Below are 72,089 nucleotides of genomic sequence, written 5' to 3'. Positions count from 1 at the left end.
AAAGAACTTAACTATTTGTTTAGAAAGCGTTTTATTTAACCGTGAAGAAATATTTAAATAACACTTTTGAAATCAATAGCTCGCAAGGCGGTGGTAATTCATTTCTAAACGTTCACTAGAGAAGAGACCTGATACATGTACATATTAATTAGAAAATTACGAACCGTTCTAATTGATCGAGTGTGCAAATACTTGTTCAAACATTTCAATCGAGTTTATTTATTTAATTATTCCACTTGAGAATTCGATATATTTCTAACGGAAACTGTAACAGAGTGCAACTGTTATAATGTAAATAACGAAGTAAAAAAGAAATCCAAAACAATATATTTATCTGTGTAAAAGATAGTAGAATTAAAATGTTATTCTACTGGCAATAAAAAATCCTATTGACGAAATTGATATCTACTTTTATTAATTTATTGCGTCATTTATCAATGTATTCTTAAAGAATTTTGCAAAAAAGACTTTCTCATTATGATTTATTTAAATGTGTGTCAAGCGACTGATTGCTAACACTTGATATTTCTTCATTTTTATGCCCTCCATATGCATCACATATTTGATCAGTTGTGTACAAAACTTTATAGAACAGTAGGACAACTAATTATTATAGAATCACTTTAACAATGCCTTTAAAGACTTAAGTTAATTTGTGCGTCTTTCATTTACTTTTGATCTGAGGCTAATCAATGTCTTGAATGATCCAACGTTTTGGGTTGTACATTTGATAGTTTCATACAACCATTTTATATTTTTTCAACAAATGTTTTTGTTACAACCAGCATGCAGTTCTGTCAAAGTGTTCTTTTTTTTAAATTTGTGTACAAACGACATGATTCTTGTGCCAGAGTTTTGTCTTTTTCACATTTTAAACCTTTTATTTGATATATTTATGGTTGATATAAAACACACACACACACACATATATATATATATATATATATATATATATATATATATATATATATATATATATATATATATATATATATATATATATATATATATATATATATATATATATATATATATATATATATATATATATATATATATATATTTTGGTAACTTTTTGTACAGTACAGTACAGTACAGTACAGTACAGTATAGTACAGTACAGTACAGAGTCTTTGCTTCGTCAAGGTTGCATATTTTATATATAACAATAAAGAACAATGCTATCACCGTTAGAGAAAAGTATGTTTTCTAATGCAGTTTGAATAAATATTGTAAAACCATTGTAAAAGATTTTTTTTTTAAATCGTACATTTATGACTGAACTATGTGGATTTCGTGCGGGGAATAATACAAAACATTTATTATTTTTGTCAAAAATAAATGAGTACTAAGAAGATGCAATGTTTTCGATACAACTATAATAATTTTATCTATACTCCATGTAACTCACTTTATGCTAGTCAATTTTGGGGAAATCAAAGTGTTACAAATACGAATACGCATTTTTTTATGCGAAAATCAACATCTTTGGGTAGCATACCGCCAGATTTTAAGTCATTAAAACATATAGCACTTGATAAGCCAAGAGAAGAAAAACAAAAAACAACAACACAATAATTTATAGATACATTGTACACAATAAAGAAAAATGTATTGACAAATTTCACTGTGACAAATGGAACAAACACGACAAACCAGCAGCAGACGACACCCTCCCTATATATACAGCTACAATCTAGACAAAATAGAATGAATATTTAAATATGAAAACATTATGAATATTTTAACACAAACGAGCTCGGGGTTTTTCCCATAACCGTAATACTTGTCCTGATTCGCACTGTTATAAGATATTCATGAATGGAACGCTGGTAAAATGTAGGTTAAAACAGACTTTTTATATAAATATATCATGACTGCATTTGTTTGTAAATAATGTTAATATAACGTGATTTTTTTCAGATTTTAGAATTGTTATGTTGTATCTTTCAAATAATTGGTATTTAAGAAACAGATTGTTAGGGTTTATTGTTGCACCGGGTGGGTAGGTCGGGAATTTAATTTTCACACGTACCCATACACACACAAAAATGAAATAGTAATCAAAGTATTTGCACATTTTGAGGAACTATAAAGAAATTTGAAATCAAATAAATGAAATGCACTGTTTTTTTTACATGTCTTTTTTTCTGATAATTTTCGGAAATATTTACTCTGCAAGTTAAGCAAAAGCTGTCGTAGTTAGATATGTGACTTTTCCGTCGTAATCGTTGAAATAAAATGAATAATCGTCAAAATTCAATTTTCAACTGATTGCTCTGTGTACCGGAGGGTAACGTATTGTCAAATTTTAAGATTGTATCTACACTAATGTCGTGTTTGGGTGTAATTTACATCTAACACTATTGTTTGAGATAGTAAAGTCATTAAATACTCAGCGCTTTGTTTGAAATGCCAAATTGTTAAACGAATTGATTCCCCCACACCCCCGGGACCCTTCACGCCATTTTAAAGATTTTTATCGGTAATATCAACGGCGCAAAATCGCGAAGGATTACGGGACTACAGTTGGCAATGGTAGTAGATAAAGTGAAAATGTTCGCAATAAAACATGTCCTCTGGTGTTAAGAACATGGTCACGGCAGCTCTAGAACTATCGGGCATATTAGAATTTTAAAATTGTTGATCATATAACTTGATAATGAAGACAATGAAGATAATTCTACGTAACCATGACAAATTGGTTATTGTTTCACATATATGATTTAATAAATAATAACAGAAATAAATATAAAATGTCTTTAATAATATTACGAAATTGTAAAATGAAAAGTAAATCAAGTCGCACGGTCGGAAACGAGATGAAATAAGAAGGCCTTGTTCTTTTTCTGTTCATTCCTAATAAACTGCCTTAGTTTGTCAAATGCAGGGTAAAAAAAGTGATAAAAATTCATGTATGGGCCGTTGCATGACTGTTATTTGATTTTCATGGGAAGTGTATAAACGTATTAATTAAGTTAACAACATTATTTTCACTGTTTTAATTGTTCAAAAAAAAAAATCCACCAGTTTGTAAAAAAAATAATTCAAAATCAACGAACTGTTATTTTTTTAAACAAAGAGTTCTCTTATAGACTGTTATTTGTTTTATTACATTTAGGATTTTTTCATTCGAAATAATCGTTTTTCTTATAGCATTGCGTATTGCAACTGTTATTGTCCGACAGTATCCGAATGTTAAAAGTTAAAAAAAAAACTTTTCGCAAATGAGAAAATAATAGAGTGTTAAAAATAAAAACGAACAATAACTGGTGAGCTATAACCGGGTAACATTATTAAACAAACGACTATTATCCAATTATATCGTTGTAAGAATTTTTTTTGAAGCAGCCGACAAACAGCCGGTGTCGTAGTAAAAAGTTGAGAAAACCCGTCACGCTTCGGAGACCCGCCAGATGTATGTCACTTAACATCTGTCATTCGGGTGCGAATTTCATGCAATTATACAATTAAACCTTATCAAAGAATTAAAAAACTAACAGGTTGCTTCAATCGTAGCCGAAAATGTTTTTCTTTAATAGCAACACTAAACTTTAATACGTTAAAGTAACTGCTGTTTAAACAGAAACCATATGAGCGTTCAGTAGCTGATATTTCATGCGGCGCGATTGGCTGAAAAGAGGAAACTCTGTCCATTATTGGTGATGAATATTTGATCACGTGATACTAGAGACCAAAACAGGTGCAATTCCATTGATAGGAGTCTCTATTGGAAAAAGCTATATTCATTTCCAAACCGTTGATGGTCTCATTTAGTATTCAGACACTACCGGATACATCTTAAAAATTGGAATTTGGAATTTAAAGAAGAAAAAACTTTTCGTACAATAGTGTGAAAAGTTTGTGTTTACTTAACATTATGGACGTGGTGAAACAAAGTTTTGGTGTCGGAATGCATCCCCCGTTAAACCCGGGGCACATATCGGGGCGCTACTCACCGCCTTACCGACCCCCGGAACGTATGAGGTGCATGACGTCATCTTCGGTACGTACGGTTAGTTATTCTCTCAGAAATTGTAAACAAACGAAATGATTTCTAGCCAATTTTGTCGTCTCCGCAGATTCATGAATAAATGAAAACGTATTCAGCTCCCGCTTTTTAATCACCTTTATTAGTTATTCTGAGCCGAGATCGCTATTATTTGCCGTGTTTCATATTTTATGAAGCAGTGTTTTATCTTCTAGAATGCTTGGGCAGACGGCATTGTGGACCTGTACCTAGGGCACGGTGGATTGTATTTAATGAAATAAAAGGATTTTAATTGAATTGCGCAATTTTTAGGATTGCTTAAGCATGAATTACAGTAACCGAGGGTAAAACAAATTGATCTATACGTGTCTTGTAAAAGAATGCTAATATGTTACATTGTTTATGGATGCATTGCACTTGGATTAAATGCAAAACTGGTTCCGGCACATTTATCTTTCTTAATTGGTGAAAATCTGTGCATAATACAAACACTTACGCAAACGTAAATTTTACTTTTAGATAAGCTCGCGTGAATTAATATCTGAACGCGAAACTTGTACCGTCGGTTTAAAAAGTCGTGGTTGTTTTTCCTCTTGATCAATAAATTGTAAAGTTTATTTTTATTTATTTTTTACGATATTTTTTATAATGTTCTAACTTAAAGCAACATATTACCGCATTAGTTTTATCTTTTTAAAGTTTATGTTTGACACAGTTTTAAACAGTACACATTTACTTTAATGCTGATTAACAAAATGTAAGGAAAGAAAGAAATAAGTAAAAAAGAAATAAAACTAATTAGCTACTTGTAAAAATAACTCACATCAGAATTTGTTTCTACCAGACGTAGGACAACTTTAAAACCATTCGAAAGCTATTCAGGATGAAACATTTGGTAGCTTAAGTTGTAATTTGTAAAGAAAACGATGAAACTTCGGAGCCGGTTCGATAATTTGTCACTTTTTGCTTGTTTAATTGAATAAAACGTATGTAGAGTGACGGAGCCAGACGTTTCATGGCTGACAAACGATGCAGACTATATCATACATTTTCGTTTGTGCGAAAATGTTATAAACAAAAATGACTGAAAAAATGTTTTCGCGACAAAATAATCATTCTAGGAAAAATAAAATATGTCATTTTTTACTGGATTTTGAAATTACACACACGTATATACAAAAATAGATATTGAGAAATGCCCTCTACATGTATTGTTTAGATTCTTTTTTAACCTCGCAAAAATTTAATTAAACTTTGATAATAAGTTCTTTACATTCATTCTTATCCGTAAAATAACGTTTTGAAAATTGGACCGGTAATTTTATTTACATAAACATTTTAAAATAAAAGAAATAAGATAAAAAAGAGAGTAGAGAAAATAAAAGCAGCAATTATACGAAAAAACAAAAACGAATTCTGTTGAGCGAACGAAATTGTAAAATGATATAAAATTGAATTGTGAAATTTACGCTGCTGAAAATTTAGCGCAGGCGAAACATGTAAAATTATCTTCTGTTAAACATATGTCACGTGAATTATTTTTCGCGTGACCAGATAAAGGTGAAAAATATTGTGTGCTGCATGGTCGATGAAATATATCGATTATACATCATATTTTGTAATTGCTGAAACATTCAACACTAACCGATTTCATTTCATATCACTGCGCGTTTATTGTACTCCAATATTTAAGGATCTAATTTGTTTGTATTTAAATCTGTATCAATATTGTGAACGACCCTACTATTGTTGTTGATTTTTTTCTTTGCAAAATATTCTTTTTCTTTATAGGTAAAGTTATTTACATATGACTTTGTTTCTTCATTTGATATATTTTAGATTGATTATTTCAAATGTAACACTGGAACTGTGTTGTAATATTTGCAATTTTAATGTGTATTAATATTTAATGAATATAGAAAGGCAAAACAAAGAAAAGAAACAAAACGTAATAGAAAAGTCCCGAGAAATTAAATCCATTTAAATTCAAATATTTTTATACATATTTTATTATTCGGTATGACTTTACAAACTAAAATAACAACAATAAAATACTAAAAAACTCATTTAAAACAGACAAACAACAGCAACAAACATAACAACACATCGCCATCGCACTAATTCATTCCTTTAATTTAAAGCACCCACTTTGACGCCACAAATATAATATAAAATACTAACTAATTAATAGGGATTTTTAATGCCGACTTACCAAAGCAAATGCGTTAAAAAATTTCAAACGCTAAGCATTTATCACATTCATGTCTTTTATTAAAAGTGTGCGACATTTACTATATAATGCTACATTTATTTTAGTATCAGGTTAATCGATGCTGTTATAAAAGGCAGGTGTTATGTTGTAACGATTTATCTGTGAGATACAGTTGTAGTCGTATTTTCTTCCCAATCTAGAAAATAGATCAGTAAAAATATTTCACTTGGATTTCAAAATTGATTTTCTTTCTACTTTCAGGGTAATTTCTTCGGTGGGTTTGAAGATGGGTTACTGGCTCGAGCCGAGGCATTGGCCGCCGTAGATATATCCAAGTCTCCTCAGCATTCTATGAAACATGACGGTCTGTACGGACACACCGCCGGAGAACTTGGTATGCACCAGTCCGGACCTTCTCGCCAACAAATGCAAATGCACGGGCCACCATCATTTGGTCCGCCGGACTCCATGCTAGATCAGTTGACAACAAACACCGGTATGCCACTTCCTGGTATGCCAGATCATCATAATATGGCACCGGTCAGCTCGCACCACAACCATCATCAGATGTACCCACCAATGTACACACACCATCAGAATCCAATGAACCACCCACATCCACATAATATGCCCCCACACCACCAGGTCCACCACTCTATGCACGATACCGAGTGCGATCCCCGGGAGCTTGAGGCATTTGCAGAAAGATTCAAACAACGTAGAATAAAGTTAGGAGTTACTCAGGCTGATGTAGGATCCGCGTTAGCAAATCTTAAGCTACCAGGTGTCGGATGTTTGAGTCAAAGTACAATATGTAGGTTCGAATCTTTGACCTTAAGTCATAATAATATGATCGCACTAAAACCAATTTTGCAGACTTGGTTAGAAGAGGCCGAAAAGGCTGCACGCGAAAAGAAAGAAGCTGAACAAAATGGACTGATTTCCGCGGCAGATAAAAAGAGAAAACGGACATCTATTGCAGCCCCAGAGAAACGTTCGCTTGAAGCTTATTTCGCAGTGCAACCACGCCCTTCGGGTGAAAAAATTGCTCAAATTGCAGAAAAACTAGACTTGAAGAAAAATGTGGTGCGTGTCTGGTTTTGTAATCAGAGGCAAAAACAAAAGAGAATGAAATTTTCAGCTGTCACTGGACATTAGATCTTTCATTTTTCTCTGGTGTGAGGAAATATAGAGATAACACATTGGATATTAATAGTTTAACTAACGAATTTTATCGCGAGATTTTATTTAAATTCAAATTGATGCAATAATCACCTTGTAAATAGTTTTTCATTACAATGTAAATATGAACAATCAAATTATTTTGTCAAATTTTATTTATTTTGTTTTTATGTGCAATGGCTAGTGCAATCAGCGTGATTAGAATTTTTGAACGTCACGTGATAACTATAACCACGTGTTATATACATGTATTTCCGGTTCACAATATTTGACAAAAGATCGATAATGTAGGGAAAAGATTTTTTGATAGTCAATTTGTTACAATATAAGTTTTTAAAGACAGAATTCACACTTTGAACTGAGCATTTTTTATTTTGTAGAAAAACGAGGCGCTTTAAATGACCCATATGTATTTTTTTATAAAGGTTAAACTGGCTCTTCAAATACAATGGAACATAAATAATTTATTTCGTGAATATGAAACAAAAAATATCGCGGTCCGTACTCTTAATGCATGGAAGAACGCATGGGGTTTTTTTTATTTTGTACAGTAAATACACAAAAAATATACAACGGATGATTGCGTTTAAAAAAACGTTTCGATTCAGTTAAAAATGAATTTTAGAACTCCATTTACTAAAAATTTCTTAAGATACCGCAACATAAATATATTTATTTACGTTATTAAATAACCGTTATGAAAATGACTTTATTATTTTTATGTTTTCGAAATCAATTATATTCCTGAAAATTCGTTTACTATGAAATATTTAAACAAAAGTCTTGTATCTAATTAAAGGCATCTTTATGTCCGCGCATGAATTTAAATCAGGGGCAATAACTCTAGTCACTTTATATCCGACATTCTACCTATTTTTGTTGTTTTATTTTTTGTAAATGTAACGTAGTCACGTGCTGCTACAGAGTGTTGTTATATAAGTATTATTTTCTGCAATACATTTGATGTAACATACAAAATAGAAAATAACATTTTGAATATATAAATTTTGACTATATTATCTAGCAATAATAGTTGTATTTGGCATCATTTTAACTTAATCAAGTATAAACTTTACAACATATATAGACAGTATTTGTGTGCCAAGTATGAAAATCACCACTAACAAATGAATATATTAGATAGATAGAAAAATAATCAAGATATTGATCTATTGATCTTGATATATTAATTTAAATCATTGTTATATAGATAGGCAAACAATATTTAATGCAGTATGATAATTTCATTATTTTTTGGGCCGCCTTTTTCTACGCTAAAATCATCTCATCAGCGATGTATATATTATAGGGATTTTAAACACCAATAAGAACAATTTTCATGTTTTTCTGGTGATCATGTCATATACTGCTGTTTAAAAAAAAAAGAGAAAGATTTTTCTTTCCATAATCAATTTTGTTAATATGCAAATAGGGTATTTCAAATTAGTTTGTTGTTTTGTTGTTGTTTTTCTTCAAGTAATAATGAAGAAAATTCAATAAAAACTCAAATCTTCAATAGAAAATCTACAGACAAGTACATGGGAAATTTGAATACTTTAATTTTATTGGTGATTATGTTGAAATACTGTTTTGATATATAGTTTTTGAAGTTTAAGCCATCGTTTCGAGTACATTTTCAGAATTTGATTACAATACAGTACCAACCACATCAATCCCTTACTATTTTTTTTTAATTTCCATTTATATTTTGATTTTGGGGAAGTAAAACAACAACAAAAACAACAACAATAATAATAATAATAAACAATAACAAGAACATCCCTTTAGACAACCAATGTTACTACGTTTTCGAATGATATCTTCATACGTTAGAACTATATATATATACGTGTGTTCGATCTTTCTCTGTCTAGATTAAAGTAGAACTAATAAAAACTGGGCGGATCTTGCTATAGGCTGTAACATGAATATTCATAAGGTATCTATTTTTCTTACCACGCACCGTCTAGACATTGCTATTTGATACCAAGTCTTCTGCTAAATCATTTGATTAAGACGGGTTTTCTTATTAAATGCTAGTAAAGCAATACAGTTTCTTGTTTGTGAGGAAGTGACAATATTTCATCTGTCGGGTCTGTATAATGGACTGTATTTTCTTTTTTTCCCGAATTCTAACTGCAGTTAGGAAACAGCGTATATTTGTCTGTAATTTATTTATTTATATTTGAATAGTCATATGTGCGCAATATAACTTATTATTTTGTTTATAACGTCTGCTATGTTTTAATTAATGAGAATATTTAAAAAATAAATTCCGAATTTAGTATCTTGACAGCGTCAGAAATCATTCTCATTTGCATATATTAAATAATTTTCATCCAAACATTTATGCTCTGTCAAGATATTAACATCGGACATTTGGTCAGGTGAGTCCCACGTGTATTTGTATACATTGTATAATGTATTTATTCTGTTGACTGTTTTTATATATTTTCCATTTGTTATATCAAATTAAAACTCTTGAGTACTATAAATCAGCTTTGAGTGTTTTTTTAATCAGGAAATAGTGCTATCAATGAACTTACATTAGGAATTCCCGTGGTCTAGAAATGCCCGAGAATCATACAATCTACAACAATTAACAATAAAAAATACCCGAAAAGTAAGTTGAAAGCACGAAAAGGTGAGAGATAGGTAGATGAGCATGGATTAATTATGCATAGAGCGAAAAAAGAAGTGGAACGAATCAAGACTGAAAAGATCAATTATTTAAGAAGATATAAAACAGCTAGAAAATTAACCAGATTTGTAGACATTTCTAGTCAAATATACTCAGAACATATACGTCACACTAATATATGTGTACATGGACCAAACAGAATTCTCTGATATACTAGAAATTCGGCATTATAATTTAAAAAAAAACAGAAATCTTGAATAAATGGATATATTTATGGTCAAATGAATATTCCTCAAATTTTTTATCGAATATTAAATTTGATAACTGGATTCCATGCATCAGTGTTACGATTCAAAAGAAGGCGGAAAATCATGATGCATAATTAATAATGTATATAGATGTACCGGAAATATTTCTAAACCGCCAGTATTTGTCTTCGAAATCTTATGACTTATTGCAAAGTATTGTTACTCGGCATAACGTTTTCATTTGTTACTTCTTTCTGGAAATTTAGACAACCCAAGCCTTAAACATCCTGGCAAACGACTACACAATTACATTGAAAAAAATGCGTGGCATTTATACAATATATATAATTATAAAACTTACTTTCAATTATCTAATTTAGATTTTTTTTAGTTTTCTTTAACTGACCTAGCGTATGATACTTTTCTGGACGCCGACATTCAGATATGAATAGTTGCATGATTCCGATTTAAGATTTTGATTGTTATATGTTTAAGTGTCCGTGCGGTTATGTTTAAGTGTCTTTACGAAATAAACACGCATTCTTAATATTTTCCCCCAAAATATTAAACAAGAATAGTCATGAAATCTTTCGTTTATGTATTGTTAAAAACCAGTTTGTACTGAAAATGTTGGGAGAGTAATTCCTGTGGACTAGAAGCTGTGACATATTTTTATGAGATTTGAAATTTGCTAAAACTATTTTTTTGTTATTTATTGACCGAACTGTCAGCAGGAGTTGGAACTACCTAAACTGCATATTTTTGAAAATTAACAAGATATTCTTCTCTAAAAGTGTTCGGATAAATTACTTGCAAAATGTAAAGAAGGAAATGAGTGAAATGATTATTGTAAAAATACTAAAAAAGAGAGAAAAGTTATGCGTTCTGTGTTCAAGGCTTTGAATATATTGTACTCCATACATGTATGATTGTAAAATGTTGCTCTTTTACATCAATTGACTATATACTTTTGTGGAGGTAAATTAATTAAACGATACAAAACATTTCATACATCAGTTTACCCGTGCTTGTCAATAATCTTTGCAACTCTTTAATATTATGAATTTCCCTTTCTCCTATATGAACCCTATCATACACGATTCAACCTAAATGAACAAACTTTGTATAATGTGGAACGCTCAAGAGGCAAAAGCGATATGTGAGTTTGGTTCGTTTTCGAAAGAAAGTCAGACACAACTTCAAGCAATATTTAATGCATATTTTCACTCTCTTCACTCTATTTCTCTCTCGTATACCCGCTGAAATTTTGAGTAACTGATAAAACTGTGTCTCTTAATGGATTCATGCCGGGCCACAAATGATGCTTTAACTCAATTTTTAAACTTAACTATGAATATTTTTGTTCCACCAATGGTTTATGATGAAAGCAAATTTGTAAGTAATGTAGTGATGGTTTAAACGAACTAATGTAATGTTTGGACGCCATAAAAATGTTGTAAAATGAAGAAAATTGAATAAAACAAATTACAATGTATTTCATACTTTGTTGTAGATAAAGTTATAACTTTAACTTAACACTGATGAAATTCTGTTGTTTGTTTTAAAGAGTGCGAGGAACCTTTGAATTATACACGTGGAAAGTTTCTACATTTAAATTATTTTCTGTTACAACATGATTGTAAGTTCACATTAGACACTAAAACTTTGAGAAGACTGTGATATTTCTTCAATAAATATTTTTATTTCCATTATAATATCTCCACCTCAGTTTTTATTACAGACACTATAAATGACATAAATGACGACCACAGCGGCGGCGGCAACAACAGCAAATACAGAAACAACAATAGCGATAATATTAGTTAAAACACCATTTCTAGTCGATGTTGAAGTAGTAGTATGGATGAAATCAGCAAAATAACTAGAGGCAGATTATCAACAACAACAACAACAACAACAACAACAACAACAACAACAACAACAACAACAACAACAACAACAACAACAAAAATAACAGCAGCAGCAGCAGCAACAACAACATACTCAGAAACAGAAGCAACATCAGTAATTTATAATGTAATAATTCTTGCAAAAGCAGACACAGCAACATTATTTTTAACACTAGCAACATAAGAAAAGATACTGGAACAGAAATATCGATACAAAGTACATGAGTCATTATAACAACATATATAACAGTACTATCCGCACCACAGCATTTACACTAGCGAGATCAGAAGAAAACACCATTAACAACACAATAACAAAATATACTACAAAAGCAGCAACTGCAACAATAATGCCAGTACCAGAAGAAAAACTAACAACATACATTGTAGCATTTACCACATAAGAAGACAAAAACAGTCGCGACCGGAGCAGGTAGAGATTACAAGAAGCAATGACTTTTGCGAAATCAGTTACACTAAACAGCCTAGAAATTTATCAGCAACCACAAATGAAATAAAGAAGAAAGTAGTAATGAAAAGAACAAAAAAACAACAACAAAAAAACAACAAAAAAAAACAAAAAAAAACAACAACAAAAAACAACAACATAAATAGAAAGAATAACTGCTTAATAAAGAAAAACTGTTGACTCATTATTTACAGCAACAATTATATGCGATGAAAACGACACTTATCTCAAGAACAACCTGGTAGCACCGGAACCAGTAACAACGAACAGAAACAATAACGTTTGAAACAACTGTTACATTCATTATATCAACAAATACATCAGTCGCAACTACATCACGAGTAGAACCTTCATTACCAGTAGCAGCTACATCATTCGCAATAACAACATCACCTGAAGCAACAACATAACCAGTAGCAACTACATCATCAGTAACGACTACATCGCCAGTAGGAGCTATATCACCAAGTCGCAGCTATATCACCATTAGCAACTACATCACCAGTAAGAACTACATCACCATTAGCAACTACATCACCAGTAAGAACTACATCACCAGTAAGAACTACATCACCAGTAAGAACTACATCACCAGTAAGAACTACATTACCATTAGCAACTACATCACCAGTAAGAACTACATCACCAGTAAGAACTACATCACCAGTAAGAACTACATTACCATTAGCAACTACATCACCAGTAAGAACTACATCACCAGTAAGAACTACATCACCAGTAAGAACTACATCACCAGTAAGACTTACATCACCAGTAAGAACTACATTACCAGTAGCCACTACATCACCAGTAGCCACTACATCGCCAGCCAGTAGCAACTACATTGCCAGTAGCAACTACATCACCAGTAAGAACTACATCACCTTTATTGCTTCTAAAGAATATATTAAAAAGAACATAACAAAAAAACGACTTTAATGACAAAAAATGGGCTCGAAATGTAAATATTCATGCGATGTTCTTTTCTTCTGCTTATAACGTGAAATCATCTTTTCGTTACATAACAGTAGAAATACATATATATTCAGGATCGATCTTAAAATATGTGCACACTTCATATATAATTCGGTTTTGCAAGCCATACACGGAACTTTGATAAAGTCCAATTGTTACAACATGGCCCTAAAACATCAAAACGCGCGGAACAATGAAAAACATTCGGAACGACTGGGACGCTAGAGAAGGCACGGGCAATCCATTACAAAATAACACGAGCGCCGAGGTGTTGAGTTGAACATAAAAGGCACTCAGACTAATCAAATTAAAAGCAAATTACTTAAAGAACTAGTCTCCAACTCTACTATTTCAAATGGTAACATCTCACAGGGGTTTGTACATATCCAATTTTACCAATAGCATTTGGATCTGTATTGGCTTGTATCGGACTGGAATTTGTGGCTCTCGTGAAATTATTTCTGGGTTATTTTGTTTAATATCGAATGTCTATATTCCACTTGAAAGCATTTTTCATGGCATTTTCTATATTCAGATGGTCTAAAAAAAGAACATAATACATACATTGTATATGCCATTAATCTTTACATACATATGTTTAAGAAAATATTTTAGTTTCATAATACACGTAGTTTGTTTAGCATTTTGAAATCATTTTAAAGGTCTCAAAAACTTAATGTGAATAAAAAGGAAAACAAAACCATTTTATACAACATATTACATTGTATTTCTTTCTTACAGTAGGGAAATAAAACAATATGTTTGTGAAGAAGAAAACAATAAAACCATGATGAATAAAACATAACTTGATTGATCAGAACATACCGTTACATATAAAACATAATTTAAATGTATTATCTACATAAGATCATTACACAAATAAAAAATTACTTATAAAAATACCACTTCAAATAAAACTTGATCTTTTATTTTTATCATAAACATACCATTACAATAAAAACAAAATTTGATTTTTTATTTTTATCATGAAAATAATTACAAATAAAACATTACAAAATTGATCTTTTATTTATAATAATAAAAAATAATAAAGATTTTCTATTGATCATAAAAATGCAATTACAAATACAGCATACACAATAATATACAAATACAGCGTTTACAACAATCAGAAATAATATTACATAATTTTTATACAATGCTTACACTAGTCAGAAATAATATTACATACAGTTAAAATTCATACAACTTTCAGTCTTCTCCGATATTTCTTCCTTATAATAGAAGACTGGGTCAATGCGCAAACCCCTGTGATTTTGAGATGTTTTAGGTAAATTCACATTGAAATGCAACGTCAATCGTTACAACAGGGGCTTTTGTCATATATCAATGGAACATGAAACAAATGAAATTACAGACGGCTTTGTTTCACAGGCTTTCAATACTCCATCTCTATAATCCCTGTTATAAGTTGATAAAACAGAACCAGGACAAACAGTTTAGAGAATTGTTTAAAAACACTGATCAGAAAAACACTGAATAATTTGATTAGTAAAGGGTGTCAAAAAGCAATACTATCTTATTACTGTCTGATGTATGTATGTTTTTGAAAATAATTAACATTATCAGTATACCTTTTGGGTTTATTAAATTTAAAACCGAAAAACTTTAAATCATTCCCTTTCGTAATCATCGCACTTTCACCCACAAATTTCATCGCATTTCATCATTTTTGTCATCATCAAAATTTAAATCATCACCCACTTTCATCATCTTTAAAACCCTTCATAAATTTTTCCCATCGTAATCTCACCCACCTATTCACCGTTATCATCAGCACTGTTATCATCAAATTTTCAGCATTTTTCTCATGGTTTTTAATTTTTGCCACATCAGCAATATAAAAATCTTTTTATCTTTCTTTTGTTTCATCATCTATGCAATGTTTGCTATCATCACAGTTATATACAAGCATAGGTAACAATTGCACCATTGTTTTTTTTATCGTTATTACAATAAATGTTACCATCATCGCTATTTTCATAGTATTTACAATTTCTACATTCTTACTTCCAATATCAACAATCAATATCGTTTTCATACTGTGAAATCTTAATTCGTCGTTACAAAAATCGCAACATGAATCGATATCGATATGATAATCGCTATCGCTGTAGATATACATGTATTTAAAGCCGCCTTTATCGTTGTTAAAATCGTTAAAATAGTAGTTAACATTTTCATTTCAACAATCTCTTTATCATCGTTTTCAAAACTGATACCATAACCATTTACATGGTATGTGTTTTCTGGTACCCAGTTCATTAGATATGAAAATTTCACAAGGGAAATTTATTTTTATTTTCTTTATAAAAAACCCCAAATTTTTGTTATTAGGGCTCTATAGACATTTTTATTTTTAATAAAACGCATTTTTTCTAAATAAAATATTTATTTTTCTGCCACACACAATTTATTTTGTACAGTTCCCAAAAAAATGTGTGTTTTTTTTGGGGGGCTGTTGGTCACATTTTTTATCCCAGAAATTCCCTTTTGTCTGACTAAAATTACTAGAATTTGACCCAAATGAAATTATTTGTCTTGAATTTATGATTGTGCACAAAACAAAGTGAATTATAACCATTTGAAATATTATTTACAAGAGTTTGAGTAGATACAAAAGTGGAAAAGATGACAATGTGTCAAGCAAAAGTTATGTTTTTTTGTCATTGATTTTGTAACAAGTGATTTATCAAGGCCATTCATTCAGTTCTTTTTTTTAATGTCACCATATCGAAAAAGTAAAGTCGGTTGTGAAAAAGTACGTCATCTCATCAATAGGGAATAAGAATAAAAGCATTTTTTCAAGGAGGGAGTGGTCTTTGATAGAACTTCAAAGCATGAAAAAACTGAGAAATATTCATTTTATGATGTTTGTATTTATCATGATTAACATAGTTATATCAAGTGCATTTACAAGTGCAATGATGAGGTCATTTTTATATATGTCAATAATACGCAAATGATAAAATACACGTCGACTTTCCGACAACAAACCGAGGCTATTTCAATATAACAAGATAGAAATAAATGCCAGAAATTACCCAGAGTTACTCTATAATGGATCTTGCCATATATCCAATGACATTTTAATGTCAAATACGAATTCTCAAGAGTCGTATTGGTATTTGTTTGTCCACGTGACGGGGCGGTCTATTATCTCCCTTTTAGACCACTTAATTTCACAATAGTTCTCGCATTGTGTTTCATCTTCCAGCTAACAGTGACGTTGGCTGCTTTAGTGGCGCTTTCCAGATGATGAATTGCTAATTAATTACTTTCCGAGCAATAGAAAGAGAACACTAAGATTGCTGGAATTTTCCTGCACAGTTCCGTTTTCTTTCATCTAACATGTTTGATTGGCATGAGAAGGGTCTTCAAATTCTAAAACGATTATTTTCTAAAAAATATCTTTTCTAGTTGAATTCAAATATTGCGATCTAAGGTAAATTATTTTCACACACAGTCTTGCAGTAGATTGACGGAGAAATATTTTGTCGAACAGGAAGTAATATTGTGTCAAATTAAGAGACCTTCATAATTAAGGATTTCACAATGTGATAGAAATTATATATTTTTAATCATTTGGTTTGCTATTTATTTTTTTCCTGATGTTTCTTTATTGCCGCCTGTTTATCGAAGGAAAGGTACACCCTTTTAAAATGTTAGAGGTTTTAGGGTTTTAAAAGCTTGTCCAGGCAAAAAAAAATTTCAAATACATGTATAAATTTTTTTTTGATATGAACTAATTTTGTCCACTTGTTTAAAATTTAAAAAGCTGAGAAAATATGGGAAAGTTTTGTGTGGATTTGTGGGAAAACTTACTTTGCAAAAGGGGACAAAAAAAGACACTATAAAGCCCAAAGGCATGTAATAGAAACTTCGGAGAGATAAAATGACCGTATAGTAACTGTTATAGCCAAAACTAAAGAGGCGAAAATATTTTTACAACTAGTTTATGTACCTTGATAATTGTTATATTTATCTATTTGCATGACGATGTACTATGTACAAGTCTAAATAAAACGTATGGTCTGTTCTGTTCTTGTTCTTTAATAGGATGTCCCGAACTTGGACACTGCTTTTAGTTGTTTGAACAAGTGTATATCATTTACTGGAGTCTATTTTATGTGTATATATTTTTTAGATGAGAGAAAAAAAATGTTAAAAGTACTGACCTTTAAATTTGTTGCTAAAAATCGCTTTTTTAAAGGTCTGGGCCAAATATTAAAGTAAAATTCTGAACCATTTCATAAGAACAAGATTCATTACAAAAAAGAATGCCTGTAAATATGCCGTTGTGATAAAAATTTAGGCAAAAATGCAAATAGAAGGTGTTGCACTAATGATTAAAATGCATGTATACAAATTGGTACAATGAAATCTGCTACTATTTGAAGAAGAAAAAAATGATTGTTCGTATCAATTCTTGAGACGATTTAAAAAATAAAGAAAATCTGATTCCTGTATACTCGTGTACAGAATGTGAAATCTAGTTCAAATAAGGAAAGTACTACGTAAGTGTTCCCCGCATTCACATTTAAGAAATACTTTTTCATTTGCTTTTATTAAAAGTATATTTTCTGATAGTCTGTCACAGGCCTTGCTTAACAAAGTGTAACCATGGCAATGTTGTAAACAGAAACACATGTACAGTACTGTACATACAAATAATAAGAATAGAAACTTGTCAATTTTGGAATTAGAGAATAAAAATTGGAACATGAAAAGATAGCTACAATAGTATTAAAAATCTTGCAGATGACTGCTATATAAATTAAGTAAAGCATTTATACTATTCAACATTTTTGTACTTTTTGTTTTATGAAACTAAAATTATCTGAATATTGCTCTCTTAGGTGAGGAAAATGGAACCAATTAAATAAATAATGGAGTCAATAATCTAGCGTATTGTTTAAAAATACACCAAAAATTTAAAACCTTCTGTCCAAATTACAAAATCTATCCATTTTTTTTCAATTTGAATTTGATGATTAATACATTAAATTTTGTAAAACGTTATTGATAAATTTTCAAAATCATATTCTGTTTTAAAAATCCATTTTATTTAGACATTAATCAGACTCATATACTGAGGTTTTCCAACTCTGAAAAATCTATTTTCAATTCTATTAGAAATTATTTTTTGTAAGTATGTACATGTTTTGACCGAGAATCTTTTTTTATAGTAGATCTATTCTTTGACATTAAATAAAGAATAGAACACATTTTATCTTTTATTATTATTAACTAGTATTTTACCCCAAAAAGGTCAGATATAAATTGCAATGACAAAGTTTTAGCTTTTCATTGATAACTTACGTCCAGAATGAAAGTTCAAACCATGGATATTTTGTTAACATTAAATTTTATACAAGAAAAGCAAAATGCGCAGCTCGAAAGTAACGGATGTTGCTGAACAATGCCTGGAACCGGAAGTCACATGACATTGTTTCTTAGCGACGTCACTTTAGCGCCATTAGACAGAAGAAGCGGTCCAGATAATTTCACTTTCCAAAGTTAAACTGCTAGAAAGATCAACCGTGCCCAAACATGGACCGTCATTTTGATAGGTTAGTGGCAATAGCTTATATTTATAAAGTATTTACGTTGATTTATGTTAAATATTGAATTATATAAACAGAACCTTGCTGAAATTTAAGCGGTTGGAACATTTTTCTTAACTAATGAAAACTTGCATGTTAATCAGCATAAATTTATTATAATATTTGGTAATTTGATGTAGACTACGGGAAGTGATACATTAAATATACACTCAAGTTGTAAGTGATGATATAGAAAAATTAAATCTAGAGATTCATGGTAATATCGCATAAACAATTTATAACAATTGCGCTGTATCCAAACCAACTTGTACCATGTGATTTCACTATGAAATGTTTTTAGAAAACATTTCACGATATTTATTGGGACAGTTTGAAAGTGTTACAGCCGAAAATCTCATGAAATGTTTGCTTTAGTTTTATGAATTTTTATTTTGAAAATGTACTTTTAGTTACTTTTTAGGTTATTGAACATTAATATTCACATAGGGCAGACAAATGGAGTAATACTCATTATAATCAAACGTGGCTATCCAAATATCAAGTGTGCAATTAAAACTTACAAGTTTTATTTATTATGGCAATGCTGATATGAGCCTGTATGCTATTAACACAATGTATGTGCGTATAATTAGAGCGTGTTACATAAGCCTAGCTGTTTCGTTTTTTGAAATGTATTTTCATATTCAAATGCTTATGATAAGATCAACTTAGGTTCTGATAAGCCAAGCTAAATCGAACTTCCGTTACCTCATAACGTATTAATAACCACAAAGTACAGTATGATACTACAAAGTACTATATTGTACTACAAAGTTCTTTACAGAAATGTACTACAAAATACTGTGCTGTACCTCAAAGTACTGTACTTAAAAGTATTGTACTATACTAAAAAAGTACTGTGCTGTATTACAAAGTACAGTACTGTACCACAAAGTACTATACTACAAATAAAAGTACTGTACTACACTGTACAAAGTATTATGCAATGTAATTAACTGTAGTGTGGTATTATGAAATATGCACTACGGTTACATGCTGTACAATACAGTCAAACGTGTATGAAAAATCACCTCCGAATAAAAATCACCCTGTGACTAAAGACCATTTTAAAAAAAAACTTTCAATAATTAAATAGAACAAAGTCACATCCAAATAAAGACCGTTTGTCTATAAAAATCATATACAGTCTTTGATTTGGATGGCCTTTGTTCAAAGATTTGACTTCACTAAATGTATAGAACTATGTCTTGTCATGTATTATTATACAGTTTATATATACTCCTGCATTGTGTTGTTCTGCAAAAATGTAGTATATTATTTTTGTTGTACAGTATTTCTGTACATTACACAAACGTACTTTATTTGTACACTATTCAGTTATGTGGTCTTATTTGTTATTCATATCTGGCTGTACTTTCAGGAACTGTCCTATACTGTAACGAACTCTCATGTATATGCACTTTAATGAACTGTTTTATATTGTAATGAATTGTACATACTGTTATGAAATGTCCTGTACTGTAATTACCTGTCTTGTATTGTATTAAACTTTCCTGTACTGTAATGAACTATCATGTATTGTTATGAACTGTCTTAAATTGTAATCAACTGTCCTGTACTGTAATGGACTATCTTGAAGAGTAATGAACAGAACTTTTATGTACTATAATGAACTGTCCTGTACTGTAGTGAATTGATCTGTACTGTAACTAATTGTCTTGTATTGTATTTTATTACCCTGTAATGTAATGAACTGTCCTATAGTGTAAAGAAATGTCCTGTATTGTAATCAACTGTCCTGTACAGTAATGAACTGTCCTTATTGTATTAAACTCGCCTTTATTAGTGTATTGTAATGAATTGTCCTATTCTGTAATGTACTTGTATCTTGTATTGTAATGAACTGTACTGTGTAATAATGACCTGTCTTGTACTATTATAAACTGTTCTCTACTGTAATGAACTGCCTTGCATTGTAATTAACTTTCCTGTATTGTATTAAATTGCCCTGTAATTATAATGAACTGTCCATGTTATAATGGAATGTCCGGTATTGTAATGAACTGTTCTGTAGTGTAATGAACTGTCATGTAGTGTTACGAAGTGTCGTGTACTGTAATGAACTGCTTTTTGTGGTAATTAACTGTCCTGTTTTGTAAATAATTGCCCTGTTATATACTGTCCTGTAGTATGATTAAATGTCCAGTTCTGTGATGCACTGTGTTGTACTGTGATGATCTTTCATGTACTGCAATGATCTGTCTTTTATTCTAATGAACTGTCCTATACAGTTATGAACTGTCCTGTATTGTAATGAACTGCTTTATACAGTTATAAACTGTCCTGTATTGTAATGAACTGCTCTGTACAGTATTGAACTGTCCTACATTGTAATGAACTGCTTTGTACAGTAATGAATTGTTTTGTATTGTAATGAACTGCTCTGTACGGTATTGAACTGTCCTGCATTGTAATGAACTGCTTTGTACATTAATGAACTGTTTTGTATTGTAATGAACTGCTTTGTACATTAATGAACTGTTTTGTATTGTAATGAACTGCTCTGTACAGTATTGAACTATCCTGCATTGTACTGAACTGCTTTGTACAGTAATGAACTGTCTTGTATTGTAATGAACTGCTCTGTACAGTAATGAACTGACCTGTAGTGTTACAAAGTGTCGTGTACTGTAATTAACTGTCCTGTGCGGTAATTAACTGTCCTGTTTTGTAAATAATTGCCCTGTAATGTACTGTCCTGTAGTATGATTAAATGCCCAGTTCTGTGATGCATTGTGTTGTACTGTAATGAGCTTTCATGTACTGCAATGATCTGTCTTTTATTCTAATGAACTGTCCTATACAGTTATGAACTGTCCTGTATTGTAATGAACTGCTCTGTACAGTAATGAACTGTCCTGTATTATAATGAACTGCTCTGTACAGTAATGAACTGTCCTGTATTGTAATGAACTGCTCTGTACAATAATGAACTGTCCTGTATTATAATGTACATGTATTGCTTTTTACAGTAATGAACTGTCCTGTATTATAATGAACTGCTCTGTACAGTACTGAACTGACCTGTTTTTTAATTAACTGACCTGTATTGTAATTAACCGTCATGTAGTGTAGCCAACTGTCTTGTACTGAAATGAACTGTCTTGCATTAAAATAAACTATTCTTTGTGAGGTAATGCACGATATTACGTAAACAGAACGATATGAAAATCGGTGGGACATTTAACTGTAGGAAAATATTTCACGTTCAAATTGTTCAGACACGTTTGCCTTACATCATTATTCACAATTAACATATTCATTTTTCGAAACTGTACTACAAATATTCAAAACGGATAAATGGTGAATTTTCATAAACAATTCTTGTCGGCCAGTGAAAATATCACCAAACTTATCCAATATCACACCAAATTATAAAATTGTTTTGTCTTCCGGAGTTTAACCAAACTTGTAATTAAGGACATCCTTTTTCTAATTGATTTCGAACCAGGGCCATAACCAGAGTAAGTTTAACTAAGTGACACTTGAACATTTTGCTTTCTTGTGTCTAAGACAGCCATTGTTAAGTACATGTAGTTCTTTGTCATAATCAGATTTTTTTTTTATCAAATGAGCATTAAAATCAAACTGCGTGATGTAGAAAGTACAAGATTACATTTTGTTGTGCATAGAGGTAAAAGGTTTCTTCACACTTTTACTATGTTTGTCGGAAGGGTATTCTTTTAAAACAAGTGAATTATTTTATTGAGTTTACGACATGCATGACTGTTCATTATACATGTATTTACAATATTATTTTAAGAAAAAAGATAATTTAATCATAAGAGATTCATAGACTCAGACTTAAGATATAGAGGATATTTGTTTGTTTCAGTGTAAGATCGAAAAATATTTCACCGAGTGAACACGAGTGAAAATATAATAGCTGGGGTTCACGAGTGAAATATTATTTGATCTTACATGTAAAACAAACAAATTTTCTGTTTATTTCATGATTTTTTAACGATTTCTACACCATTTTACTGATTTTTGCCGCGTAACGTCATGCTCTTATCTTCATGACGTCATCAAATAATGACGTCACAATGTTGAAGCAAAATATAATTCCATGATTATTTTTAGATTTTAGATGTTTTTCAGCACAACGTTCGTAAATATTTACGAACTACAGTTATCACGTACATTTTTTATTATGATGATTGACTACATTTCCGCTGAAAAAAACATTCAGTAATGATAAATATTTAATTTTTACGCCAAATATAGTTCGGCTACTGTGAAATTATATTTGGTAATCATTACTGTGAAATTATCAGAATATAATTAACCGTTATAATTCAGTAATCTACTGCAAAACATGTAATAAAAACAGGTAATAGTCGTGTCATTTGGGTAAGACAGAATTAGGCTATGAGTCTATGGTATGTTATATACTGATTAACGCATAGAAAAGTACACGGTTTTTATAAACAATTCACAGATCTATGATAGAACTTCAAAGGCAATTAAACACCTGGAATACATATTATTTAATTAATGTAAGAATCATTAAATGCTTTTCTAGTGTGATAATAAATAATTTTACAAAAGTTAAACTAAAAAGTACCTATCGACTTTCCGACAACAAACCGAGGCTATCTCAATATAACAAGATAGAAATAAATGCCAGAAATTACCCAGAGTTACTCTATAATGGATCTTGCCATATATCCAATGACATTTTAATGTCAAATACGAATTCTCAAGAGTCGTATTGGTATTTGTTTGTCCACGTGACGGGGCGGTCTATTATCTCCCTTTTAGACCACTTAATTTCACAATAGTTCTCGCATTGTGTTTCATCTTCCAGCTAACAGTGACGTTGGCTGCTTTAGTGGCGCTTTCCAGATGATGAATTGCTAATTAATTACTTTCCGAGCAATAGAAAGTGAACACTAAGATTGCTGGAATGTTCCTCTACAATTTTATTATCTGAGCGAACCAAATTTATTTTCTCGTCAGAAAAAACATCAACTAAAACTAGGAGCTATATTCTAGATATCTATTGCTGAATTTATAATATCCTTGTCGGGTGTTAATATTTCTAAATCGTTCTTGACTTAAATCATACATTATTTTCGGAGATGTAATATCATGTCAAAAACTAAACTAAGTCAAGACAAAATTCGCCATATATCAGCTCTATAACGCATCAATATGTTCCGCTAAATATTATCCTATTGATGATTTGTAGAATCTGAGATTATGTTCAAACATATAGACATATAGGGATGATTAAAACTGTTGAATAGAATTTCTTTAAACTTGGCATGTTGTTATGATAACAGAAAATTTTAAAGGGAAAAAAATTAGGGCGTCGCCGTTCATTCTTTTGAATAATCTGTCCCTGAAGAGGATATTTTCTTGCTAAATTCAAGGGCAGATAATTCACAATATGAAGGTAAACAATATCTTTTTTTTTTACTTTCATGTAGATCTAGCTTATTTCGTTTTTGAGTCATTTTATACATTTTAAGAACGAATAAAGAGCAGTTGGATTGTTTTCCTTGTCTTTTTAAAGAATTGTAAGTCCCTTTAAAAGTTTAAAGAAATGCAAGAGATAATTTATGGAAATGCATATTATAATGTATCCTGACCAAACGTTATTTTTAAAAGGAAATATAATCTATCTTAAAGTAAAAACCAGATTTTGTATACATTTGTATAAGTTATATGTGAATGAAATGACCTCAAATAAGTAAAAATAATTTTGACTAAAGGGCTGATAACTTAATAGTGAGATCAATGACACCCATTTTTTCCGTTTAAAATATTTCTATTATCATATTCTTACACCATGCTAGGTTACAGAAATTCGATTGAATTTTTTTTTTAAATTCTGCCTAGTTATAAATTATGGCTATATGTAAAACTCCCGAAAACGACTTTGAAGATCTACAATATACCTTTTCACTTGCTTAAAAATAACACCATTAATTCTGTCCTAAATTAATGAATCTAATTTATGTTAGGGGCAATCATAATTATCAATTAGAGTTATAGATCTATATAATTTCATTTTTTCTCTCTTTTACCTAGCCGCCGACATTACGGAAATAAACGAACAAATATTCGTAACGTTTCGTTTTTTCTACGAAACTGACCTTGAATACGGCGGAAAATACCGAACTATGTTCGGAACCGGAAGTCACATGACGCTGTATCTTAGCGACGTCATTTGGCGCCATTTATAATAAGAAGGAGTTTACATATTTCGCTTTGTTAAATTTAATTTAATTACTGTTACGATCAGACCTGCTTCATTATGGACCATCATTTTGATAGGTAAATAAAAAAGTTATTAGATCTACACAGTAGATTCTATTTTCGTTTTGTTAAGTTTAAAATCAGTTAATAAATATTCAATTTCAAACTGCGGAGCGCTATATACACGTATATAGAGAAGACAGTAGAAGCTGTTTTACCACAATTGAATCTCAGTTACACTACATCAGGGTCTTTAGGATAGAAAGACTCTGACAATTTCTTGCCTAAATTCACCCTTCACCGGATATGCATTCAGCTTTAACGTCTTGAACAATGTTGTTCACTTAAATTGTTAACGACCAGTTAATGGATACAACACATTGGGCAAAACAGACTAACAGTTAACAAGTCGTGCCAAATATGCTCTATCAATTATTAACCAATTTTTGATTAAGATGGATTATTTTACGATTCATTTTAAATCCTATATTTGACCAAATAGTTTTGACAGACAAATATTATACTGTTTTAGTGTTATTCTTTGTCCTGTTTGAAGATGTTTGGTTTCATTTCGCCTAATCAACCAGTCTGAACTTAACGCGCGAAAACACACTTTGAAACATATGACGTCATACTGCTATGTAAACAAATGGCTGATGCTGATTTATTTAGCGTGCTTTTTATGACGGTAAGTTGGTGTATCAGTCAGCCAAATAATGATTTCTTTTGTCTGTGAAGTTAAAGAAGTTCGGCAGATATCATAAATGCCATGGTATTAAAATCTACGACGTATTTTATTTACTGAACACCAAATCACTCGCCCTCAATATGGTTCGTAACAACTAGGCAGCATAATAGATCTAATTCGTTTATAAAATTTTGATGGTAGATTTCTAGATTGGAGAAATTTTGGAAATTGTAGCTCAGTTATACCGAATCTGACAACTATCAAACACTTTGAGTTTTTGATGTTTTCTTTTATCAGCGGTCATTCACTGATTGAGTGATTCACCAACAATTAATCATTAAAACTGTAAAATGTGGCATAATTAATAATAAGTACCTAATCTCACACCCAACCTATTCTCAAACCTTTCATTCATGAGCTGTTATTTATTTACTAGAAGTGACTATGATGTCCTCAACTTGTGTGCATTAAAGCTTAGTTTCTGACAGACATGTCTGCTGCTGTTTAATTAAAACAGTGCATTGTAAGGAATATTTACATTAAATATCTTATTACTTAGCATAATTTCATACAAATTGCTATTACTTTTGTAAGTCCTGTAAATACACCATTAACTTTTTGTAAAAATGATTATTAGAGACAAAAATATCTTCAAGCAGGTACCTGCATCCTGTAGGGTACTTCATTGTCATGTGATATTCATATAATAATCACCTCATTGGCTAAACTAAACAGTAGAATTTCAGAGATACTTGAAGGGGTTTGAGATTAGGTTCTTTCTTTTAAGAGGCCATGTTAATTTTATAAAAGAGGGTTGTGCTTTTCAAAGATGGAAAAAGAGCTTTTTTAATTGTTGAATTTCAGTCAAATTTTACAGAAATGTTACATAAAGATTAAAGGGTACATATGTAAAGAATTTTGATAAAGATTTAATCTTATTTATACTAAAAGACCTCTTGCATGCTTAGAATAGAGGTTTGAGAACTGGTTTGCCCACGATAATTGTAATAGAAATCTGAATTAAATTTAATGCATATGATATTTCCAATTCTTAAAATTCTTAAATTCTTAAAAATGGCTATAAATAGTAAAAAATGTACATGTATTTAAAATTCATTAAAACACTACTTTAGGTTTCTCAGCAGCAAGGGTTGCTTCTTTGCTTCTGAATTTTACTATCTCATTTTTGTGTTGCCTTGAAAAAGGCGACATATAGGGGTTACTTTTGTTGGCGGTGTCGGCGTTGTTGTCGTCGTCTTTGTCGGTGTCGTCGTCTGCTTCGTCGTCGGCTTCGTTGTCAGCGTCCCCTAAAGCTTGTCCGGAGCATAAGTCAGTCATTATAAGTCATTTTGACTTCAAACTTGGTATGCATGTTTCTCATAATGACCCAAAGTGCAGTGCACAAGAACCAGTACTCTGTACTTCTTATTTATTGAGTTATTGCCCTTTGTTTATTTTTTATACTTTATTTTTGTCCGGGCCATTTCTCCTTAAGTATAAAATCTATGGACTTGAAACTTCATAGGATGATAGATCTCATTAAAAAGAAGTGCAGTGCACAAGAACTGGTACTCTGTATTTCTTATTTTTTGAGTTATTGCCCTTTGTTAATTTTCATACTTTATTTTTGTCCGGGCCATTTCTCCTTAAGTATAAAATCTATGGACTTAAAACTTCATAGGATGATAGATCTCATTAAGAAAAAGTGCAGTGCACAAGAACTGGTACTCTGCATTTCTTATTTTTTGAGTTATTGCCCTTTGTTAATTTTCATACTTTATTTTTGTCCAGGCCATTTCTCCTAAAGTATAAAAGCTATGGACTTGAAACTTCATAGGATGATAGATCTCATTAAGAAGAAGTGCAGTGCACAAGAACTGGTACTCTGCATTTCTTATTTTTTGAGTTATTGCCCTTTGTTAATTTTCATACTTTATTTTTGTCCAGGCCTTTTCTCCTAAAGTATAAAAGCTATTATGGACATGAAACTTCATAGGATGATAGATCTCATTAAGAAGAAGTGCAGTGCCCAAGAACTGATACTCTGCATTTCTTATCTTTTGAGTTATTGCCCTTTGTTAATTTTCATACTAAATAAAGTAACTTTATTTTTGTCTTTGCCATTTCTCATAAATTATAAAAGCTTTAGACTTGAAACTTAATAGGATGATAGATCTTATTGATAAGAAGTGCAGTGCAAAGAAACTGCTGATCTGCATTTCTTATTTTTTGAGTTATTGCCCTTTGTTGATTTTCAAATTTCAGTTTGGTCTTTGCCATTTCTCTTAAACTATATTGTTCACAATCCGACTCGCAGAGTTCTAGTTTTATAAATCACATGAAAAAATCACATGTACTGTAAATTATAGATAAGTCAAATGAATTAAGTGTCATGTATAAGAACCATAACTCTCAAAGTTATTACCCTTTGCAGGGATTTAAATCATTTTCAGTTTTCAGGGGTCCAGTGGATGCACTAGTTCTGTAATTAAAGGGGTACAACCACAAACACTCACAGGGGGTACAAACAAATTTCAGCAGTCCAACTCCTTACTAAACCAAACTGTTTAATTATCATATCTAAGATGGTTTTGACTGCTTTATTATGTTGAACAAAATTTATGATGCTGGCATTATATTTTTTATGCATCCATTTGAATGCAAGAGCCTCGGTATTGTGCATCCAAGTAGACTCTTTAGGGGTTACCATTCAATTTAAAGTTTGTCTTCAAAGATAGATACTGTAGATTTTATAGAATATTATATATGCAGTGCACAAGAACAGTAACTCATAAATTTGGAGAAATTGCCTTCTAATTATACTTCTATGTAACACAAAAAAGTATAGCAGATATTTACCTCAAACATTATTGATGTATAGATTCCTTCTAGGCAAAGTACATTGTCTAGGAACCATAAGTCTCTTGCAAAATTTATTTTTAGCTTTACAAATAGTTAGAGAAGTGCACTGTTTAAAAGTCATAAATCTCCTTTATTCAACTTTGGAGTTATTGCCCTTTGTATTGTTACATATTTAATTTTTGTTCAGGACATACTGTAAAGATTTTGAGTAAAATCAACCTGATATTTCACAATTTGTTTGGTCTCTTTAAGGAGAAACACAGTACATAATATTCAGATCAAAACTATATTTAAATCCTGTTTACTCCTGGTCTGATTTGATAGTTTGAGCTTTTACAGAAGCTTAAGCCAAACGATTTGTATCATATATTTTAAGGTAGGATATTAGTTAAGACTAAGAATTTTCTTGTTTAAGTTTATTGCTCTTAAACAATATGAACACATGACATTGAAATGTAATAAACAAATTTATTATATATCTAATAAATCCAACCAATCAACAATCTGCATTTGTACCTTGTGACCAGCCAAAATATTCCTGTATTGGATAAAAAAAAAAATTATTTTCATATTGGTAGGTTGGGTACATGTGCACTAAATGACCATGCATATATTATGAGGTGAAGCCATTTGCGTTACATAAACATAGCCTTAAGACATGCTAAATGTTAGCGTTATACTAATGTCAATGTGATTATTGAAATAAGGGGTATCAATGTGATATTTTTTCGGATTTTCTTTTATATAATTATGAATTTATGATGTTTATTAAACAGATATTTATGATAAATGTAAGTTGTTACAATGTATAATTTGTTTAGGCATGTTTACTGTCATTTTCTTGAACTCACAGTAAATCATAAATGATTATGTTATTTTAAATTAAACGAAAGATATAGTAAAAAGGTTTTTATACATTTTACTGTATAATATGGAATATATTTGGACTCGTACACAGCTTATTGGCTCGTCCATTATGACTTTTCAAGCTGTGTACTCATCCAAATATATTCCCGTATTGAAACAGTAAAATGTATAATAACCTATAATTATAAGATTATTACATATTTCATATCATTGTTTCCCATTAACGCCCCCTCTATAATTAGCCCCCCCCCACCACATTTTGTAGGAAAAAAACTCTTACATCATTGATTTATAATCCATGTTAGAGCATTCCAAAAATTCAAAATATTTTTAAATTTTATTTAAAAAGAACAAAGTAATGTAAAATCATTAAAAAAATATAATCCTGTATTATATATTAGATAATAGTTTGAATAATGATTTTTATAATTGAATTATATCTTTGATTAACATATTTCATATTTCAAAGCACATTTTTGTAGTTCTAATTAGGCTCCCCCCCCATGGGCTTTAAAAAGAGACAATACAGTATTAACTTTTTTAAGGTATTAGCACCCTAATGCATTACCTCCGCTTTGAAGAGTATTCAAATAGGCTAGAACTACTGTTAACTACATTGAAAATGAGGGCCATGGGTTCAATCCCCAGAAGGGTCAACTTTTTTTTTTCTTTCTTTTTTTTTCTTTTAACATTATTTATGTATCTCTCATGTCCCATTTGGAAAGAAAAAAGTGTTTAATTTTGATTTTTTAATTTATATAGGTATTTATTGGCTAAATTATGCTAAATCTAGTAATAAATATGGTACCTGATATTTTCAAAGTGTAATATAATCAAAACTAGACGGTAAAAGTATTTCATATTTTACAAGATCAACCAATATACTTTTTTAAAAATTTAGGGAAACTTTGAAAACAGGCACTCATTTGGGTAAATTTTAAGAATTTTTTAAATTAGGCTCCCTAAGTAGAAAAATGGTCAGACACGTGGTAAAAATGGGTGGGGTAGGGTAACATTTTTATACAGATTTCATAAATTTTAAGTAGAAACCATAATTTTGCTTATTTGGATTGTTAGCTGAATGGTACTATTTGTTTCTTACCAAAAATTAATGGGAAAACATTTTTCATTAGAATGTTATTGCAGATTATTTAAAGGTTCCTACTTTCTAAAAAAGGGCCCTCATAACATCCTAGCTTGAGTTCAGAAAAGTGGCCATAACTTGATTTCCGTACGGTAAACTTTGTTTAAATTTTGCATACAGGTGTACTTTAAGGTATACATCTGACTTATGATGTCAATTTTTTAGTTCCTGATAGTGCCCATTAGGGTCCTAATACCTTAATTTATTTTTCTTTACTTTTATATATAATTGTTAAAGGTCATCACCGAGAGAAAGGTTTCCGCCACTTGCTCCTGGTAGAACATCTTTAGTTGCCAGCAAACCAAAATTGGCTTATGAAAAGATTGAGAGGATTACACCAAGGTCACCACCTTACATCAATGGCCGCTGCCCTCCTCCACCTGAACGTTTCAAACGTCAGAGACCCAGCAGTGGTCAATCTCCCACCTTTTTAATGGAGGATATAAAACGCCAAAGGCCTGGCAGTGGACTTAAAACACCCGAGGGTAAGGAATATTAGCCAAGTTACATATTAAGCAGACACTAAGACTATATAAGCATCAAACATTTGAAGATTAGCAAGGAGCATTATGAAGCTATCTGAAGTTCTGATTTACTTTTTAAACTCTTAATTGTTACTGCTATTTACTGCAATTATTATACCATATGCCACCTTTTAGGGTTCATCAAAGATTAGAAAAGAAATGTTGTTTTATGTTTTGTATTTATTTGTTTTAGAAATGTATATGATTTCTAATATTTCAGACTTAACCATATCTGGACACACCTGCACTATAATTGCCCTTGACATTGAGCTCACAGCTGATAGCTCAACACCTGTGACAGTCATGGATAAACCACAGAGAAATATTAAAAGGTATGTTGTTATTACATCTGTATTGAAACTTTTTATGCTCCCCGAAGTATATATATAGTCGTCACTTTGTCTGTCCATCCCTCCATCTGTCCGCTATTCTTTGAAACAACAAGTGGTATCAACATGAAACTTTGTAGGTAGATAGATCTTATTGGGTAGAAGTGCAGTGCAAAAGAACCATAACTCTGTCTAGCCTAATTTTGGAGTTATTGCCCTTTGTTCATTTTTACACTTTGAACTTTGTCAGGGACATAACTCTTAAACTATATTAGATATCAACATGAAACTTTGAAGATAGATAGATCTCATTGGGTAGAAGTGCAGTGCATAAGAACCATAACTCTGTCTTGCCTAATTTTGGAGTTATTGTCCTTTGTTCATTTTTACACTTTGAACTTTGTCAGGGACATAACTCTGATTAATCCATAAGAGGTATCAACATGAAACTTTGTAGGTAGATTGATCTTATTAAATAGAAGTGCAGTGGAAAAAAAACCCCTTAACTCTGCCTTGCTTAATTTTGGAGTTATTGCCCTTTGTTTATTTTTACACTTTATATATACAGTGATTTTTCTACTTATACATGTATAACAGACTCCGAAAAAAGGCCTCTTCCCAATTGAAATTTTCTTTAAAATCATGCAGTTTTCCCAAAAATCTGAACTTAAACCAGCTTTTTTTACTTCCCAAATCAGCAATTTTAGCGATAATTTTTCCCAAAATCAAGAGGCTCAGGCCTCTTCCCAATTAAGTGAGAAAAATCACTGATATATATTTATTTATTTATAACAGAGATAGTGCTGTAAAATCATTCTCAGTACAGCATATTGGCCAAGAATTTTCACCTACTCCAAACTTCATCTCTTTATCTACGGAATCTGCTACAAATCGGCCTCCAACCCCTGTTGTCCTTGATGCAAAAGCAGAGAAAAAGAGGAAAAGAAGGGAAAGAAAAGAAAGAGAGGCAAGGAAATTTGAGGAAGCCAGACTTAAAGAACAAGAAAAGCTGGAAAAGGACAGACAAGTAGCTGAGCTGTCCCGCAACCGATCAATTTTCAATGGAAACAGAGATACCCTTCCATCCATTGGCAAAAAGACTGCAGAGGTAAACATTTTGCTTTAGATATATATTAGAATCGAAAGTTAAATTAATTGCCTCCTTTCCTCTGTCTGTCCGTCAGTTACATGTAGCAATTTGGTTTCTGAAGCATAACTTAAGTTTCATTTGGCCCACATTATTCAAACTTCGTAGGATGATTGTCCATACTGAGTAGAAGACTCCTACTGATTTTGGGGTCACAAGGTCAAAGGTCAAGGTCACTTTTACCTTAAAACTGAAAACAGTTTCCACTCAATAATCTATGTATTAATCACGCTACAGCTGTACAATTTTATAGGATGAACAGCCATGTCTAATACATGACCCCTCTTGATTTTAGGGTCATCAGCTCAAAGGTCAGGGTCACAATGACCTTTACACTGAAAATTGTGGTTTCTGGAGCATAACACAAGTTCCATTTGGGTTACAGTGTTCAAACTTCATAGGATGATAATGTTTTATTGAATAAAAAATCTATATTTATACTGGGGTCAAAAGGTCAAAGGTCAGTATCAAATGACCTTAATATTGTTTAAGAAATAATATATCCCAAACTGTGATTTTATAGCTCAATAACATCACTGTTTGGAGTTCGGATGCGAGGAATTATATCACGAGGGCGTAGCCCGAGTGATATAATGTTGCGCATCCGAACGACAAACAGTGATGTTATCCAGCGATAAAATCACCGATTTGGATATATTATTTCGATTCTAACACGAAATTAACAAATAAATGCTGCCGTTCCTGCTATTAAGCAAAATTGCGCCTGATTTGTTTCCGTACTTATTGTCAGCGCGTCGGATTTCATAGTGGTTACGTCACATGTACAATGATTACGTCACACGTCTAAATATAGAACGTCAAACAGTGACTCTATTGCATAATAATACACACTTTTGGTTCTTCTATGTTCAATAGGGAAAAATGCGGGTCGTGTTAGAATAACAGTTTTATAATTGTCAAAATTCATAGGATGATCACTTATATCAAGTATATTAATTATATGCCCGAAAAAATTTGCTTATATAATGCTATACCCCTGGCCTCTTTCTGTCATCCTTATTAAAAAAAACAACAACAACAAAGTCACTTCGGCATATAATGCTCTGCCTAGCGGTGCTCTTGTTTTGACATTTGGCTTCAAGATAAAAGAAAAGTTGGTTGTTACTCATTATTATACCATACTTATAATTTCTTTCATTTGTCATTATAGATTTTATTTATACTTACACAAAATACAAGAATACTCTTATTTTTAAACCTGACAAGTATGACCTTGAACTTAAAAATACCTTTACTATCAATGTTAAGTTATTGAGATTTGATCATAATGTTATTTATTTATCGATGGATTTGATTTATAGTACTATGACAAAACAACACTTACCAGAGACCTTAGCTTGAATTATTATGGTGTGACCTTGACATTACAATGATCTTGACTATTGAGGTCAAAACATTAATTTTTGCTAAAATTGTCATTACTTTGACATGTATTTAAGGCTTATATTTATTCTGGGTCAAATGAACACATTCCTTTTTTAATCATTCAAGAAAAAATTGACTGACCATCAAAATCAAGTGTTAGAATTTTGTTAAAATTGTCAAACTTTTTATTAGTCCCCTACCGGTTTACCGGAGGGGACTTTAGGTTTACCCTCCGTCCGTCTGTCCGTCCGTCTGTCCGTCCTTCCGTCTGTCTGTCAGTCCGTCCGTCCACAAAACTGGATCCCGCGATAACTTGAAAAGTACTGAAAATATTTTTATGAAACTTGGTATATGGATAGATGGCAGTATGGAGATTATGCACATCTTTTTTCTTTTCTTCCTATGTTGAAAATTCTGGTTGCTATGGCAACAAATAGGCTGAAAATATGGCAAATTTTACACATAAACTGGATCCAGTGATAACGCAAAAAAGTACTGGAAATATTTTTTGAAACTTGACATTATGGGTAGATGGCAGTCTTGAGATTATGCACGTCTTTTTTCTTTTCTTCCTATGTTGAAAATTCTGGTTGCTATGGCAACAAATAGGCTGAAAATATGGCAAATTTTTACACATAAACTGGATCCAGTGATAGTGCAAAAAGTACTGGAAATATTTTTATGAAACTTGACATATGGGTAGATGGCAGTCTGGAGATTATGCACGTTTTTTTCTTTTCTTCTTATGTTGAAAATTCTGGTTGCTATGGCAACACATAGACTGAAAATATGGCAAATATTAAATATTCATAAAATTGGCAATAACTTTATCCTCAGATTTGTTTTTTACTTGGACAAAACAAAACTTAAATGACAACACTGACACGACGAAAATTTCAAGTATGACCTTGACTTATAAATTACCCTGACAGTTCAGGTCAAATATTAAATTCTATTTAAATTTTTTAAATAAAAATGAAATTGTCTTTGCAAAGCCTTCATCACAATGTTTTTTCTCCAATGAGTTTGGAAAAAAGTTGAGCATATAATGACCCCAGTGCTTGTGGTGGTTCTTGTTTGTTTTTGTTCTTTTGTCCAGTAATCTGACTAGTTTCTTATTGCTAGAAATGTTCCTATTATTTCCCAAAATGTATTTATCAGTAATGTTTCCAATGAGGATAGTTAGGTTTTTCTATTTGAATACTAAATTTCTTGACTCGAAAATATTTGTATTAAGTAATAGAAAGAGCACCGAAACACGAGGTTATCTGATTTGTACGAGGGGGCGTATTAATCAGATTACCGAGTGTTTTGGTGTTCTTTCTCTCTTGTATCATAGTCAAACATAAAAACACGTTCCTTGTTGTTACAATATGAAACCCTGGCAAAAATGAACCAATGAACGAGCATCTAAATATGACATTTCTGTCGATTTCACTTTCACTGCCGTCACAATATGTAAACCCCAGCAAAAATGAGCCAATCAATGGGCATGCTCTGGAGTGCGGGTAACTAATACCCGCACTCCAGTTAACGCACTGTGCATGTATATGTAAACGATTTAACCCTGACACATTTTCAACAGAAAGGTCTCCAAACTATGATACAAGTAATTTTTTATTGCATTGTTGAATATTATAAATATTGAACATTTTGAGTTCAGATTTGCAGTAATAATTGGTCAGGAAGGGACCATCTTATTCTAAGACCTGTGTGTGATTTATTTAAGACCTGTGACATGTGATACTTATTTATTAATTTTGAACAGTTAACAGGGCATCATTACAAATAATATAAGAATTTTTTTTTCTTTTTCAAGTTTAATTATGCATGTACAAAAAAGAATGAAAGTGACTAAACTAATCAGTTGTTCTACATTCAGTAGAGAAGTGTAATGTCTCTGACATCATTTGGATTACGTTTACAATCATCTGACATCATTCATAAAACCTGTCAACATTTCACCATATATATTATAATTAAATTTATATATTCTAACAATTGCTTCACACAAATTCCCAAAATCAAACAAATAGGGCAGTCATGTGCATTAATGCACTGCATAAAAAGGGAGTGCTTACACATCTTATGACATCAGATATGAGACTAATAAACCATTGATGTCAGGAAAATTACTTCTTTACTCAGAGTAGTTCAACATATTGTTATCAATTTTTTTTTTTTTATCAGAATGGAAATAGATATTAGTTTTTTGTGCATTATAGTATAAACTAATTTGAACTCTGAAACCGTGCATTATTCTACTACAGTGTACTCAGAATTCTGACATGATTATCTATTTCCCAAATATAATCATGCTTCACACTAATTCCCAGTATCAGCAAGGAATTCAAGTGCATTATTATTACATGACTAATGCACAGCATAAAGAAGGAGTGCTTACACATGTTTATCACATACCCATGCCGATTTTGCGACTTCGTAAATATGGTATTGCACGGCCGTGCATATATTTTGACGTGACGTCATTCGCTTTATACAAACATAGTGTAAAGACGCGCTAAATGTTAGCGTTATACTATAGGCGCGTCAATGAAAAATACCTCTTATTTCACTTTAAATGGTCTTTATTTTGGGTATGTGATAAATAGAATATCAAATTTGTGTAAGTTCATTACTGAATTTATTGCACTCTTTGAATAAAATAATATGCTCGCCAGAGGCTCGCATAATATAATATTATTCAACTTTTGCAATAAATTCAGTATTGAACTTACACTCAATCAATGTCCTCTATTTTTCACACACCCGTCCCGATTTTGCGACTCCGTATATATGGTATTGCACGGCCGTGCATATATTTTGACGTGACGTCATTAGCGTTATACAAACAGTGTAATGACGCGCTAAATGTTAGCGTTATACTGTAGGCGCGTCAATGAAAAATGACGTTTTGTTTCACTTTAAACAGTCTTTATTTTGGACATGTGATAAATAGAATATTAAATTCGTGTAAGTTAATTACTGAATTTATTGCACTCGTTGAATAAAATAATATTATGCTCGCCAGAGGCTCGCATAATATAATTTTATTCAACTTGTGCAATAAATTCAGTATTGAACTTACACTCAATCAATATCCTCTATATCTTATATGACATCAGATCATAAATCATTGATGTCAGGAAAATTACCATCATGATTATAAAAATATTATTTTACATTTAAACTTGAACTGTGCATTATTCTACAATAATGCACTCAAAATTGAAATAGATTTCATAAATAACACATTCATTTACTTTTTGACAGGAAATAATTGGAATCATGTATTCATAGTGACTACTAATATAGAATGTTATGCATGGCAATTCTGAGTTGCTTCATTTTCCAACAGGTTAACTTTTACATGGGAAAACTGCCACAGATTGAGGAAGTTGATTACAACGGCAAAGCCTTGCCTGACAACAACGTAGTGGACGTTATACAAAAGCATGAAGCACAAGTTGAAACCACTGCCTACCTGCGCATGATCAGCCAGGACTACATTAATGCCAGTGCTGAATTGATGGAAGCCTATAAGGTATACTATGTGATTATTTCAATATGAAAACGAAAAATTTGTAATTTTACTTTTATATGTGTTTAGGTATTTAATTTACACATCAAAATTTCTATATAATTATGGTAACTTTGTATATTTTGGGCAGTATCAATCTTTATGTTGTCAAAGAGTAATTAGAGCTAGGGCATGTAAGTTATTAACTAGGTTTTCAGGGCTTTTTTTCCTTCTTTAGCAGGGGGGCAGGGAAGCGTTCCCAAAGAAAAATTCTTTAAAATCATGCAGTTTTCCCCCAAAAATGAATTGACATCAAGTTCTTTCTTCCCCTTATACAAAAATACCATATTACTTTTCCCCATAATTAGGGGAAGGGCTGCTTCCCCAGTCTGTGAAAAAAGCCCTGGTTTTGATATATTTTCCATAGCTTTAGTTATCTATAATTGTTAAATATGTGCATGATATATAATGTATATGTTTATAGGAAAATGAGGCTCTTGAAATCATTGAGGCCCATGAGGAAGAGGTTGGAAGGAAGCATGCAGCAACTAACTACTATGTCAGCGGCAGTTATTCCAACAGGAGTCAATCATGCAGGACCTCCTCTGCCCGATCTAGATGCCCCTCAGGAGTGGCATCTAGACGGATAATTGCCTAAATCCTTTCAAATTGTCATGCATGCTCACATAAATTTTAAGGCCAAAAACAATGTAAACAAATTTCAAATAGTTTCCTTATCAACATAATGTTTTTTTATCTTTGGGAGAAAAAAACAAACTAGTTAAACAATTTGAAAAATTAAATTTTGAACAAACACCTTTTTTGGCAGTCACATACTGAAAAAAAACACTTTCATTTTTTTCATTTTTCATTTTTTTTTTTAATCAATACAGAAAACTTAATGGATATATAACTGACTGTTTATGAAACAGGTTAAATACATCTTTTACAAATTTGATTGTGATTTAACTTTATTTTATCAGGTCCTCTTTGAGCTAAATGTATTAATACACCTAGATATACCACAGTTATAATGTTTGCAGGAATGCAACCCTACATAATAATATTATTTTATTTTTTTCATTTTCAGTAAGAAAAGTTTACATCTATAAAAATTAAAATTCATAATAGGAGGTTGCTGCATAGGGCAGATTGGTGCAGGTTGAAGTTTTTATCCATTCCTTACAATTGAAGTTTAAGGCATGTCATGAGTAATTTAGGCTTTAAATATTCACTTTTATAAAATTCCTTTTCCATCTCACAATGTTAACCTGGTTGGTCAAAAAATACTAAAACAACCTTTTTAATTTCATAAGCTTTTTGATTGTTAATTGTTTGAATATTAATATACATTTACATATCTACACATTCATTACAAACATTTAGGTACACTTTTATTACATACTTTTACATACACATTCATTACAAACATTTTACCTAAACCTTCATTACAAACTCATAACAAACTATAAACATACACATTCATTACAAACATTTACATATTGGAACATTCAATTCATTTAGACATATTCATATACATCACATAAGCATCTATTAATACATATAATAACATATTTATTTGACAGTACATTGGTCTTCCTCTTTTTAAATTTGAACACTCAAACTTTTCTGCCATAAAATATTGTAATATCTAATAGGGTAACTGAAAAAAAAATCAAGTTTGGACTGGTGATTGGTGTACAGTGTTGATGAAAAATAATTTTAAATATGATAATTTTTAACAATTCAAATGGTGATTTTTTTTTTCGGAAAAATGTTTTTTTATTTTTACTGTTTTTTTTTCTCTTAAGAAATATTTTCAATTCCAAGATGGCTCGATACGAGGGTAGTAAAGGATGTCTAAAAAATTTGAAAAATGTAAAAAAAGTGACATCCTTGCTTTTCTTGTATCTGATATTTTATTTAACTTTTTCCTTTTATTCCTGTTTTTTTTTCTTACATTTTAAAAATTCACTCTTTTTTTGTTCACAACACTGTTCACTTGAATGAGCACACATTTGTTTGGGAACATAAAGTCAAGAAAATCTGAGTCATTATTAGAAAGATGTCACATTGGCTACCATATCAGACTTCAAAATGTTAGCAGTATTACCAGCAATACAATAACACATTGTAACATTTGCAGTTTGCACACATTAATCCATTTATTCCTCCCCTCCCCCACCCCTAAGTCCACCAAACACACCCTTGAACAAATTGACATTGTTTATATCACTAGACTTACTATTTTGGCTTACACATTTGTCAACTTATTTGTATTTTTTTAGTCAGAAAAAAAGGAAGAATTATGTTTAATATTAAAACTGCAATAAAAGTAGGAGTGTGACCTGGTGAGCATTATTAGTACCAAAACACTTCATTTTTTTTATATATATATATATTTGGTAAATATAATTTATTAACATTTTTTAAAACATATAAACAAAATCTTCTAAGTGCATTAAGAGCTTGAAAGCTGTACATTCTATTTTTATTCTTTTGAAATGTTACAATACAAGGGGAACATTAAGATGTCGTAAAATGTAAAAAATGTAAAAAAAATAATATGACAATCTGTTCTCCTTGCATTAGATTTTTTTTTCCTTTTAAAACAAACTTTTTTCGGCCATTGTTTTACATAAATTGTTTTCCTTTGTTAGATTTTTCACAATAATGTTCACTAGGTCGTTTGTAGCAAAATATCTGACTGCCATTTTAGACATCAAAATATTAGCAGTATTCAGTAAAAACACATTGTAATATTTGCATTTGTACACAATTACCCAATTATCCCCCAATACCTTTGAAATTTATACACATTTACCTATTAAACCCCCCTCACACCACCCCCAAAATGCAAATAGTACCCATTTATTCCTTTCTCCTCCACCCCCAACACACCCAGGAACATATTGACATTGTTACTATTTGGCATACAATATTTTTATTTATTTGTAATTTTACTGTCAAAACAAAAATGAATTATGTATATTTAAACTACAATAAAAGAAGGATTGTGATCTGGTGAACATTGATGGTACCAAAACACTTCATTATTTAATATATTTAGTAAATATTATTTAATAACAATTTTTTTTAACTATTAAACTAAACATCTTACTGGACTAAGAACTTGAGAGCTCTACGGACTATTTTTATTCTTTTAAAATTAATCCAAAATTGTTTCAATACAAGGGGAACATTAAGATGTCGTAAAATGTGAAAAAATGTAAAAAAAAAAAAATAATATGACAATCTGTTCTCCTTGTATTAGATTTTTTTCCTTCCTTTTAAGAAACAACATTTGGCCATTGTTTACATAAATTGTTTTAGACATAAAATATATGCAGTATTAGTTAATAACATGTTGTAACATTTGCAATTTCTACACATTTTACCAATTTATTCGCCCCCCCCCCCCCCTCCCCAACTTCAATTTGTACACATTTACCAACAATTTATCACCACACCCCCGCCCCAAACTGCAATTTGTACACATTTTACCAACAATTTATCACCACCCCCGCCCCAAACTGGCAATTTGTACACATTTACCACGCCCCAACTGCAATTTGTACACATTTACCAACAATTTATCACCACCCCCGCCCCAAACTACAATTTGTACACATTTACCAACAATTTATCACCACCCCCGCCCCAAACAGCAATTTGTACACATTTACCAACAATTTATCACCACCCCCGCCCCAAACAGCAATTTGTACACATTTACCAACAATTTATCACCACCCCCGCCCAAAACTGCAATTTGTACACATTTACCAACAATTTATCACCACCCCCGCCCAAACTGCAATTTGTACACATTTACCAACAATTTATCACCACCCCCGCCCCAAACTGCAATTTGTACACATTTACCAACAATTTATCACCACCCCCGCCCCAAACTGCAATTTGTACACATTTACCAACAATTTATCACCACCCCCGCCCCAAACTGCAATTTGTACACATTTACCAACAATTTATCACCACCCCCGCCCCAAACTGCAATTTGTACACATTTACCAACAATTTATCACCACCCCGCCCCAAACAGCAATTTGTACACATTTACCAACAATTTATCACCACCCCCACCCAAACTGCAATTACACATTTACCAACAATTTATCACCACCCCCGCCCCAAACTGCAATTTGTACACATTTACCAACAATTTATCACCACCCCCGCCCCAAACTGCAATTTGTACACATTTAACCAACAATTTATCACCACCCCGCCCCCAAACAGCAATTTGTACACATTTACCAACAATTTATCACCACCCCCACCCCAAACTGCAATTTGTACACATTTACACATTTACCCATTTATTCCTCTCCTCCACCTGCCGCAAACACACCCAGGAACAAATTGACATTGTTTATTACTGTTTTGGCATACTATTCTATTTATTTGTAATTTTACTGTCAGAAAAATGAATAATGTATATTAAAACTACAATAAAAGAAGGATTGTGACCTAGTGAACATTGATGGTACCAAAACACTTCATTATTTCTTTTTTATATATATATTTAGTAAATATTATTTAATAACATTTTTTTTTAAATCTTTAAACAAAATATCTTACTGGACTAAGAACTTGAGAGCTATACAGACTATTTATATTCTTTTAAAATGAATCCAAAAATGTTTCAATACAAGGGGAACATTAAGATGTCGTAAAATGTGAAAAAATGTAAAAAAAAAAATAATATGACAATCTGTTCTCCTTGTATTAGATTTTTTTTCTTCCTTTTAAAAACTTTTTTGGCCATTTTTTACATAAATTGTTTTCCTTTGTACAATTTTTTTTTCAGAATGTTCACTAGGTTGTTTGTAGCAAAATGATAATAACAATCCTGGCGATTTAGATCTTGAAAATAAAGCTTTGTGGTTATTTAAAGACATCTGTTGTTTCAAGAAATTTGTTTACTGAATTTTCAGAAGTATTTCAAATACATTAAAACATACATATCTCCGGACAGATGCCAGATTGGCTGACATTTTAGACATCAAAATATTAGCAGTATTAGTGATAATACATTGTGGCATTTGCAGTTTGTACACATTTACCCATTTATCCCCCAACATCTCCCTCAAACTGCAATTTATACACATTTACCCATTATCCCCCATCCCCAACAGTTTCCTCAAGCTGCAATTTGTACACATTTACCCATTTATGCCACCACCCACCTCCTAAAACACACCCAGGAACAATTACTTTTTTGGCATACAAATTTTTCAATTTATTTTTAATTTTTTCAGTCAGAAAAAAAAGAATTATGTATATTAAAACTGCAATAACATTTGGATTGTGACCTGGTAAACATTGATGGCACCAAAACATTTCATTATTTTCTTTTATTTGATAAATATAACTTGATTATATTTTTATGATAATAACAATTCAGGCAATTTAGATTTTAATGTTTACATATATCTAGACTTAGACACAGTAAATACTAGGAGTAATCTAGTCATTCTTATATATTCTTATATAGCTAATTAACATCAGTATACTACTGTTCACTACATCAACATGTCACATTCACTACATCAATATGTCAATTTACCATGTTCACTACATCAAGATGTTATGTTCACTAAAATGATAACATTCATTACTGTTATACCAGTCCACATTCACTAAAACATCAATATTTCATCATTTTATCATATCACATGTGCTATTTTAAAACATCATGTTCACTACATCAACATGTCACATTCACTAAAAAGATTATCATAATCACATTCATTACATGCAATGTTCACAAGATACTAGTAGTTTTCACAGGATAGACCATCATATCACATTTACAAAATTGTAACATTAACAACTGTATCATTGGCCTGTCTTGAAATTCATCGTTTTCTTTCTGTTTTTTGATTTTGTAAAAAGATATGGGCCCTATGCAGCAACCAATACCATATTAGTTTTAAAACAAACCCAATATTTCAATTATTTTTGTACTTTTATTTTTCCAAAAACATTTCTAGGCTAGTTATTTTGAAGAAGAAAAAAACCTGGTTAATTATTTATGACTATTTGCTTTGCCTTTTTCTAATTTAATTGTTATAGGAATAGCACTTTCTCTTCTCATTTACAAATTTTTGAAGACAAACATGCCTGTAGTATGTGACTGTCCAATGAAAAACAATCTTTCAAAATTTCATTGAACTTCATTTAACAAGATAATTCATTTATTGTGAGCATGCAATGGCAAAGGAGGAAAAAAGGACTTTTTTGCAACTCTATAAAACCTTATTAAAAGAAATGTTGAAATTTAAATATTTGTTGATTTATTATTATTATTATTATTATTATTATTATTACTACTACTATTATTATAATTATTATTATTATTATAAAATGATTTCCCTGGCCTACAAAAAGGCATGGCATTTTTCTATTTCAATTGGTCCTTGCAATATGTATTAATATTCATTAAATGTCAAAATTGTAACTAGAAGAAAAGGACTGTTAGGATTTCAAATTCTCCTATTTGTTTAAAAACTTTATTTTTTTTGGAACACTTGGAGTAAAACCGATGTGGCACTTACTGTTCCTTGACATTATGAAAGTTTAATTTTGTATTGTTGCAGTTTGGAATAATTATGCAACAAAAGTGTCCTTTCAACTGATTATTATTAAGGGCACATTATGCCTTAAGGGCACATTATGCCCCAGAAATGAATAAAGAAAATTTTCACTTACTTAGAAAGGGCAATCATTAATTTTACAACATTTAAACAACAGATTTAGAGCATGTTAGATGCCCTGTTCATAAAAAAGTAGCACTACATGTAAAATAATTTGTCTAAAAAGTAACAAAATGTAAACAAAGTAGTATTTTAACTTTCATACAAAATATAATTAATCTCTTTAATATACTAATTGCAAAAAAGAGAGAAAAAGATGATGTAATTTGACAGTGAGTAGTTTTGAAACTACATAAGTACACTGAAAAAAGCTATCAAAAAATAAAAGTAAAAGTATTTCTGGGGCATAATGGGCCTTTAACTATAAAATGACATCCATACTCTCTTTGATAAGAATAAGTTCAATAACCTAAACATGAAAAAATAAACAAAAGAAAAAACTACCTTACTTGGAATGATGCTACAATTTCACAAAATAAGCTCTTATTTCAAATTCATAGTACTGTAAATCATTCAGTTGGCAAGTCATAAATCTGAAGTGTTTATAATTGTTCTGAAGTTGTTGACAATGTTTAATAAAACAGCAACGATGTGAAAAAGAGAAAAGAAATTCTCGTCCCTTTAGGACCTGTAATGTAACCTGCCCCTGGCCCCCTCCCCTCAAAAGGAGAGAAAAAGAACAACTTAATTAAGTAAATATGCTATTACCGAGAATGTTATTATAAGTTGCCTATATGTATCATCGGAATTTTGTCAGTTTTGATTTATGTGTTTAAATTCACTATAGCAAAAGCACAAGGCCAGCTTTTTTTTGATCACGCACTATCTCCATATGTTTGTCCGTCCGTCCACAATTCAAATGACATCAAACATACTGAGCTATTGTCATCATTACTTCATAGGAATGTTCCTTGGGTGATCCTCATAATGATCGTTTTGTGACAATGTACCAGGATTGTTTAATTAATTTCAATATGGTATAAACATCGAGTTCACTAACCTTTATTGAATAAAATAAAAATCGTCCTGATTAAACCTGTTACCTTTGAAAAACAGCTACATATCACAGGGTTGACAGAATGACATTACTTTTAATGTCATATGACTGGTTAACTTTGCCAAAGCCCCATATTCATCAATCCGCGATTAATGTTCAATTTCCTTCCCCTTAGGGTTACCAAACACCCAAGCTTCCCTATTAAAGGAATAGCGGCCGAAAATAAAATAAAATGGACATTTGACATTTCCCTAGATTAACCTATTTCCTAGGACCTAAACTAAACACCCCCAGACCCAAAACAAAAAGTAAACTACGCTTTGAGATTTTAGACAGCCTACAAGCAGAAGTATTAGATTAGAAATATTAAAATTTTTAACTGGTTGCCTAACGACGGGAATAAGAAGACTTTTACACAGATGAACAACCTTATTGAGATTAATGTGTCCTTTATTACGGTTATGTAGTGATGTTTTGTTAATCGTTGTGAACTGATATTGAGAATGAGTAGTTTCTCAATTGACCGTCATAATTAAATAAAAATAACTTGTATTTTATTGACTATCAAGATCTAGTTGTCTATTTAATATCAATTAGTAAAAATCATAACACAAGACGTGACACTGTTGTACTTTTAAGTGTCAATGGAATTTTGTTTCCTTTGGTGAGCGGTACAGTGCCATCAAGGACCTCTTGTTTTTCGGTTACACACATTCCTTTAAAATTTCAAGAATACGTTAAAGTATTTTCGTCAATACCAGATTCTTGACAATAATGATTCACTGTCCCCATCTCTCTAAGTTCCATTATCCTAGAATTATGTTGCAATTTACAAGTTTTTTTATTCAGTATCATTCGTGCATTGAGGATCATTAACAAATTAATTAAACTACATCTGTTTTCACTGTAAGCCCATATGGTTCAGTGTCTAGGTTGCTATCGATTTTATTGGTGCTAAGCTATGTAACTTATAGCTTATAATACTGTAGTTATTGCATTGTCGCTTTACTTTTTCGTCTGCTCTTTCATCGTCCGATTTTCTCAGAATTTATTAAGATTTATTCTTTTTGGTCTTGCTATCATTGAACCCTGTTGTTAAAAAACACGTGCGTGAATGGCAAATTCTTTGAAAGCAGACCCCTTACCCACTTGGCCACCATTCCCACCAGCATACGGACATTTAAAAAAGTTTCTTTAATCAGTACCACACACATTAAACAATTTACTCCGGGAAATTGATAAATTACAAATGAAAATGTTCTATTTCCACTTTACAGAGAAAACCTTTTGGTGTGAAACAATATATCTGAAACGTTTTATCACTAGAATTAATATCTGTGAGAAACATCCACTGATTTCGTTTAAATACCGTTTTGTATTTAATTTATATAGTAGCGATACTAAATTTGTGTCTATATCATGGGGTGCCATCCACAATAAAAACTAATTCTTGTGCTTGTCTTCCCACTAAAACAACAATAAACAACAAAAACAACATTTTCTGAAGATACTCTTTATAGGTGAGAAATAAACATCATCTGCGGCATTTTAAAACAAATCTTTTGACAGAAATTGTACTTCATGCCAAAGCTTTAAAATCTTGACTTCGATTTCTACGACAGTCAGATAACATTCGGTGCTAAAGTCAACGTTTTACGATGTTCCTGTAATGCTTATGGAACTTCCTTCATTAAATATTAATACGAGTGTTTGTCGGTTTATAAGAAGTTTGTAGAAACAAATTGATGACAGTGGAAATGAGATATTTTTTCATTCTTAATCTTCATGAGATATGTTATATGCTTGAAAAGAGAAAATCTAGGATATTATCATGAAACAAAATGAAGAACTTCTGAGTCTCAATAATTTGATTTTAAAACGTTACTTCATGATGGATTTTGATCCGTGCCATGACAAACCAACGTAATGCGTTTGCGACCAGCATGGATCCAGACCAGCCTTGCATCGGCGCAGTCTGATCAGGATCCATACAATTCGCTTACAAACCCTATTACAAGTAGAGAAACTGATATTGAACATCATGGATCCTGATCAGACTGCGCTGATGCGCAGGCTGGTCTGGATCCATGCTGGTCGCAAACCCATTATGTTGGTTATGTCGTGACGCGGCTCATTTCTTTAAAACTAATGTGGTCAATGCGAACATTTTCTGTGTAAGATCATACAGCTGGACTAAAAGCTAACATTTTTGTCGTTTGGAAGTAAGATGTATAATTTTACGTAAGATTTCTTACAATTTTAAACATGAGTATGTCATCTGATTCACAGCAGTAGGACCTAGTACTGGACTTTCATGTTTGTAAGCGGCTTTTAACCATTTCATTGCTGAAACAGAAACAAAAAACCCTGGCCAGCAAGCACATCCGCCCAATCGCATCAGGCACTGATCACTTTATCAATTTTCATCATTCATGAACGGTTTCAAAATTTGGTAGTTAAGAAAAATAAATCAGCATGTTTAGGGTTAAAGAGAATGTCAATTTGTTAAAGCTTTCGTTTCAAAACTGGAGAGAATTTTCAAACTTTACAAGTTTTACTCATGAAGCATAAAAATAAACGATATTTTGATATCAAAATCAGTGTATATTTTATGTAGATGGCAATCAATTTCAAATAAAAATATAGTTTTTAAACGCTAGGCATCTTACAATTAATTAAATTGAAACAAAGGCTGTATTATAAACATTTATGAACTTGCCTTGATTTCATTATTTATTATTCATTTTATTCTTTATTATAGTCTCATCAATGTGATACAGTATATACAACATATAAATAAAAAGCATAATTAAACATAATTAAAAAAGCACATTGCCACTCTCTACAGAGTCATTGGAGATTTTGTATCTTTTAATATCATAATACAAGTACAATGTAGTATTATTATTATATAATAGAGTATTAGAGTCCTCTTAATCTACGTCTTGAGCATAGTATAATATATCCATGGGATATAGGCCTACATGATTGTAAAGAACATGCCCGATAAGGTTAAGTAAGAACATGGATATATAAGATGTATTCAAGTGTATGATTACAAAGAATGTGAGTTCCAAATTCTAACGTCCGATCGAAGCGCACGGCGTCCGTACTAGTACACGGTCGACTTAGTCACATTGATATACGTCATCGCCGCTAATTTATATTTATTAACGTTGATACGTCATCGCCGCTAATTAATGCATGACGTATCAAGATGTTAACAAGGTATACATGTATAGTTTATAAGTACGAACTTTTAAAAAGCTCAACTTTCAGAAAATGCACATATATCGCTAGTCTGACATTAAAGCAGTAAATGAAAAGGTCGTTCCAGTTCAGACATAATAGAATAGAAGTGAAAAGTACTTATTATGTAACGAAAGAAAGAGAAAGAAAAACAAGATGTAAATAAATTTTACGTTTATTACAAGACAATTTGCTTGAAAAAACAATCTCGAAATACAAAAAAATGCCTTTTAGATCACGAAATAAAGTTTTAATACTACCAGAGTTTCTTGCAATACGCCTTTCTTGATACCCGCCTTCTTACGCTGTAATAAGCTATTCAGCGGGTTTGCAGGGCGGTAGTTATACTGTAGTATCCGCACATACCCGGAAAGCTACTAACGTCCTTGTTGAGCTGATGTATGACATTTCCAGTGACTTACATATAGTGACCTTTTCAAAATATGGTTTAATGTTAATTAATATTTAAAAGGTATAGTTACACAACCACTATAATGTATAGAAAGTTCCTTTAGTGCAGACAAAAACGTCATTTCTAACCAGACTTAGTCAAGAAATACAAAACACTTTGTCATCTTAACAGGAAATTGGGCAAAACAGACATATATCTGCTAGACACGAAAACAGTCCTACCTACGTAATCAGCGGTTCAAAGAAAATCCTCGACGTTTTTAAGATTATTTTTAAAATAAAAGCTAGATTAAATTTGTAAATGTACATGACATGTATACACATTGTCATATATTTTATACAGAAACAGTTTTTAAGTAAAGTTGTATTTATTTGCAACACGGAGAGAAGTATTTGCAAATTGTATAAAACGCTTAAAGGGAGATAAGTGATATATAATAACTTATTATTTAAAACACTCTTGTCGCCCTTGAATTACGAATGTTAATGCAGCGAATTTCACAATTTGTGCAATATGAATGTTATCAATTAAAATGAAGTTTCTCATTGCTTTATATAATAATTCATAGAAATGTATATTTTATTATATAGAAACAAATTCACGTTTAACAACACGTGTAAAGTTACATAAGCATTATAAAAATGTTCTATTTTTGAAATTCAAATGTAGTTAGGTTAACAAGTTAGTCACGCACTGTCACACGTACAATAACTTAGGTACATTGAATCTGGGATGCTAGTTCTCTAACGATTGTCATTGTACCTCATATGTTCTATATGTTAAGCGTTTCATATTGGATATAAATATTAAACTGTACTAAAAATCGATTAGCCATACAGAGTACCAGTAAGACTGGGCAGTTGTGGTAAGACTGGGAAGATGTGAAGGATAGCCTGGGTAGATACAAGCGCCGACAGTGGGTAACCATCAATAAGATCTAATGCAGTTTATTAACAAAATGGGTTTTAGAAGCGGCATTGAATTTGCTATTTTAAGATGAAAATGCAAGACATGATATCTTTCAAATTTGGATAAATATGACTCTACTGATATAATAAACAAAACGACAAGGATATCTTCAGGAAGACTTCAAATTTGAATACATGAATATAATCGGCGCTACCAATAGATTTGCATAGTTTACTTGGAAGAAAGTGTGGTGAACTTTCGTTTTTGATTCATTTTAAATCATGATAAAATAAAATTATGAAAATATGAATCAGTAAAATGAACATTTTTGACTCATTATAAATTCATGTACATGTATAAGAAATGTTTCAAGTGCAGTTACACCTGCATATTGACTGTTCCTTATTTTTTTAAAATAGCTCTTTTGATGTGAGTATTATAACCAACATGGTTGTCAATAAACAATTTGTATATAAATAAACAGCTGAGCTTGTCTCATTATTTTGAATGCACTCTTCTTCTTCGGTACCGACCAATTCCTGAAATACGTCCAGCCAGAAGTTAGCCTCCTCCGCGTAGAAATATCAGCGGACGTGTTTGACATGGTTTTGTCGAGATTTAGGAAGTCGCCGGTATCTAAGCTGTATTCTGGCCAATTTGGTGTCACTTGTTCGGGGATGTTCGGATTGCTAAAATACATAATATATGTATACAGATGAGATATGAATTGGTATGCTGTATCATGCACGCATGGAGCATCGACCAATGTTCTTTTAGTCTTTTTTGATAAACAAAATGTCCTCATTAATTAAAGAAGACAGCTTAAAGAATAACACAATGTAGGCACGCTTAATTTCATCTTAAACAGTGGATCGAAGTTTGTAAATATTACAATAACGTACTAAGATTGGTGGGGACATTTCCAAATCATGAACTCCCGATTTCATCTTCGTGAATTCACAATTTTAACTTCATCAACTCACGTTTTCAACATACGAAATTCACGAATTCACGATTTCAACTTCATGAATTCACGATTTCATCTTCACGAATTTACGATTTCAACTTCATGCATTCACGATTTCCATTGCACGCATTCAACATCGTAATGTCACGATTTCAATTTCACGAATTTAGCATCACGAATTCACGATTTCGTGAAGTTGAAATCGCGAATTCGTGAAGTTGAAATCGTGAATTCACGAAGATGAAATCGGGAATTCATGAAGTAGAAATGTCCCCACCGGTCTTTCGCAATAAGGTCATGGTAATGCTCACTTCGCTGTACTTAATCTGTCCAGTAACAGGATAACTTTATATACTGCAAGACTTTGGAGATTTTTCCATGCATGCATGAATGCAAACAGATAACACGTATCATTCTAATATAGAGTCTTACCGAAACATGGAGAAGACACTCTAAAGATATCACCTATAATAATAACAATTGAGAACTACCCAAAAATATTAACCTAGACAGGTAAAATCATAAGGGGAAACGGTCCAGTGAAAAGACTACGGAAGGGATCAAGAGTGGTTTTAATCATGGTTTATCTACATAACTATATGAATACATAACATGCTTACATACGCTTAAGTCGTGGAAACAAATTTTTAAAAGAAGTAATATCACTGCCATATATAATAATGATGATGATGATGATGGTGATGATAATAATAATAATAAGGTAATACGGTGAATTGTATAAAATTGTGACAGCCCAACGTATATAAACAAGAAACGGTTCGTGTACTGAGTTAAAAGAATCGGACATTTTTGGCGTGTATCCATGTTTCAAATGGAACAAAATCGGAGGTACAGTGATACGACTCCCCCAGAGAGATCGATCAATGGATATACCACTAGCACGATGACTAAAGTAAAGAAGGTCAATCGGCTAACATGCCCTCGGCAAAAGATAAACGTATTCTTTTGCAAAGACAAGACTTAATGTATACTTAAGCTTTACCAAGCTGTCGGGTACTGATTCAACGCTATTCAGTCAGTACAAATTCGTAATTTTAAACATTTCTCTAAAAAGATGATTGGTTTTATCCAGATTGAAAGACAGACAAGTCCATTTGAGATAATCAGGGTGGTAAAAGTTAATTGTTGAGGTACGTATACATGTAATATAACCTTCAGAATAAAAGGCATGGTATATATATAATGATAAAACTTACATTCGTGTGTAAATAAAATTGCTGACGTTATTATTGAATAATTAATTTCATTGATCATCGAAACATCAACAATTAAGTACATTTTATTTCAAAAATTATGATGAGGAAAGTGGCGTGGTTGTGCTGCTGCTGCCTCTGTGATGCTGACGATAAGTAATGAATGATAATATAATTGATAATTTAATAGAATAGGACAAAGGCGTCATATCATTACAAATAATTCCTTACCCAGATTTGACAAAATTTGTCCAGTATGCCACCATTTTTGATGCCAGTTCTGTTTCCCATTCATTTCCTGCCACTTTACCGAGTATATCGACCATGCCGAACATAAAAGGAAGTTCATCCATATGGTTTGATCCTGGAATCCAACTAGGCGTCTGAAGGGTAACGACGGATGGTTTTGGTCTAAAATGATACATAAAATTGTTCGGTCGTGACTCATTTGATTTAATATGTAAACGAGCCATCTCAATTGCTGGTACACCGAAATTTGAATCGCCCAACATTTTCGTAATTTGTAGACGAATAGAACTACTGTCAAATGGATTTTCCCAGTCAGTGTACTGCGCTTCTATAACTTTCATTGTACCAGGATTTAGACCTGATTTGAATATTCGATTCAACATAAAGGGCAAGAGAGATGTCGACATTTCTCGTCGTGTCGGTTGTATTGTTTCTATATTTCCTCTGCTTAATACGGTTGCCCAAAGAAACGCCCCTTCATATGCATTGAAACCACTCAGAAAATCAACCGATCTAAAAAATTCAATTTCTTTCAATTCTTCTGCTGATTTGGCAATTTTTTGCGGATTTACTTTGATAAGGTCACCATCGATTATTGGTCCAAAATTTACTCTATAACTAAGTTGAAAGAATGCCCTTAAAATAGTTTCAGAACTTGCATTCCGTAAACATACCATAATAAAATCACTGTTTTCAGTATTGCAATTTAACATTTTAGCCACTAATAAAGTGTTGTCAAAAAGCGGCTGTTCAAAGTCTCGGAGTGGTATTGTTATGCTTCCGCTCTGTGCTATGATTCTTTGGAAAAGTCCCTGATTTTCAGGAAACAGCCCATGTTGAGTTACTGACATTGCACCTGCCGACTCCCCAGCTATAGTCACCCTTTCATTATCTCCACCAAAAGATTCAATATGAGCATTGACCCACTTAAATGCTAAATGCTGATCCCAAAGACCAAAATTCCCGGGCGCGTTCTCATCATCTGTACTTAAAAAGCCGAACATACCTAGCCTGTAATTTATAGTAACCACAATTATATTACCAGATAATGCCATGTTACCACCGTCATAAACTCTTCCTGCCCCTTCAGTAAATCCACCACCATGTATCCATATCATTACAGCATGCCCAGACGGTCTGTCTGCAGGACGTACCGGTACATAAATGTTAAGAAATAAACAATCTTCACTTGATTCGCGAGAAGAAATATTAAAGATAACGGCATTTTGTGGACACACGGCACCATGGTTCTGCGCATAAAATGGAGACTTCAAGCTTTTCAGCTCGACTGGCTTCTTAAACCTTAAATCTCCGGTAGGTGGCTGGGCAAACGGAACTCCTAGATATTCATGCACTTCTCTGTATATCACTTCTTTTTGCAACTTTTTTATTTCTTCCAAAGGTTTAGTTACTTTTCTTCCTATAATTTCACCTATAGTCGTTAACACTTTAGGATCTTGTGCCTCTGCCATAAGCATGAAAGATAATAAAAATATCCAGTTTACATTTGTTTGCACCATTTTAAAAGCTGTGAAGAAGATATAAAACTATGTGACCTAAAGTTTAACTACAGACTACAAATGGTTTATTCGCCGGTACCCTGTACTATAGATTATAAAATAATGTGCACTGAACCAAAGAATTTTCAATTCAACAATGTTGAAGGTCATGCTTGATAACATTTATATGTATTTTAAACAATCATATAGTGCGTTTAAGATAACTATTTAGTGACGCAGTGGTCAAGTCCACTATAACGGTGTAAAACAATTATCATATTGTGTCTAAAAGCAGGCTTGCCATACAAATTTAAATATCCACAAATTTACCAACTGTCGGTGTAACGCAGTAGGTAAAGTTGTGTGTTAAATTTTTAGTTACATATCAATGCAAGACAGCCGTTTCTTTCGGTCCTAAAAAATTCTGTATAATGATCAATCGAGTAAGAAAATATTTTTTTTTCTTGTAAAGATTATTAGTGCGGTGTTATTTTCTATAAACTTCTCATTTCACTTTTGTTTTTAAATGTTGCTATATTAAGAAAGTTGGTGCAACCTGATACGGAATGCATACATATACATAAGTTGTTTCAATTATAGTTAAGTTGGCACGAATAACTTGTGCTCTGCCTACTATATATTACACACTACACAGTATAAAAATCATTATTTCTATATCTAAACTATTCGCTATTATAACAAACTTCCTTTATATTCCAATTTATTTGCATCTAATGTAAAAATGAATAAGAAAAAAAATATATATTTCTTATCTTGAATAAATATCCTATTTTACCTACAACAATGCAACGTCACTCTCATATAATCGTAGCTGCACAGTATACCATTAACTAATACTTCGGACAATTTCAGATTTATATCAGACCATTATCTAATGGTTTCCTTTTTTCGATACAAAAAATATGTGTTGTACATTGTCATTTTCACTGTAATCATTCACTGTAATGACTTCTTTCATTGCGTTTTTGAAAGCTAGAATATGAACAACTCTGCTAAACAAATCAAACATACAATAAGTCCTGCTTGTACTAACAGTGATGTAGCTAGACATTGGAGCTTTCTTTTAAGACTTCATTCAGATCTATTTCCTCATTTAAGACTTTTTTTACAACGAAGAAAAAAAGTATCAATAGTATTAAAAAATTATCTTGCAAAATCAAAATCAACTTCCTTTTGTACTTAGTCTTATTCCGTTTCACATCAAGAATGAATTAACGTCCTGTTAGTTTTTCTCGGAAGATAATCAAGTTATTATTCATATATTATTTAACCGATCAGTAACAGAGAGTAGTCGAATCACTAGTGCTACTGGAAAATACATTGGCTGTTTTAAAGGTGTGTACGTTTTAAATCTGCTTGATAGTGAATAAAAGAATTATGTTGATATAGGGTATTATAATTAGAGTGCTATACAACTGAACAGAAAATGCGTATATGTCAAATATAATATAATATTTATAATGACATTTTTATAATGATGAATATTAAACGATAAATAAGTAAATTAATAAAAAGAAAATGAATCAGAATCAAACAAAACAATTAATGAATTAAGATAATTAACATATGATGAAATTGATGTTTTTAGTTAGTAGTGGTTTTTAAGCTAATGATTTTATACAAAAAGGCAATGAGAAAAAACACAACAACAGTATTTCAAGCTCAACTATTCTTTTACTCTTGCATTATTTGTTCCGCCATTTTGTGATAGACATAAATACTTTATATAATCTTTTGATATAAACGATATATTTAAATTATAAACAGACAATTTTGCATTACATTTAGTATATTGTATTTTGTAAATTTGTATGAATTTGTATGAATTATCAAGTCATTCATTGCGTTGTATTTTGTAAAATTGTATGAGTCATCAATATGGTGTAATTGCTTATTGTATATCTAAAATATAATTATTCAAATTCATATAAAACTTATCTTATTCACAGAAACCAACATATATATTTAAAAATGATAACTGGACTAAATATATACTAATTAAACATAGTGCATATTGAAACCATTTACAATAGTTTCGTTAAGGCTAAGTATTATAATTGTACTTCACATATATCCGGAAAGTAATTTATTTCGAGTGTTAAGTTTTTGAATGAGGAAGAAATATAACAATAGTTGCGTTCATGTCTATAAAACGACAAGAGCCTTTTTCTATTTCAACAAATTTTTTTGTGTCATAAATCATGTTTTTTCCTAAGGAATTTAGACCCAGCAAGTTTGATTAAAAATCCTCCAGAAACATTATACATATAATTATATTTTCTCCTCTGTTTGTAATTTTAATCAACTACTAGACATTCTTGAATAAAAACTGCACACACAGTTCTATAATAACAGGGGACAAAACATGAATTAACGGATAGGTTCTCGTGACCACACGCCGTTGTATCACATTTGATAAGCTTGATTCAGGGCACACTTTAAAAACAGCTTAATGCAATGATGGCCCCAGTTATCTTATCATCAAAACGTAACGTCAAATGATGTCGCACTAGCACCATGGAAAGCGAGCATCGAACAAGCAATTGTTCCTTTATACGAAACACAACCATACATTTGAACTTAATTTTAAATGGAAGTATAGCACAGATGTATCTTTTTTGGTGCATTAAACATCAGAAGCTCTCAGATCTGCGGGCTCGGTGTTTAAATGCATACTTGTGCTTCTGCAGATATTAATGCGCCAAAAATGGCGCATTAACTTTATATAAAGTGTTGTTATCTGGTTTGGTTTTAAGTCGCATCAACATTATAAAGGTCATATTGCGACTTTCCACTTGACTTTTGGAGGAAGACTTCATGTGTCCCTATGTACTGTTTGAACAGGCACGAGCGGGTACCCGGGTACAATCACCGACTTTCTGTAAACTAGTAAACTAGCTGGATAGCTTTCTCCCATGAAAGAATACAAAGTCCCTGGTTGGACTCGAACCGTAAGCGACGAGGGACAAGTGGTTTGAATTTGTAAAATGAAATCCTTTTAACGTACCTAAATAAATTCTATGATCTTTGATTTCTTTTCTTTTTTGTCGTTTTATCTAGTTTATCTTTCTTTGGTGGCTCCTATATCGAAATCGGTAGCGACGTAAACATGTGGATAGCCCACTATTGATTCTATGTGAGGAATAACAAATTTACTTTGTCTTCTTCATGAACCGCATAAGCTTCTATCTTGTCAAAGTATGTTAATTGTGTAATTTTTTGTACCAGTGGAAATAAGGGTCTTGTTTTATGGTTAAATGTAATATAACTAGTTTACTGATACAATCTGTAAAGTTAAGTTGTTTCACTGGTCATATTTGAGAAATGAAAACTTGCTACTTGATACAATTAAAATATTGAAGAAAACAGAATATAGTGTTTCTTAACAAAATATTAATCTATTCTTTCTTATATATATACTTAGTGTTGATGTTTGCATGTGCGCAACTCGATTCATCCATCGTAAAATTCACAAAAATCATTCTTTCCATTCAGGTACTATGATAAGATTTTTACTGAGATACAACTATGCTACCAGGTACATGGAGTAAAAGGTTTGACAATTCAAAGTCAATGTAGATAAGAAAAAGCTGTCAATTAGATTTTCTTTGGTTTATAGAGTTTATGCATAATAACATGACATCGTCAAAGTTAGTTGTTGGTGCTATAGACTTTGGGACAACATATTCAGGATATGCATTCTCCTTTGCACACGACTATGAAAAAGACCCAATGAAAATACAAGCAAACCATTGGATTGGTGGAGGACACATGTCACTTAAGGTAAATACCATTAACGCTTACACTTATAAAATCAAGGAAAATATCCAATATATTTATTAGTTATAATAATGATATTAATAAATATATGTATACTTGAGATATTTTTTATTACATTATACATCGAATAAGCTGCGCGGAGATGCGATATAAAATCTCTGTGGTTTAAAGGCAATACCTTATGGCAATAACGTCAAGATAAACATTACCATTGAAAATTTAGAAAATTGAACTCGTGTGTTATCGAAGCTCTCTAAAAATCTTTTGAATGCTATTCCAGGCCCCGACAACAATTCTTTTCACACCTGAGAAGGTTTTCCATTCATTTGGATATCAAGCAGAAGATAAATACGCTGATCTTGCTGAAGAAGACATTCATAAAGATTGGTATTACTTTAGGAGGTTTAAAATGATTCTACATCAGAAAAAAGTAATTTTTTATAATTCACTCATTGCTTCTTTATTAATCTAATTTTGAATACCAGTTGTTATTTTTAAACTTTATTTGAAAACATATAAGAAAAATAACAAATTAAAATATTGGAAAAATCATTGAATTTTCTTTTCATGTCAGGTTGAAGGAATCTGTTTTAATGCCATGACATTAATCATTATGGTAAAAACTGGAACATAAATTGTGTTTGTAATTTTATTAAAATCAGACCTTGTCCAGAAAGACATTGTTGTATGACGAAAACAAGAAGGCATTGTCAGCTCTACATGTGTTCTCGTCTGCGATAAAATTTCTGAAAGACCATCTCTGCAATGAAATGTCTAAGAAAATGACAGAATTTGAAGAGCGGGATATATTTTGGATGTTAACTGTACCTGCAATATGGACAGATGCAGCCAAAAAGTTTATGAGGGAAGCTGCATTGGAGGTATAATCTTTACATGTCGATACTGACATGTCTTAGAAAAGTACGGGCTTGTAGATTGTCTACACATGTCATTTAAAATGGTGCTCATTTTATTTGTATTATCTCTTAAATCCATTTTTAAATTGTTTTTGTAATACATTTAACTGTATAAGTTGAATCGGTTACCTTATGACAACTGCTTAGGCGTTATCATTATTGTATGTAATTGGTGCCGGAGTTATAAATTTATAGATTTAACTCTAAAATGAGAACAATAAAATTTCCGTCAATCATGACGAATAAATTGTAGAGTTTCCTTCATTTCAGGCTGGTATACAGTCAGATTGTTTGTCCTTAGCACTTGAACCTGAAGCAGCCTCCATCTTTTGCAAGCTCCTCCCGGTTGACTGCCTGAAACATAACAATTCGACATCTATTGAGGCTTTTAAAGCAGGATCAAGTTACATTGTCCTTGACCTTGGTGGTAAGTTGCTTAGACATATATTTGTTAAATACGTCATGCTTCGAATACACATACTCATGTCAAAGTAAGAAGGAAGGAAAAGAATAAAAGGCAAATCTCTACTCGAATGTGACACATTTTAATTCAATAATAATAATAATAATAATAATAATAATGAAAATAATAATAAAAATAAAAATGATTATAACAATAATTAAAATAATAATTAATCTTATAATTATAATAATAAGTATAATAATAATTATAATAATAAAAAATAATAATTTAAATGATAATAATAATGGTAATAATAGTAATAATAATAATATTATTATCAAAATAATATTAAGCATAAAAATAATAATAATAATAATAATAACAATAATAATGATAATAATAATAATAATGATAATAGCTTGACAAAAATGAAAACAACAACAACAACAACATCAGCAACAACAACAATAATAATAAAAATAATAATAATAATAATAATAAATAATTAATAATAATGATAATGATAATATAATGATAATAATAATAATAATACAATTGTATAAGTGAAAATAAAAATAAAATATTAAGAAGGAAATTTTATTTCAGGTGGCACTGTTGATGTGACTGTTCATCACTTAGAGTATGATGGAAAGCTAAGTGAAATCGCTCGTGCAAGTGGCGGTGCGTGGGGTGGTACTCAAGTTGATGAAGCATATTTAAGATTTCTCCAAAATGTGTTTGGCGATGAAGTCTTTCAAGCATTCAGAGAAAACAACACAGCCGATTTCCTTGAAATGCTGCGAGAATTTGAAATAAAAAAGAGAACTATAAATAAAAAGAAAGAAGGCAACATTGTTATCAGGTTCGCTGCTTCCCTTTCTGAAACATACAAAGAAAAATGCAGCAAACCTCTTGCTAATCACATATTGCCAGGACATCTAGGATCATCTGTCCAAATAAAGCGGGATAAAATTCATGTTGATGCAAACACAATGAAGAAATTCTTTTCAGATTCGATCACAAATACAAGCAAACATGTTAGGGAAATTTTGGAAGAGAATGAATTCAAAGAAATTGATACGTTATTGCTTGTTGGGGGATTTGCTGAATCGGAAATAGTTCAGGAGAGCGTGAAAGAAGCATTTCCAAACAAAAGAATCATCGTACCTAGCGAACCTGGCTTAGCCGTTTTAAAAGGAGCAGTACTGTTTGGCCATAATCCTTCGGTTATGAAATCAAGAATAAGCAAGTATACTTATGGAGTAGAGGTGATTAATCGTTTTGTAAATGGATCAGACCCAGAGAAATACAAAGTCTTCGAAAACGGCTTTTATAAATGCAGATACAAGTTCTGTCCATTTGTTCGAGCTGGTGAAATGGTTCCCGTTGGTACAGTCGTCCAAAAACCATTTATTTCAGATACATTTGATGTTAAAGAAGGATTTGGAATATATGGATCTACAGAAAGAAATCCAAAGTACGTCGTTGATGAAAGCTGTTTTCGAGTCGGCACTGTATATTTTGATAAGCCGCTTCAACATCATACTGTTGAAATGCGTTTCGGGGAGACAGAAATCTGTCTGCAATGCATTTTTAAATCAGGCGATAAGAAAACAATAGGTTTTGATTTTTTATGTACGTAAAAGGGTCATTGGTCCTTTAATTATGTTTGTTATCATATATCTTTATGCTACTGCTTCGTTGAAAGAAGTTTTTTTAATATGGAGATCAAGCATTCTTGGTCGGATAGTTTAATATTTTCCGTTGTTATGAAGATATGTATAACCATATTAATGTTGCCTTGATATGCTCATACATTACGTTGATATGAAGACGTAATTGCTATAAATTATTTTAATAATCTTTAAGGCGTAAATCATGCTTGGTGTTCTACACTTAAGTTCAACGCTACGCTTTTATCTTCTGATTGCATCTGACGGTTAAAGTGGGAGACTTCACACAGGTAAAAATGCACTATATGAACACCAAATGACATTTATCCTAGTTTAACATAATAATTATGTTATTCTACATACATGTTTTACATATGGAAACATCTATGGTATGCCAAACATACGTTAAACATGTGTTGCATTTTTACCCGAGTAAATGCATCAATCGAGTCTATTTTTGCGTAAAATCACGTAGAATCTAATTGAGACTGCTCAAAGTTCAATGTGATAAACATGAGTTTCACATATGTTTGTCAAGATATGTTTGTACATGGTTCTGGTTTAACATATGTTATTTCACATATAAAATGACATGTGCTTAAACAAATGTTTTTCAAAACATATGAAACACATGTGTTTTACATATGTAAACATATTGTGTGCCAAACATATACATTGTATTAAACATGTGGGGCATTTTTACCTGACTGTATATTACATGTGCCACCCTTTCTTTCGCTCTTTTGTGTCCTCTACCGTTTTTGGTTCGATGCCTTCTCGGTGCCCTGCTGGTGTGGCTAAGTTATGTTAGGCGTTGCGTGTTGTGGGGTCGTCATATTTTGTCCATCTTTGTTCTTATTTTAAAGTTAAAAAACACATTTAAATATTAAATTTATTTACTTTATGTGCAAAAGGAATATGTACACTAAAACTGGATACGCATGGAAGTATGGTAAAGAATCGTTCGATAAACGTTAGAAACATTTGATTACTAGCTATTAATTGCACGCATCTTTTTGTGTTCATATACATAGTATGGCATAACCTTTACCAGCATTACATCGATATGAACCCTTTGTAGATTTATAAAAAAATTCACCTTTACAGTATATAAACGTCAGTTCATAGTTTTTAAATTTAATATTTTTACTTTTTTCTTTGCATTTCATATGATTTAGCTTTTAAATATGTTGTTTTTGCTTCAAATGCACTTTTCTCCTCGTCAGGCAAAGTTAAAGTTTTAATATTCATAATTTTGTCTTTTGTTTTCACTCTTTCCCTTTTTCAATGTGAATGCACTTGATACGTAATGTTTGTGCCAGAAATTGTAATAATAATTCGAAATGATCAATCGTAAGTAGTTCTTTGTAAATTTAGTACAAAGTAAGTTGTCAGGTCGCACAACACAGCTATTAAAGACGATTTTAGAGACCCCATACCAACGGAGTAATATTTATCGCACAAACAATCTACGTTATATAAAGCAAACAACGCAAATTTACTGATTTTTACTCGTTTCATTGTTTGAATACCCTGATGGACTATGTAATGTCAAATAAATAAGATTCCTTTAAATGCAATACTTTTCAAATTGTAAGATCCTCGTCGAATGTGCAATAGAGAAAAAAAGAATCCCAAAAGAAAATCCAAAGTGAAAATATAGCAGGCATGGTTTGATTGAGCCCGTTCATGGGCGGCACTGTCAAGTGTAAACTACCGTCCACGCCCTCTAGCACCGGAGTATGCCGAATTCAACATTTTAACATTAACACTGTGAAATTAAAATAAAATCTTTACAGCGTTAGCTGTAAAATTAGCACAATGTTGAATTGGATATATTTTTCTGTATTGTCTTGAGTCAAAATTGATTGTGAATCGAATTCCTTTGATTTTTGTTGAGGTAACAATTGGATTAAACAAGGAAACCCCTTAATCACCTTGTTGTTTATCTTATTCTTAAATGATATTGAACGTTGTAGAGATCTCGTTAATGACTTAGAAAATCTCTGACAGCACAGCTGAATTAAAACTAGACAAAAGTAAATGTAAAATTTAAATTGGAACAAAAACTTAATGCTAAATTTGATGATAAAAGAGGGAACAAATTATTTTTCATTTTTGACACCACTAAAAACACATATTTACAATGGTTTCAATACAGAATTGTACATAGAATACTTGGCACAAGATAATTTTTGTATAAGATGCACTACAAAAATAATCCAAACTGCAGTTTTTGCAACAAATTTTCTGAAAGCTTACAACACCTTTTTTGGGACTGTGAAGTTGTTTTCGACATGATTCATGGTCTTTTTTAAAATACTCATTTGCATTTGACAGGAAAACAATTTCTTTTAAATATGCAAAATGCTGATTATTGAACCAATCTTTTGCTTTTATTGGTAAATAAGTAATACATGTAATTGTAAAATGAATTTTAAAAAACCGTCTATAGAGGTTGCTAAGCATTATATTAAGTACCAATACCAAATCGAGAAATAATAACAAGGTAGATATTTTTGACAAACATTGGGAAAGTTTGAAATATATTTTCATTTCATGATTAGTATGTGAGTGTGGACATTGTATTATTGATTATGTATTATTATTTTTAAATACAATATGACTAGAAACAGTTTTCATTTATTAGTCTACATGCTACTAAAACTATATATTGAAAAGTTTAGTGAGAATTTACATTAATCATAGGCATCTATTAATTTTTATGTACCTTGTGTGCTTGTTCGATTTATATAAAGATGTGTGTCTTTGTATGTATGTTTGTATGTATGTATTTATCTATGTTCAAAATAAACGGGGTCACCCTTAAAGGGCCTCAAAAAATGCAAATCTTCTATCGATCTGCAATCCGACATATAACGTTATATATAACGATCTGAGGCGGGTTTCCTAGTTCTTCTGGTGGAATTTTTGACTTCTTCCTGAGCGGGCCGATCATGGTTTGCAGATTTGTGTTCGCGCCGACGCGCACGCTCGAGTGTTTAAGGGATTCAATTAAGATTTGTTTTGACATGGGGGTCTAAGATATGTGTACTATTCGATAATATGTACCAATACTTCGTTTGCAAAACTTCAGGCCATTATATCGCCCCTTTTTTCACAGAATAATTATTTATTGAGTAAAATGACCCCAAAATGAAAAGTGTTGCCAAGCGAGAATCGATATTCAATTTAATTCTGAGCATATTTCCTTGTCATCTTTTGCAGATTTAATTTTCATTTCAAGTGCTTCCCTTGATCTTTGTAACAATTTCAATTTTTATTTTTTACTCCTTTTGTCCTCAGTTGAAATTTTCATGGCAAACAAATAAAGTATGGGGATTTTAAAGGTAGAATTTAATGGTGCTAACACTTCTGATTATAACTCGTTTGACACTGAATTTATTTTTTTTTCGTTTTATCGAGGTTAATAAATAGTAATGTGTATTGCAGTTGGTATATTCAAAATTACAAATTTAATTTTTAAAGAGGAAAAATTGGCTTGCAATTTTTTATGTGAGGGAAAATTGGTTTTGCATATGTGTTTATTATTACAGCATTACAGCTCGTGACGTTCGAGACATGAAATATAACCTTTTTCCTATGTTGATCTTCTGAAGCAGCAAAATCGCGTTCTTTTTGTCATTTCTTTTTATATGCATTTTTTTGAGTGCGCACTATTCACCATGGCCTTTGATTAGCTATTATCAGTTTGGCTGCCAAACGGTCGAAAATTGAGTCTTTTGTTAAACATTTAATAGTTTTGAAGATATACTCTTCACAGTTTAGATTAAAGATATACTATGCTCATCTTTGAGTAAAATATTTTAATCAAAGAAATTTGTTAAAAGATATGAAATCCTTACTGAATATGTCTAATTTGAATAAAAACGACTTAACTATGTTTTGGAAGTCGCGTTCCTTTTTACAGGACAAGTAAAGTTGGTATTTTCTTAAAAAACTGCCAGTTTTTTTTAACGACACTATATATTCATATTGTGACCACCTATAGTGTGAAGAGTTTTAAACATAACATATCTACTTTGTGTGAAGTCAAAACATGTTTATTTTATATTTACAAAGAGACTGTGTAGCAATAACCAATAATTCCTGATATCAAATTTGAGCATAGTATATCTTTAAGAACTGGTTGATATGTTATGAGCCTGATATCTACGGGTATGACTTTAAGAGCGTACACACCGGTAAATCGGTATATTGAACATTTTTAAAAATCATATTCCCCTTCTATATCTGTACACTTTAGCCATCTATTTTGAAGGACCTGAGTGTAACATTTAACGAGGTCATTTTCTAGATTGTTCAGAAATTCCTTAACTACATGTATGATTTCGTCATCTGACCGAAGTTGGCATCTGAAATAGCTTATTTCAGTGTTGGAAATACGAGGTAGGGTCGATATGTAATGCAATATGAAGTGTTTTTGAGTCTTGTGTTTGTGTAATCTTTTCTTTTTGCTTAAAGAAACATCTCCCGTTCAAATATATCAAAAATCTTTATGTTAGTCTAGGTAAAAACTTTTTTTACAGTACTTTTTAAAAATTTATATAACATGAGAAAATTTGGCGTAAACGCTCAGTTTAAAAAGGGAGGAAAATATGGTTAATAAAAAAAAGCCCCGACGAGCTTTAACAACCTTTTAAAAAGGAACAATCTGCTTTAAAAAATTTATGTTTTAATAATGAAAATTTTTTAATATTAAAAGTATTTTTAATAAAACTTTATCGAGAGGGGTTTTGCTTTAAATTTTTCAAACCCCGGGCAAAAAGGGAAGCTTGTGGTCTGATAAACCCCAAAAACTTTTCTTTAAAGTCAAGATTTTCATATTTAAAGATGCCAGACTTTCACTTACCCAGATAGCCAGTACCGGGGTATCAAAAGGGCCAATTCACACAATTCTGAAGAATCATTGTAAAGAGTTGGTTAACGTGATTTAGTTAGTTGAATATAAGTTTACTTCCTTTAAGTAATCGATCGGGGTTTTGCACGGAACAGAGGCAACATGTATTGAATTGGCTCGATAAAATCTATCACGAACAAGTGCCAGTTCACGGTATTCAAGTAAGGAAATGATTGAGTGTAAAATATTCATTGCAAGCTATACAAAATGGAGCATTGCGCTCCGCTTAAAAGGTTAGAATGTTTTACTCATAAGTATGTCCAATTCTATATTAAAGCTAAGAGGAAATAATTAACCATGACGATTTAGGAGAGATAGAGATTATCCAGACTGGTTGATATCAAAAAGTTTGTTAAATACTTTCTATCGTTCCGAAATGGCCGCTTCGTGAGCTGCGAGGTAGTTAAAATGAATGGTTACCGATTTCTATCCGCCTGGCGCCTGGCATAGTGGTAGGAATTGGGAGGTACATGGTATGCAACCAAAAGGTGTCTCATAAGTCAAAATGGCTGGCCCTTTCAGTAGGGGTGACACTATAATAAACAACACCTTTTACAGCTTAGCCCCAATTTGATTTCCATTGAGATGAAATACGCTTACTTTTTAAGGGCTTTAAATGTATAGAAGTTGCTTTAAACCGGCTCATGCTATATTTTTGTTGCTATCTTAATGGGGTCCTCTATTTCATCAATTATATTGTGTTTGTTGATAAATGGAAATGTTCTATACCCTTATCACTATAAATAGTTTATGTTTATAATATGATAATGGAATTAAAACTATATGTTATCAAACAATACAAGTTTAATTTTTCAAAAGAAAAACAAGGGGCTAAAAAAGTGCTTGAATTTAACTCTAAAAGAATATCCAGGGAACATGATACATGTATGGTTATATGATACATATATATATTAACAAATTTCAATGATTACAAAGAGCCTGGCAAATTATGTGTTTCTTGTCCCTGGCTTTATTGTATAGTGAATTATTTGCATAACAAATCATGTTTTGCAGTAAGCCTCACAATCTAGACACAAATCATAACATGATAATTGACATAATGATACTCATATGACACAATTTACTAGAAATGCATAGTGATTAATGGAAAGTAACATTATGCCTATCAATGTGTAAATGTAAACATGAAAATAGCTCGCACTTTGCCGTAATTGTATTCAACTTAACTGTCAAAAGATAATTAATTATATCATATGTTTCAGAATGTGTGGGTGAAAATCAATCTGAAAAAGAGTGGGGCAGTCTTTTTATATTGTATCTTAAACATTTTTCATTTTCAATTTTTGGACAATAAACATTAAAATATGTTAAATCTTTTGATTTTAAAAATTTTATTTTTAACGTGCTTGCTAAAATTTTAAATAGGGTTTAATAAAAATTTCCTTTTGTTCTGTTTTTAAAATGATCATTTTTTGAAAAAAATCAGTTCAATATTGAAAAAAAATGACTCTAATAATCATACACGGTGAAATCTAATTTCTGATTTAAATTGTTTTATAATTGTTATAAAATTGATTGGAATGGAATATTGTCGTGCAAGTTCGAATGAGTATTGTAATGGAAGAGAAATAACTGTTTTATGCAATTAATAACCAAAGGCCTAAAGAATGAGTTTGTGGAATTACAATAGCACTAAGGTGTTTACAATATGTAAAGAATAATTTTCTTGTAAAAAGTAATAAGTTAATTTGAATATTTCAGTTTGAAAATAAATTTGATTGTTAAAATATAGAAATTAATTTGAATATAATAATACAGAAAAAATTGAATGCTAGTATATGTAAATTAATTAGATTTTAAGTTGGAAAATTTAAATTTTGTTGTTTGAAATTTAAATTTTAGTTTAAAAATTGAAATTAGTTTTTTCAAATTTAATAATAAAATGTTAAAACTTAAAGTTCTTTTTTACTTTCTTTGAAGTTTCTGAATGTTTAAATATAAAAGTTAAAATTTTTTTAATGTACTTTTGTTTTTCGTTTAGCGGTTTTTAAAATATTCCCAAATAGCTTTTTTAAAATGCACGTTAGTTATTAATGTGAATGCACAACATCAAATTAATTTTAAAACCATTTATTTTAAAAATGCTTGGGGCTTGGCGTCGGTAACACTTCAATCCTTTTTAAGCTATCAAAACTTTTTTGTGTTTTTAAACATGATTTTCCGTCCGTCTGATCATCAAAGTAATTTTATTTTAGAATGATGAATTTCTAACTAATTTTGGGTCCCATTATAAAACTAACTACCAATTATGCTGTAGTTTTGTTGGGTCAACTTAAAGACTTCAACCTGTCATTGTGTTGGCTCAATTCAAAACTTGCACGTCATTGTTTTGGGGATCAACTTCTGACCTGTCATTGTGTTCAAACCTAAACTTTCTGGGCTGTTATTGTGTTACAAACCTAAACTTTCTGGACTGTTATTGTGCTGCTCATTTTAACTTACTAGTACCATGCCTACATTGTGTTGACGCAGCTTCATTTTAATTACTCACCAACTTATAAATAACTTGACAAAATCCTTTTCAAGGCAAGTTCCAACAATCGTAGTTAAATAGTCACATAAATTCCACACAAGTTCCTGACGTGAAAATTTGTATGTCACTGGATTTAGACTTGAAACTTTGGCGTGGATTTTAATGAGTTACACACATTTGTGAATTAAAAAAAACATCTGTTAAAGCTTTTGATGCAAATTGTATATCCCCTAAAGCATTGGCAGTTTTCCTTCTGCACATAATGTTTGTTGCCTAGAATCAAAACTTGAGCACTAATTTTGTTGAATGTCTGTAAACTTACCTGATTTTTTGTTTGTTATTATTCATAAAGAATTCATAATTGTTCTTTTTTGTAGCTCGACTATTTGAGAGCACAACTTGAGGTTACTATTCAAGGTCCATAACTCTTAAATTATAGTCCTTTCTATATTTAAGAAATTCTACACTATCAAGGCTCTTGTTTTACAAGCACCGTTTTAATGGAGCATGCTGTCCTACTGACAGCTCTTGTTTCTTTTCTTTTTTAGTATTCATGTCGTGTATACAGTCTTCAACAAATTTATATAATGTAATGAACAAAAATTACTGCCAATTATTATGACTAAACAATTAATACAATTTTGTTTCTTTTAATTTTTTAAAAGGGCAAACGTATGTTTTATAATATTGTAATTATGAATTTAGATTTTGGGAAATGCTTATCATCTGAAGAAAATAGAGTTGAATGTTAAATTATTCGTAATAAATGTAGCAAAATGTAAACAAAGTGGTATTTTGACTTCCATACAAAATACTTATTCACAATAACTGTATTAATAACCAAAACGCAGAGAAGCAAAATATGGCTCAGTTATATGGCCAATAAGTACCTTATTGGAAACTGTTTTAAGTCACTAAAATAAATTGTCTTTGAAAAAAGTATGTTAAGGCTTAACGTGTCCTTAAACTGAAACTGTTAATCAAGACATATTTTGTTCAGTCCTGCTTTTCTACTGTTTCAAACATTTTTTAATAAAATTATCTAAGGTGCGATATTTTTTTCCTTTTTATATAAATTTTATATTTCATCTGTATTATTAACTCATTGTTGTTGTAAATTGACGTATATCAATTAATAAAAATTTGATTTGTTTAAATTGAAGCACTTTTTTTACTTTCTTATTTAAGTACCGTGCTACTGTATATATGACATTTCTGAAGCCACAAGATAAGATTTAATGAAACTGCAGAAATGTTCCTTGCATAGTTTGTTCAAGTCGGTATCACTGTTTACAACTATTTACTACCTGTGATCGCAGGATTATGATACAGGATGAATTATTCCCTGCGGTCTGGAGACCGCAGGGTATTGGTACGCGTTTAACTTTTGAGGCATGGAGGAGCACGTGACCTGTTTTCGGTACATGGAGGAGCATGTGATCTGTAAACCGTACATGATTGGTTAATTGACCTTTTCGAAAACCTGGCTAACCGTGCTACTGTATATATGACATTTCTGAAGCCACAAGATAAGATTTAATGAAACTGCAGAAATGTTCCTTGCATAGTTTGTTCAAGTCGGTATCACTGTTTACAACTATTTACTACCTGTGATCGCAGGATTATGATACAGGATGAATTATTCCCTGCGGTCTGGAGACCGCAGGGTATTGGTACGCGTTTAACTTTTGAGGCATGGAGGAGCACGTGACCTGTTTTCGGTACATGGAGGAGCATGTGATCTGTAAACCGTACATGATTGGTTAATTGACCTTTTCGAAAACCTGGCTAAATACCGTTTGCCGGTACGTTACGGATTTACCTCTAGGGAATTAGTCAGAGTGACACCTAATTAAGAACAAAAAACTATTACGTGATATTTCTAATTTTCTATAATTATTTTACCGTTTAAGGTGGAAAAACTTGAATGATGTGTTTGAAAATTATCAATGTTTCTTTAATATGTATCTCAAATTTTACAAACAATGAATTGTTTATACTGAAAATCTACAAAATTAAAATATTCGTAGTGGCATCTGCAAGAATAAATAGAGATATTTTCTGCGTTAACTTGTGTATTTACTTTTTTTGCTCGGAATTATTCATAAAATGGTAGGCCTATTTAATCATTTTCTTAAAAAGAAATAATTGATTTATGTTCGACCTTCTCCGGTCATCAACGGTCACCATTTTCCAAAGACCTTCTTCTATATTGATCGATTATTGTCAACTAAATTCCTGATAAAACCGCGCGTATATTTATTCCCCCCAAACAATGTTGAAAATAGTTAAATGGAATATCTTTATATCATTAAAAATGTTCCCCGCAGGAAACCATTTTACTTGTATAACTGTTAGAGTGATCGGAAGTAAAAGGTGCTTGGAATGACAATAGCCTATAGATACGTACTGAATCGTATATGATTTTTTTTAACCATGACAAGGTACAGAAATCTCAATGGCTTTTTCAAAGATTAACAATTTCAAGTTTTGCAACTTCTTTCCTGGGAGAAACATGCATATGGTTTAGTTGAAAGTCAAATAGCAAGATGGTGACCGTGATTAGGAAGGAATATCTATATCATTTAAGATCATCTTTATATCATCTTTTCACTGCAGTGAAACATATTTTCCGTATTCCAGATGAGCATATGTGTTCGTCAGAGTCAAACATGCACATCGAGACATCCAAAAAGGAAGTATCTTTTCAAACTAAGTTTATTTATCCCATGATAATCTAGTATAATCAACTGTTGAAATTCATTAGAATATCTGTAGCTAACCATGTTTTTAAGAAATATTCTCTTAACTTTGTTTTACGAACGATTTCATACTCCATATGGTGTGTATGAATAAAATGATCTACTATATACCCATAAATAAATAAATATCTTCCCAAACTTTAAAATCGACAGTTTTACATTGCCGCAATATTGACGCAGTTGAAGTATGCATTAGATAATTAAAGTTGCGCACTTTATTTCATGACTTGTTTTCCTATCCTACTCAACATTTCTATTTAACCATGAATGCCAGTAAATATTTTCCATGCTACGCCAACCTTCTCGCATCTTCGGGTATTGATCAGGGGTAAAAACCATTGCTGTCGCAACGGTTACTTCCCCTGATCAGTACAGAAAAGTTGATGATTCCACGGCCCAAATTTATGATACATTGAAATAAAAAAGTGCTGTTGCAAAACCTTATGTTAATGTCAATTCTAAAAGGGGTAAATGGGAATTAACTTTAACTTGCGTGATATCTTAAACATTAATACCAGTAGAAAGCAGTCACTTTAATAACAATGACTCACTTTGATAGCGGAAAACATAACTTTACATTATTTTGCAGTGTCACGACAAGTTCAATACGTAAGTGCCATATTGCTGCCCGTTATCAGTTATTGGCAAATTGTTTTTAGCTCCTGGTCCACTGGATTATAATGAATGAATATTTACCACTTAAAAATCTGAAAGACATACAGAAATATTACTCTTTCTTGTGTACGACCATATTTGGCATTTTTATTTTGGTCTATAGTTTATCAGTTTTCGTTCGGGGTCATTTTCTCACGCGTGGGTGGGTCATCAAATAACGATCAGTGGTCAAGTTTCAACATTGAATATGGATCAAAATCCGTAAAACATTGACCAATGGGGTCAATTGTTAGCATGTGTTATCACACATGTATGATATGTGATATGATATACATCTAAATATTAATTTTCCCATTAGAATAAATAAAAAAAAA

General features: G+C 31.4%; 4 protein-coding genes across 7 annotated transcripts in view; 3 read left to right on the top strand and 1 right to left on the bottom strand.

Annotated features, from left to right (window-relative positions):
- LOC132718264 (brain-specific homeobox/POU domain protein 3-like) overlaps positions 1-8,363 on the top strand; it is a 23,232-nt gene extending 14,869 nt beyond the window's left edge. The window contains exons 1-2 of one of the 2 annotated variants that reach the window (XM_060701940.1): positions 3,706-4,006; positions 6,465-8,363. In XM_060701940.1, the coding sequence (XP_060557923.1) occupies positions 3,881-4,006; positions 6,465-7,361 (1,023 nt within the window). In that variant the 5' untranslated portion in view covers positions 3,706-3,880 and the 3' untranslated portion in view covers positions 7,362-8,363. Of the gene's footprint in view, positions 1-3,705; positions 4,007-6,464 lie in introns of those variants that run through there. The other variant, XM_060701947.1, reaches the window with a different exon arrangement.
- A 10,746-nt stretch (positions 8,364-19,109) lies between these two features.
- LOC132718260 (uncharacterized) lies at positions 19,110-44,262 on the top strand. Of its 2 annotated transcripts, XM_060701925.1 has the most exons (7): positions 19,110-19,222; positions 31,282-31,529; positions 31,789-31,900; positions 32,693-33,005; positions 37,789-37,974; positions 38,435-40,634; positions 42,797-44,262. In XM_060701925.1, exons 1-6 carry the CDS (start codon positions 19,203-19,205, stop codon positions 38,606-38,608), a joined length of 1,053 nt encoding a protein of 350 aa, XP_060557908.1. In that variant the 5' UTR covers positions 19,110-19,202; the 3' UTR covers positions 38,609-40,634; positions 42,797-44,262. The 2 variants fall into 2 exon arrangements, with proteins under 2 accessions (XP_060557908.1, XP_060557898.1); XM_060701915.1 differs by lacking the exons at positions 19,110-19,222; positions 42,797-44,262 and adding an exon at positions 25,441-25,561 and having other exon boundaries at positions 38,435-39,216.
- Positions 44,263-49,941: 5,679 nt separating this feature from the next.
- LOC132718159 (carboxylesterase 5A-like) lies at positions 49,942-54,211 on the bottom strand. The gene is made up of 2 exons (XM_060701787.1): positions 52,613-54,211; positions 49,942-50,889 (listed from the first exon to the last, which is right to left on the bottom strand). Exons 1-2 carry the CDS (start codon positions 54,148-54,150, stop codon positions 50,655-50,657), a joined length of 1,773 nt encoding a protein of 590 aa, XP_060557770.1. The 5' UTR covers positions 54,151-54,211; the 3' UTR covers positions 49,942-50,654.
- Positions 54,212-55,398: 1,187 nt separating this feature from the next.
- Positions 55,399-63,016, top strand: LOC132718245 (heat shock 70 kDa protein 12A-like). Of its 2 annotated transcripts, none has more exons than XM_060701901.1 (6): positions 55,399-55,485; positions 57,770-57,933; positions 58,211-58,360; positions 58,593-58,811; positions 59,118-59,274; positions 59,857-63,016. In XM_060701901.1, the coding sequence occupies exons 2-6, from the start codon at positions 57,775-57,777 to the stop codon at positions 60,891-60,893; spliced, it is 1,722 nt and encodes a 573-aa protein (XP_060557884.1). In that variant the 5' UTR covers positions 55,399-55,485; positions 57,770-57,774; the 3' UTR covers positions 60,894-63,016. The 2 variants fall into 2 exon arrangements, with proteins under 2 accessions (XP_060557884.1, XP_060557878.1); XM_060701895.1 differs by having other exon boundaries at positions 55,419-55,485; positions 57,646-57,933.
- The last annotated feature ends 9,073 nt before the right edge of the window (positions 63,017-72,089 follow it).

Source organism: Ruditapes philippinarum, unplaced genomic scaffold, assembly GCF_026571515.1.
Source record: "Ruditapes philippinarum isolate M1 unplaced genomic scaffold, ASM2657151v2 ctg3062_1_1_1_1, whole genome shotgun sequence".
In the NCBI taxonomy this organism is placed as follows: domain Eukaryota; kingdom Metazoa; phylum Mollusca; class Bivalvia; order Venerida; family Veneridae; genus Ruditapes; species Ruditapes philippinarum.
Note: the sequence above shows the minus strand (reverse complement) of the source record. Positions and strands in the feature narration are given on the sequence as shown.

Excerpts from the sequence above, each read along its gene's own strand:
- LOC132718260 (XM_060701925.1), top strand. The coding sequence starts at position 19,203 with ATGGACCGTCATTTTGATAG. Across the intron at positions 19,223-31,281 it reads ATGGACCGTCATTTTGATAG|GTCATCACCGAGAGAAAGGT; the intron begins GTTAGTGGCAAT and ends TAATTGTTAAAG. Across the intron at positions 31,901-32,692 it reads CCACAGAGAAATATTAAAAG|AGATAGTGCTGTAAAATCAT; the intron begins GTATGTTGTTAT and ends TATTTATAACAG.
- LOC132718159 (XM_060701787.1), bottom strand. The coding sequence starts at position 54,150 with ATGGTGCAAACAAATGTAAACTGGATATTTTTATTATCTTTCATGCTT. Across the intron at positions 50,890-52,612 it reads ACAAATTTTGTCAAATCTGG|CAATCCGAACATCCCCGAAC; the intron begins GTAAGGAATTAT and ends TATGTATTTTAG.
- LOC132718245 (XM_060701901.1), top strand. The coding sequence starts at position 57,775 with ATGCATAATAACATGACATCGTCAAAGTTAGTTGTTGGTGCTATAGAC. Across the intron at positions 58,812-59,117 it reads TGAGGGAAGCTGCATTGGAG|GCTGGTATACAGTCAGATTG; the intron begins GTATAATCTTTA and ends CCTTCATTTCAG. Across the intron at positions 59,275-59,856 it reads CATTGTCCTTGACCTTGGTG|GTGGCACTGTTGATGTGACT; the intron begins GTAAGTTGCTTA and ends ATTTTATTTCAG.